The sequence below is a fragment of the Phoxinus phoxinus genome (assembly GCF_949152265.1).
Source record: "Phoxinus phoxinus genome assembly, chromosome: 2".
Classification (NCBI taxonomy): Eukaryota; Metazoa; Chordata; class Actinopteri; order Cypriniformes; family Leuciscidae; genus Phoxinus; species Phoxinus phoxinus.
This window is the reverse complement of record NC_136877.1, coordinates 25,779,250-25,851,338: the sequence shown is the minus strand read 5'-3', so window position 1 is coordinate 25,851,338 and position 72,089 is coordinate 25,779,250. Positions and strand designations below refer to the sequence as shown.

The 72,089-nt window shown below is 37.6% G+C and overlaps 1 protein-coding gene across 1 annotated transcript; it reads right to left on the bottom strand.

Moving 5' to 3' along the window:
* Nucleotides 1-13,630: 13,630 nt before the first annotated feature.
* cdh11 (cadherin 11, type 2, OB-cadherin (osteoblast)) lies at nt 13,631-68,426 on the bottom strand. Its single transcript, XM_079605064.1, has 12 exons — nt 67,929-68,426; nt 32,879-33,351; nt 31,959-32,253; nt 31,160-31,279; nt 29,806-29,973; nt 28,067-28,254; nt 25,732-25,985; nt 25,345-25,481; nt 24,609-24,730; nt 20,890-21,007; nt 17,292-17,543; nt 13,631-16,125 (listed from the first exon to the last, which is right to left on the bottom strand). The coding sequence occupies exons 2-12, from the start codon at nt 33,122-33,124 to the stop codon at nt 15,629-15,631; spliced, it is 2,397 nt and encodes a 798-aa protein (XP_079461190.1). The 5' UTR covers nt 33,125-33,351; nt 67,929-68,426; the 3' UTR covers nt 13,631-15,628.
* Between the last annotated feature and the right edge of the window lie 3,663 nt (nt 68,427-72,089).

The window sequence follows — 72,089 nt, the reverse complement described above, 5'->3', positions numbered from 1 at the left end:
TGAAATAAAGTAAAATAAATCCTTGTTGTAAGATATTTATGTAGTCTGGGTTGTTAATACAATACCATACCTAATGACACATTTCTGTACAGGGCAATTTGATTATATTACGTGGTTTTGCATGAATTAACATTTCGACTGTAAGACTAAAACAAGTGCCCGAGGAAGTACTTATGCTTATAACAACAAGTTGAGTGCAACTGGTATTATTATATGTTATTAAGTTTAATTATATCTAAGACAGCTACAGCTATGTGACTGAGTTGATGTGATGTTGATGAATCTAAAAGAACAAGTTGTGAAATAACATATCATAATTTATTTAACAACTCCAACCTCTGCCCTTTATAAGATGGGAGAATTGAATGCACCTCATTTGAAAGTTTGAAGATTTGTACATGCCTTAAAGTGTTAAAATATTTCAGACTTTGCTTTTTGAAAACTTTATTGATGTGAGGTAGTGGAATGAAGTGCATCAGATGCAGCAGAAGTTGAAAAGGGAGGTTGTGTCTCAGTCATTTTATCGTGCCACACTGCACCTTTGATTCATTGTTCGGATCAGCTGAGTTAAGCCAAAATCAATCACTCTTCTCTTTTATCCTGCATACCTTATCTATGATGGATTGACTTTGTCCTGCAAATGCTAATAAATATATTACTAGCTCTAATCAGCCAGAAACTCTTGCTTCCTCTACTAGATGTTATTAGTCAGAGTGAAAAGGGCAGCCGCTATGTTCTACTTCATTTAGAACCAAGAGAAATGAACTCTAGATGCTGTTCAACGAAACGAAGTAATTTGCGACTATCTCATAATCATTATACCCTAGCTAAACCTATTGTGGGCCCTTGTGAGCTGGATTATATTACAACTCCGGTGTACTTTGTGAGGGTTATTTTGAAGTACTAAGCCATTTACTGATCTGTCCTGATATTTAATTTCATATAACCCTGTCTGATAAGATTTAATCTCTCAAAATATTAGATCCATGTACAGTTTTTTGTCCCTCACTGTAAATCATTTCTGAATCCTATTTTTGGTTTGCACATGTAATTCCACCAAAGCTCATTGTGGGACCTTCAGTAATTATTATTTTTTTTCATCAAAGATAAACAAGAATAATAATGTATCGACTGTGGCTGATTAATCGCTGGGGCTTTGGATGACAGTGGATTAACCTGCCGCTTCTGAGCAGGCATGAGGTATTTACTCATAAGACATGGATGGAAATCCATACAAGGACATTTAATCGGGATTGTGATGGACTTCAGGTCATTTGCAGGGTTGTAGCAGCCTGTCTTTTATATGTTTTTGTGTTTGTGTGAGACATTGTGTCTCCACCATTGTGAAAATATGGATAAGTGTGTTTCAACATTAATATAAATGGAGGATTTTTTTTTGTGTGTAATGTTTTGTACATGGGCACCATTATATAAAACTGTAAAAATAGTTTTTTACAGTTCCGTGGTAATGGTACTTTACTCTTATTTTAAAGTGCCCCTATTATACTTTTGCTTGTGAATATGAAAGATATGTAAAGTTTTAAAGATCAACATGCATGACATTCCTCCTAAAAGAAACCATCGATTCTGAACTACCGAAATGATTATTCTGAAATGTCAGTCTCACTTCCTGTTACATGCCTACAGTACGTAACAATGTAGCACATTTGCATAATGCCATGGGCTTCATTGGCTGCCCAAAAACAACATCTATACTTTGACCCACCCTCAAACACTGTAGTTGTATCTGAGGCCTGTAAGCGTTTGATTTGTGTTGTCAACATCGAGCATCGAGAAGATGCAGTTTTCAGCGCTGTGAATCGACTTTGCATGCACTTCATTTAAAGGAGGTACTAATATGGAACAATATAACACTATCATTACTGTTCATATCACTGTCAAATATGGTAATAGCCATTTTGTTCCTGACTTGCTTATCTGTAGACCAATCACAATAGACTGGGCCGTTTGACCAATCAGAGCAGAGTAAGCTCACGGCAGGAGGGGCATAGAGACTGAATCTTCAAACGAACTGTTTTTAGATTTTGAGAAATTAGGTGATGTGCAATGTATATTATGAGAAAATTTAAATGTTTTTGACATTTGATGCATGTAAATCTTTTGAAGACATCCCAAAGAAAATTAGGGACATTTAAAATAAGCATAAATAACATAATAGGGGCACTTTAAATTATTCTTATGAGTAGAGTAAAAACTAGTTGGATAACAAATTCTGGAGTCAATAAATATGTTTCTTATTATTATTTGTATTTATTTTTGCCATTGCTTTGTGTAAAAGCTCACCCACAGTTATTGTGTTGTGTACATGTCTGTAAGCAGATACAATCTGCATCTCTTCCCCCCAAATCTCATTGTTGTTCCCAGTCTGCTGTCTTTCAGCTTTCACCACACCATTATTTGTCTGCTGACAGAGGCCCACATGCAACTACTTTTTTATATATATTTTTTGCCTTCATTGTCTTTATTTCTGAATTTTGATTGTTCAAACGCATGTCTCACAGCTAAGTTGACATTTTGAAAACCAGATATTCAAGCCACCAGAACACCAGATTCAAACTGAACCATGCAAATGCAAACAATTAAAACAGTACTGCATAGCATAATAATAAAGTAGCTCCAGTATAATGATTCTTTATTATGATTTTTTTTTTTTTTTTTGTGGGAGGTGAGTCTTACTCTCTCAGTTCTATAAGCATGTGGCTTGGATGCAAAAATGAATCCATCAATCATGAATCATATCTAGATGAGTGTAAATTATTATTATTATTATTATTATTATGCAAGAATTATAATGACCAAACAAGCAAATTTAATGTCTAGACCCAAATAAATATGTGTGTTTGAAATAATATGACCACATAAAATCATAGAAATGCTTAAAAAACATCAGTTAAATGACTAATGAGCTGATTATTTGTTAAATAAGATTAAAATAAATACGAAAAAGATGGATAAATTATATAGGCATTGTGCATTGTATTTATTTGCTGCTGATATCTGGCATATGTCTTTGTTATGTTAATCACTGTGTGTAATTTGAAAGCTCTGACTTGATTAACAAAATATATATATATTTTTGGTGATTTACATATGGAATCTAGAATATAATGTAATGCTTACAGTACATTGCTATTTTAGTTATAATTTCAACCAATGGCAGGTTTATTTTTGAAGTTAAAGTGAACGGGGGAAAAAAATCTCAACAATGTAACTGTGCCTTTCTTTTGTTGTTCTCATTTTGCCACCAACATCCTTTGCACTTGTCAAACAGCTCAAGGGGCCCAAAGTGCTGGGTAAAAAAAATCTACAAATAAATAAATAAATAAATCAAATCCCTAATGAGAAGGAATCAGGCAGTAGGGAGACAGAATAATAATGTGTCATTTACAAATGATGAAACAGCTAAGACGGTTGTGTGGGGGTAGAAAGTGTCTCGTTTCGCCCCAGGAATCTGACAGCATTGTCAAGCAAGAGTCCCCACGTAACTTCAGCACTGCAGAAGAACTTCCGATCAAAACAAGCTGGCAACACGGGGTAGTTAACCTTCTGCCTCTTGTTTGTGTTGCACTAATTTGGTCATCACTAGGCTCAGTGTGGTGCCATGGTGCTAATTACATCAGTTGGGGTTAGAGGAAGAATGATGGGACGAGCACCTGAGGTAGGCTTCAGGCTCACTGTCTGTGCCTCCATGATTGAGGGTGTGTCACATGAGCTCCCTTCCCCTTTCGCAATACAAAACCAAATTGGAAAAAAAAAAAAAATTGCAAATGGGATAATTTTGAGTACTGTAATAATAATCAAGATAGATGTACCAGATAGTCAGACAGAGAGAGAGAGAGAGACAGACAGACGGACGGAGCTTATTCAATTCAGTTCTGGCTGCTTGCCGTGATCGTATACATCTTGTTTATAGTTTAAAGGTACAAACGAATGCAGTAATCTTGATATCACAGCTGTTCCAGCTAATAGAATATTCACATTTCTGCAGCAAACAATCTTAATGACTTGTTTATATTGTCAGTTAAGCAAATAAATGGCATTGGAAAACAGATTTTTTTTTAAATTGTTCTGAAAGCATTGCAGTTTCATTGTCATGTTGTAGTTATTTTCAGAGGTTAAAAGATGATGGAAATTGTTGATGAGGATTTTACGAGAGGACTTGATAGAATTCCTCACTCTTTTGAAATGTATCTGGTAATCCTATCACATAAAGGTTGAGTGGAATGTTTTTTCCTTAATTGAACTTTTGGAGCATGACCATTCAGACTATAAATGTGATGCTTTTTCATCTGTGGAGTGCTGGAGCAATGATGAACGATGAAGCAGAATTAAGATTGCAGGTTTAAAGATGCGTGTTGAATTCAGTTGTGCCGCATTAGTATGCACAACTAGCATTCAAATATGTGGGGTCAGTACATCTATTTAAATGTTTTTAAAAGTGCATTATGCTTACCAAAAATTGTCCCTCCCCCTGACAGAAATCTGTCTTCCAGTTTAGAGTGTTTGTGGGTCTCTTGTTCGCGTGGCCAGTAGCTGTAATCTGGCCACCACGCGAGTAACCACTTGAGTAATTCCTTAAAGGGCACCTATTATGGAATTTAGAAATGTACCTTTCATGTAGTGTGTAACATAGATCTAAGTGAACAAAAACATCCTGCAAAGTTTGAAATATGAAAGTGCACCGTATATAAAGTTATTGTCTTTCAAAAGTAAGAGTCGACTCGGAGTCATTTTTATGAATCGTTAGAAGACCGAAGATTTTTCTCTGACTAGATGAGGTCAACTTGTCAAGTTATTTGAATACGATACGCCCACTTATTGCGCTCCAAGGCCAGGGAAAATATCATGGCGACGAGACGCTGTGTTCTGAAGTGCGACTCAAAAGCCAACTTTTTTCATCTTCCCAAGGAGGAGCATTTGAAGACTAAGTGGCTACAATTCATATATACAACTATACCACAGAAGTATAGTCCGAGCCTTGTGCCTTTTTTTTGTAAAAACGTTATGTTTATGCATCGGGCTAAATGCAAACAAAGACTGATTGTGCTTTTACAATATGAACTCTGGGCTATGCTCGCTAACATAACATTACATTCTTTATCTTATTTTTAGTTTTTTACTACAAACTACAAAGCAGTGGACTAATCATTATTATAACACGATTTAATTGATAAAAGCATCATTGTACTCCGTGTTAAACAATAAGTATTATCTCTGTAAACACTGCCGGGTCATCTGACCAATCGCAGATTAGCGTCGCGCAAAGGAGGGGTTTGGAAAAGTGAGTCGTTGAACGAATCATTTGGGAGTCGGTGAGCAAATCAGGTAAAAATAAATGCATATTATACGACAACAAAAGTGTTTTTTGTCATTGCATGCACGTAACACTGTTGTTGGGGACTCCCTAAACAACATTAGGAACATTTTAAATGTCATAATAGGTGCCCTTTAACCGCTTTATCATCACGCGAGAAATGCTCAGAGATAGGCAACTCGTAATCCTAACCGGATCGAAGAGATGCCACACGGGTGATGGGTGCTGGGCCTTGAAAGTAGGCAAGACGAGCACGTAGCATCTTTACTGTGAATAACTCACAATGCATGCACTCGCCCCATTCTAATTCAAAGGCAGCATGCTTTTCCCCAAAACAAACAAAACAGTATTGGTGTGTGTCCGATTCATTCATAGGACGTGAACACGGAGGCACACCGTTTGTTTTGTAAATCGCTAACTTTTTTTATTTATTTTATTTATTTCACTTGTCAGACAGAGTGTAGAGGAAAAAGAGAAACATTTTATGTGCACCGCCTAGCAAAAACTAACTCCTCACAGAAAAACAGGGAGCTTGAGAAGCACACACACACACACACAGTATGGTCTGAAGAAAAAAGACCTGTCGATGCACCTGTGGCACATCTAACTATAGCCTCTGATGTGCGCGCATTCTGATGAGGTCACTGTCCGAGGCTATGAAAGTTCAAGGTCAATTCCACTGACTTGTGGCACACATATATATTCACAGCCGGTCACACCAAAAGTGTTCCCAGGGCACTGAATCAAGCGCAGCATTAAGTGTTGCTTTTAAAAGGGAACTGCATTTATGACTATATCTGCTACTGACACATGCATCTTCATTTGAGTGTACATGATTTAATCATATCTGACATAAGTACTATTGATTTCCGTAATACTTTACACTTAAGGTTTCATTAGTCAACATGAACTAATAATGAACTCTACTTCTACAGTATTAATCTTAAAGTTAAATTCAACATTTACTTATACATTATTAAAATCAAAAGTTATATTTCTTAACATTATATTTGTTAACATCTGTGTACTAACATGAACAAACAATGGACAGCTGTATTTTATTAACTAACATGAACAAATATTACCTTTATTTATTTATGTCCAAAGCTTATTAATGAGAAAACAAAATCAGACTGACCATTAACAGTAGCCTGACAAAAGGATACTGCCATTAAAATATGCTAAATTCAGTAAATTGTGGTGTTATTTAGACATGGATTAACATTTATAAACTTGAAACTTCTCAACAGAATTTCCCCTTCAACTGTGAAATTAGGATATTGATAAGAAATCAAACGAACGTCTTCACCCTTCAAAAGTATTTTTATGATGCTGCAGATTTCCAGTGGTTATTCAACAAGCTAAGTGACACATGCTAAAGATGAGCTGTCTTTGTTATCCTCAAACTGCATACAGTATACTGCACATAAGCCTGTTGTTCTGTAATCGCTGTTGTCATTATTGATCTGATGTGGGCTATGCAGAAATTCTAAAACTAATAGCATACATTTTCTCTCATAAGGATTGTTATGATTGGACGACCAATTATATATGGCGAACACTTATAGGCTTCATCCGTCATCACCGGGATTGTTTGTGATGTATATTCTCAGCTAATTCTCATGTAGCAGATGAGCCGTGGAGAGAGAAGTCCATAAAATATCCTCATTATTGTTGTAGTAGTCATTAAATGCTGCAGGAAGACGAATGGCAGTGACACTCACCCTCCAGCTCTTCAGAAGAGAAATGGCTTCATCTCTATCATGCCTTCCACATCAACCATAAGAACTGTTCAATCTGAAGGTGTTTGTAAAACCCACTTAGCAAATGCTGTATTCTCCTCGGGTGCTATAGGTTTGAGACATAATCATATAGCGAATAAAAGAGCAGCATATGAGTAATTTAATCTGGTCTCTTTTTTTCAGTTGAAAGATGAAGTGAAGTAATGGGAAGAGTTGCAATGAGTTGTGACACTATAGAAAGCTTGACAGCGGAATAAGTGGCCCACATTTAAGAGTGATGGAACCATTGACCAAAAAGACTATGGGCATCTTTCTGTGGTCAGCTTCACTAAAACACACTTACTGTGATTTACCTGTAACAAACAGAACTAATGTCCTCCAGATCCCTTGAGATTTTGTGTCATGTGTCTCTTACATTGATGCTTGATGTGGGCAAACAGTGGGGGGATGTAGAGAATTCAGCAAAGCCCAACACAGATGTCCAGAGCGATCGCCACATCTCCAAAGTCCCAGTCCCTCCAAATCGAAAAGCTTTAGTCTTATCTATAAGGGAAAGCTTATCAAAGCGATTGGATAGACTGGAACAAAGGAAACATTTGACAGAAAGAAACTCAGCACAAAGGACAAAGAATATTCCAAATCCAAGATAAATATTTTTCAATCTTGGCTTTAAGATACGTACCCAGCTTACAATTCATCAAACAATAAAAAAATAACATAAAGACCATTTGCTTATCGAATATGTTCATGAAGGCTGACGTCTAATCATGCATTTACATGGAAACACATCTTATTAAACAGGGAATTGCTGGATTTGCAGAGAATGTCAGCACTTCTAAACGGCCAATCCAACTAGAGATTCCTCAAATGCATTCAGTGTTTGATGTGGCTTTCAAGGATCTTTTTGCTGTATGGTTCCTTCATCCACAAAATTATGTTAATATTACTGCAGCATAAAAGGTCTGGATGTTATTTACAGCATGATCAATTGTGCCTTGTATATTTTTATTATTTTGCATTTATCAGTCCATGTGTGTGTGTGTGTGTGTGTATATATATATACACACACACACACACACACAAACACACAATCGTTTTTACTATAATTTTTTTTTCAAATAAATGATTTGAACTTTATTCCTCAAAGAATCCTGAAAAAAGGTAAAACATCAATATATTAATATTGATGTATATATTAATACACAACATAATGTACATGAAAAAAATAAATACTGCTCATTCTTTCACAAGCTTGTAAGTTATGGATAAAGAATATGGTATGGACACATGCACTTTAATTCAGGATTATATATTTTTTTTTCCTAAAACTGTGAGCAAAAAAAAGCCTTATTGGAAAGACAAAGATTGCAGTCATCACATGAAAAGATTGTAATTTGGTGAGCAGTGTAATCCAGTTACACATTTAGGCTTTGCTGGATAAACATCTGAGGTGGATCGGTTGTTGGTGCCCAGGGAGTCGATTGTGAAGCCAGTTTAGTAATGACTTGTTTCATTGCCATGACAGCCTGGCACAAGTAAAGACAGTTCGTCCCCCACCTTGGCGGTTTGAAGCAATTCTCAGACCCAAACCCACACTCATGCTGAGACCAACCATCTCCCCTGAGCCCACATGCATACTTTGCTTAAACAAATAGTGAATAAGTGTATAAATATAAGGTTGTATTGCAGTATGGCTGAACACTGAGCTGATTTAGATTACAACACATTCAAAACATAGAGGGAAAACTGGGTCTGTTTGTGAATCAAATTAAAATCAGTGTTTATGCTCACTGCACACATGCATCATCTCACTTTGCCACAGAACTTTAATATTGTATTGTGATGAAACATTTGGCTGGAGAACTAACTAGAATCTGACCGCAATAATGTTTGTTGTCAAGTAGAATAATCAGAGCTCAGAGATACTCAGAAGTCAGTATCACATAAAATCACATGAACAGGCATCTCACAATTGCATGATTATTAAAGCATAAGTGGTCATTTGCGACTGTGAGGGGGAATGAAAGTAAAGCACCACAGGCCTTAACCTCATCATGTCCTTGGGGTGTGATTTGATGCCATTGTGCGTAAGAAGAATAAGAATTTGCTACTGTTGCGTACCGGCGATATATCCCCATGGTGACTCACAGAAGACGTTCACTGGTTCTGTCTTGCTCATTTTCGTTTTAAGTCTCTCCTCACCTTCTCCTCATCCACGCTCAGACTGAGATGTGGCTTCTGCTACAGAGGGTGCTGCTGAATATGTTCATTTGCATGTGTTTGAATTCTGTTTATTTTCCTCCTGGTTTAATTTTATCTATAACTCATAGATAAATTCCCTCCTAAAATACATACGTGGGTCAAAAATGTCTTACGTATGTGTGATGCAATTACAGTAGATGCAAATGATTTAAAATACTGCTTGTTTTCTACTGTAAATGAAAAAAAAATAATTGCATAGTTAATCTTGTTCACTGTGAATCACTTTTTTTATAAATGCATATAAATTCAGCATTGCTCACTTGTAATAATGTTGACAATTTTGACAAGCATACCAAAAGTGCATGGACGCCCACTTCTAATTAGCAGCTTTGGCTATTCAAGTCATTTATGTGAGGACAAATCTCTTTCCTGTTAATTAAACAAATGTGAAAAGACACCTTAATCGAGACATTCCTACAATGTCAGCTGAAAAGATTGCAGATAAAACAATGAGATGCATGTACTTGGTGATCTGTGTATGTATATGGTTACATTCTTAAAAACTGAAATGAGTCACTGATAATTATTTATTCTTAAAAATAAAGATTTTTTTTTTTTTTGCCCCATGCTACTGGCCTGGGACTACAATTGTAAACATTGATTTTCTGACCAAGCGTGTTACAATTATACATTTTGGAGTGTGAGCTGCTGCAATAGTGTATATCTCATATTTAATAATAACACTAATAAAACAAGTGTTAAACAAGGGTTAAATAAATAAATAAATATTAATTTTATATAAATAGCATTTAGATATAGCTCTATGAAATAAGGAAGTATTGTTAAAATATATTGTAAGTCAGGCTTACAATACAAAATATATAAATGTTCATATTAACTATAATTGAAAGGTCTGATTCAAGTTCATTTTGTGATTTGGTGAACATGTCCAGTTTTAAATTACTTCACTTTTGAGAACTGATTTAATTGACCTAGTTTATAATAATACATTTGAAATGCCCAAACTAGAATTAGGTTAATAATTAGCATAATTAGATACAAATGAGATTCCAGCTTGTATTGGCTACTTAATATTATATACTTGATCATCACGTCTTTTCACTGATCATTTTAGTCCCTGATATCGTATATTAGGTCATGTCTTGTATGTATAAGGGTTGACAAGGGACCTTAACAACCCCAATTTGACAAGTCAGAACATTTCCAGAACGTGGAACAGTGTGGAAAGACATGCCAGCTTAGATCTATCATATCAGTATGCATAGTGTGCCAACTTATTAAGAGTTTGAAGGATATATGTTTTAATTAGCCATACCTCTAGCGATTAAGACCTGGGAGACAATTATATTAACTAAAATGTTAATTAAAGTCACAAAAAAAAAGCTTAATTGTTTTCACACCGCTGGTCCTCTGTGAGTCCAGAAATAATTCTCTGAAGCTTTTCCCCAATCCAGCATACGCTGGCCTAAATATGCTAACTCCCATGTCACAGTGGCTGCTGTCACACGTAACACTACCTGTTCTGATATGGGAACACAAAGAATGTCAGGACATTTCATACCGAAGAACTGGAACAAAGTGGAAGCTACAGAAAAGTTACTGTTAAGCATTTATGAGAGTATTTGGTTTATACATCACTATATATTTTACAATATATATATATATATATATATAAAGGATTAATGATCTTCTATCCACAAACATAATTGTCATGGCAAACCAAAATGGTAGCACTGAGACTTTCACATGGTTTTACAGCACCACAGTACAGTAAAGGTATTAGATAGTAATGCCATGGTACTAAAATATAGCCATATTCAAGTAACATTAAAATTAGACAATACTCCAACGTACGTACATATGGCAGCAATAATAAATAAATACATAAATAAAAATTAAACAAAACCTGGTGCCTGTTCAAAAAACACAATTGTATGTTTTTGTTAGTGTTGGTGTTTGAAATGTATAATTACACAATTATTCAGAAGGTTGTTATAGAATAATGTATAATTAATGATAATTATATTGAAAAATATTTCAAGAAATTTCAAACTTGTAAGTGTGAAGTTTGAAACTTGACAAAAAGGTACTGGTGCCATTATGTATTCCATGAGTCTGAGAGGTCAGATGGGTTTAACTCAGTTTAAATGTTGGTCCCATGTGACTGTCCCAGGTGTTCTGTAGGTATTGTGTGAAGAACAACAAAAGTGTTCAATATTGTTGGGGCACAACGATAAATTTATCCCTGTGGGTGAGGGACACAGAACAGAAAAGCAATATGGCCCTGAAGCTTTGCAGGGATCCTGCGGTGAGTTATGGAAGCTAAGCTATTGCTAGTTTCCTGCGACACGCTATAAATCATAGAACAGGTTTGAACTTTTATATTTATTTTCTACACCATCATTTATTGCCATCCTATAACTACAACAATGAGGAGCAAGTCCTGTGGAAGCATTCGATGCGTTATCTGTGCAAAAGTGATCATGGACATAATTCCAGAAGCCTTTAGTTCCAACATCCACCATAGGCCAAATATTTCTCTCTCTCTCTCTCTCTCTCTCTCTCTCTCTCTCTCTCTCTCTCTCTCTCTCTCTCTCTCTCTCTCTCTCTCTCTCTCTCTCTCTCTCTCTCTCTCTCTCAACTTCTGAAGCAAATGCCTTTGCTTTAACAGTATCTCAGTATTTCAGGCTTACAAGCAATCAAACAACAGTAAATCTTCTTGAATTTCCTGTTGAAAGCAATCCTATAAAGCAAACCAGACAAAATCAGTCAGAGCAGTTACAATTCTTAATTGAGGGCTTAGTGCTGAATGACAACACAAAGGGAATAATGGCTTCTGCCAGTGATAGAAGAAAAAAAATATATTAAGTAGGATTTATTCAGTTACACAAAGCCAAGTAAATTAACAAGAAAGAACTATTTTAGTAATATACACAAAGGTGCCATGTTCTATAATTCATTTTACAACATATCATGTTCCTATATAATTTCAGGCAAATAATAATATAATTCAATTTAAATAAAATGTAAATTATATGTACTACTATTCACTCTCATAATACAGTAATAAAGCACTGCTAAGCTTAAGGAATATAAAGTGGATATAATTTTGATCTTGAACCCTCATTGACACTGGAATTGATTCCGATAAGTATGCATTGTTGTTTTCTCTGATTAGTTGTTGTGTTTCTGACATTTACAAAGAAAGTTCACCTCTAATTCTGATCTTGTCTGTCATATTATGCAACGATAGGTTTCTGGGGGCTTTCGAGCATTTTGTGCAGGTCTTTCCTCCACCCGGTTCTCTATCTCAGGTACATCGCAGTGCACCCAACCACACTTAATGCTTGCAGCGCCAGTGTCAGGAAGGAACTATTGATTCATAGTACCCAGGGAAGAATCTGACACTTTTTGTATAGATCCTTGAGATACGAGTCAGAGCTGCAGTCTGCCCCTACCCGCGCGCTCCCTAGACACTGAGGAGAGACAGAGGTTGTAGGAATCACCCGGGCCCTGTTAGTAGGACCTAAAGGGCACAGAGGGTGGCAGGATAATCACCAGAACAATAAGGCTAATGGTAAGTGGGTTTGGTTGAGAGAACCGGTTAGCCAGAAAATAGAAAAAAGCTGAGAGGCCTGTTATACCGACCATCATCCAGTCGATATAGGTGACATGTTATTAAAAAAATAATAATATACAAAAAACCTGACTCAGTACATTGTGAGTAAATGCGACATTTATTTTTATCTGTAAATAAATCTTTATCTGTATTGCTTTAACAGACAGTTTTGTACAGGGCATTTTTTCAGAAACAGTAAACCGCATTTCAAACCAATCAGCCGTGTTGGTGGAAAAACGGCAATTCCCGATTGACATTATATCCATGGAGCACTGGTTTGAAATCACTAATCAGCTAACAAGCGGATGCCACCCACTGCTAGTGCACCTCCGTAATCTAGTTCTTTGACAGAACATGTCTAGCGACATGACATGGAAATTGCACAGCTGCTGTCATGTGACCTTTTTTTTTCTTCTGCTCAGAATCGCAGATAGCCATATCCTTTCTGACAAAAACTCAGGTAAAAATAAACCAAAACCAGTTTTTTTTTTTTTTTAAAGGGCATGTGTTTTAGCTGCTTGTTAAGAGGACACCTAGCATGGAGGATAGCTAAGGGCAACTGTTCCACATGGTACGGTTTGTCATCAGAGGCTATTTTCTGTGCTTCACTCCATACAGGGCTACGGCATCTTCCTGCATGGGCGAGAAGAGCCTGCAGCAGTGCTCTTCTGTTTATTTCCAAGCCCCTTCAGGGAAATTGGGGTCCAATCTTATTCAGGTGGGCTGAAGTTCGGTTTTATGTAATGCTATTTTTCTTTTCATTCTTTTTTTTCTCTTTTTTTAACAAAGTGCACATTGACCTTTCAGTGTGCGGCTACCCTGGGAGAGGAAAGAATGCGAGCCTCTCTAGTTGGAGACAATGGAGAGACCTACCACTGGAAAGCACCGAAGCCGCTGGTGAAAAGCTCTGCACGTCTCTGCTAGTGTGAATGCAAAAAAACTCGAAGGCTCTGTATTCGCATTCAACCTTTGTGTTTCCATCATGAGCTACAGCGATTAGTGCCAATAGATTTTCTTCACACACATTTATTACCACCATCAACCATTTTTATAAAAAGAGCATTTATTTCAAAGTTTTTGCTTCTTAGATTGAAGCACATAATAAAGCAACAGTACAATGTTCATAAAATATAAGTGTGATGCTGTAATATTTTCCTTACATGTTGAAATACTGATATTTGAATGTATACTAAAATAAGAACTTTTAAAATTGTACAAATAGTTACCATAAAATCGACATAGAAATTAGCCATTTCTCACTGCGACAGGACAGACTGCTATTTTCTCACCAAGGAGAATAACATAAGCCATTAAAGAAAATGAGAAATGAAGAAAACATTTTTAAAAAATGATAGTCATAATGATATCATCATAATAGAAAAAAAGAGAAAGATTTACATAAACTGATCGGTGTAAGATTGATCCTCAAGAGACACATTTTGCACATTGTACTGTACATACGTTATAAGGACTTTAGCTTGCTTTAGGATATAGCTTTCAAGTTACAAAAAATGCACTGCGTTGCAAGAGTGTCCATTAGTTAAGGCGATTTTTGAGCTCACAGGTCTTTCATTGTGATTGTTCGTAGATGGAACTGGGCTGAAGGTTTTTTTATTTTTATTCTAGATGACAGAAAAACACAGTCTATCTTTGCTGAATCCATCTGCTTCCTAATATATATATATATATATATATATATATATATATATATATATATATATATATATATATATATATATGAGGACCTGTCTGGACAATGTCTCCAAAGACAATATGGAGGCGCTACAGAAGCTACAGAAGTCTAAGAGAACGTTTACACGACATCGATGTACTAAAAAACGAAAAAGCTTTTTCTTTGCATTTTTTTTTTTTGTGTGTACAGAAGGCAACTTTGTCAAAATGATCCCTGTTCACACTGATTCGCGAAAACAATTAAAAATGCTGTACTATGCATACCAGGCCAGTAGGTGGCGAGGTCACTTTATAAAGAAAAAAAACTATGCGCCTATAGACTGAACACGTAATACGCATGCGCAGGACGTCACAATTTTCACAAATTGGCATAACGGTATCGTTTTCAACAACTTGCACTTTGAAGCCTGTTTTCAAAAGTTTGCGTTTTCCGGCCCCCAAAACACAATTGTCGTGTAAATAAACAGGCAAACGCACAAAAAAAGCTTTGCGTTTTTAGTTAAAAATGGTGTCGTGTAAACGGCCCCTTAATTTGCTGACGTTCGCTCCAGATTACTTAAGGCAACTGTTTTTGTTTTTTTATTTCCTTTGTGAGCTCGTTCACAGTATCAACAAATCCATGTCTCTCTGTGATCCACATCCATGACCTCAAACCTGTAGGAACCTACAAACATCAAAAGTCTAACAGAACGTTCTTCAGTTCTTAAACATTATTGTCACATATTTCTTCATTTCATACACACCACAGAGACACGTCCACCACAGATGTGTCGATGTGTCTCTTTTATCTTTTTTTGTGTTGTTTTTGTAAAAAAATTAGTTCCACCCTTCTGGCTCCCGCATAGCACATTGTGAGGCTCCCAGCATCTAGTATACTGTGCGTATACTTACAAACAAGCTAAAGTTTACTATAAAGTGACAAACTCATGGAATACTTATAGTAAACTTCACAAAACACACAGTTAGTGGAGGTGGGCTGGGTGGAGGGAGATGAAAAAGGACATATTTGAGCGAACGTTAAGAGTTGTCATCAGCGGAGTCTTTGGTGCCGTAAAGATCGGCAAGTTTCTTGAAGCGCGGCCCCCAGCTTTGGAGGTAATCGTAGTCCAGGTCTGAATCTGTGGTCACCGACTCTAAGGAACTGAGAGAGCCGGCGATAGAGCCTCTACCTTCATAACCGTAGATCTGAATGGAGTCATACGGGGGCGCTGTGGGGTCATTGTCCGCGTCAGAAATCCGAGATTTGATGAAATCATCCACATCCACGCTGTTGCCGATGGGCCTCAGGCCGGGGCGCATAGGATACTGCAGCTCGGGCTTGATGTCCTTACGGGGCAGGAAGCCGTTGGCACCATCTGGGTTCTGTAGGGTGGCGATGTCAAACGCTTCTGTGTCCTCCTCTCCACCTCCCTCATCATCATAGGTGATGATGTTCTCCCGAATGTCTTCCTCCTCAAAAACGATCAAAGGCTCCTTCTTCTGACGCCGCAGGGCCACAAACAGCACCACGATTGCTGCAGACATGCAGACAAATGTCAACCCAATGCTAACAGCATCTCTCACTATTGATGCTTCTGTATATAAGTAATCACATCAGAAACTGTTTTCTGTAATGTAATGTAATGCAAGTAATGTAGTTGCTGGAAATTTTTCATTACAAAGATCAAGTGTTCCCATTACATGCAAAGTTTTAACACTGCTTTGGTAAGTCCACATAACTTGAGGCAGCTAATCTATTTTGGGAAGTGATGAAGGGTAATTTTATAGTTCTTCAATCTGGCTTGACAGGCTTTACACATTAGAATACATTTCAAATCCCTCTTGAGAGTGTTTTCTATGTGCAAATTTAGTAACTTTACGTGCATTTCCCAAAATACACTGTGTATTTGGAAACATAAAAGCTACATAAATATAATCGGTTACACTTTATTGTAAGGTGACATAGTAACATTCTACTTAGCCTACTTAAAAAAAGTACTGAGTAATATTGAATATAGTAAAAACTGCTGTACATGTACTCATTATAGAGTTACAGTTTGGGTTAGTTTTAGGGTTAGTTACTTGTAATTATGCATACTTTACTGATATTACTTTACTCAGTGCATGTAGTAACTTAAAATAACATGTTACCATCCAATCTATTTATACATTTTACACAGTCACAGCAATGTGATATATAAAAAAAATATATATACTATATATTTTATTTTATGCATTGTTATTTAAAAAATAATATGTATTGGTTAAAAATTATGCTTACAATGTGTATGTGTAATTTTGCGGTTGTCCAACAGGAAACTACACGAGTTTGCCTACTTACAGTACAGTGTATCTTGGCACTACAATTACTCTAAAACATTAATTTCTGACCATTTGAAATATTAATTTAGCAAATGATCATATTTACCACCTACATAAGCTCACTTTGCTATTAGGAAACACAGCTCTGATTAATTTTTAGAGAGAAGCAAAGTAAATAAACTATGTACTCTGTGAAGTACCGTATCTGTTCTATAAATATGCTTCTGTAGTTGTATGTGTGTATGTGCATTTTTTGGGGTAAAATGCAAATATTGACAAGCATCAGGTCCCTATAAGAATGTTTAAACCAACCAAGCAAGACTCCAATTATTTACACATAGTTGATTGTATATTCTTAAATAAATACAACTAGGCTCACCTAGTAGAATAACAATACAGGCCAAGATGGCAATCAGAGCTCCAGTGCTCAGCCCTGCTGACAGGATGAAAGGTTCCACATTGCAGGAGAGGATGGTGTCTTTGCTGTCGCAGCTGCACACACGGATTATAAGAGTATTGGTGCTGCTCATCGAGGGCACGCCGTTGTCATTAATCTCAATAGGAAGGTGGTACAAATCCTGGGTCATTCGGCTGAAGCCCTTCCGGATCACAAAGATGCTGGCGGTGCTGTCTGTGGAAGCAACAGAGGAACATTGATGGAATGTTTAGTTCAGTTGATGAGGAGATTACAAGATTGTAGTAAATTCTCAACAGAGTTGTTAATGTGCTGAACAGAATTACAAAGTTTTCCCCTCCCTGGAGTTTAGGTGCCATGAGAACTACCCACAGCCACCGGTGAGAGTCAATGAGGTGTGAATCTTCCAATATTAAATTCATGTTTAATATTGTGAACATTTATCAGCTTTTGGAAGTGTAATCAAAGTTAGAGCGGAGGGAGCGGTATTGGTTTTATTTGCAACTGGGAGGGATGGATCAGTGCCAGTGCATTTCCCTGACTCAGTGCAAGGTCACGCTGAAGGCGTAGATGGAGTGAGTTCATTTAGGGGCCTGGGGTTTAGTCATTTTCACTCCCTCTGGCACCACTTTCTTCAACCTTCAGTGGCTCTGTCAGGGAAGGCCGCTAATGATATGGCTACAAAGCTCATATAGCACGATGCCGCGGACAGGCTCGATCAATCTAATGCTATCCATTATAATTCTATATCATATTCTGTCAGTTAGATTACCATGGGCTGTGTGAAGTATTAATTTGCCACATTTGAACCAGAGACAGCTCCTCTGGGTCCTTGTTTTCGATGTTGTGTTTTTGGGCCACCTTTATTGAATGCAGTATACTTAGAAATCTCAAGGAAGCATGAATGGGTATGATACACTGGCCACATACACTTGATGTATGGCAAAAATATTGCGCCTGATATCATAAACACCTGATTTGCAACTTGCTCTGACATATCTTCAAATATACGGTTTGTCTTAAGATGCACATCAGTAATGTTTTTATCTAAGGCATGTTTTATAAAATCTACTTAAATGTCATAATTGAACTAAGGCCTAATTCTGGCTTAATCTAAACCCTGTCCGGCCCCGGCAATAAGGAGTATATATATATATAGAGAGAGAGTATATTTACATTTATGCATTTGGCAGACGCTTTTATCCAAAGCGACTTACATTGCATTAAAAGGTACACATTTTCATTCTTATCAGTTCTTGCTTTCCCTGGGAATCACATATATATATATATATATATATATATATATATATATATATATATATATATATATATATATATATATATATATATTAAAAAACTCTTTATTGCCGCGGCCGGACAGGCCTTAGATTACCGGTAAACCAGAATTAGAAATTAGTTCAATTATGACATTTAAGTAGATTTTATGAAACATGCCTTAGATAAAAATATTAGTGATGTGCATTTTAAGACAAAACTTATATTTTAAGATATGTCAGAGCAAGTTGCTTTCAGTTAAAACAGCATTTTAGTCTGGGACTGTCTTAAGCCTGGTCTGTGAAAAATATTAATATTTTTTTTAATATTAACAGTATCAAATTAACAGGGCATCTTTTTTTCTATCCATTATTATAACACTGCAATATACTATGCACTGTATATACCAGCAGAGGAAGTTCATACAGACCTTAAAAAAATATGGGTCACAACAATAGAATTTACTAAAAAGATGCAATTGAATTGTTTAATTCCCACATTAAAATGCAGTTGGCACTTTCTCAACCTTGCAGCCTGTAAAAGGAACACATTTCTAACCAGATCTGATGCTTTTTTTATTACTTTTTTTATTACAACTAAACAGATAATATACCATACTCTTAATATTTAGAGTTCATGCACATATATAATCAGCAGGCCTTCATTACGTCCGTCTGATAAGAGGAGCCATGATAGAGCCTCTGTGCAGAGAGTGGAACATAATGGAGCTTCAGATAAATGGGTGGCCAAAGCTGTTGAAAACTGTATTCATTTGAAAGGCTCTGGATCCTGATAAAGCCAGTCATTCTGAGTAGCGTAATCTGTCTCCCTAATATTGTTGGCTTTTGAAATGGCCTGCTAAAAAGTGCTCATCTCCTTTCTCATTAAAGCAGACCAAATGGGAAGGACAGTCATTTCTCTTTCACTCCCTCATCTTCTATGTTCACATGTGTTCACTCTATTAATTTAAGAAGAAAAAAAAAGCCTAAACAGATTTCTGATTGTAAACATTTACACTTTAAATACAATTAACACGTTTCACTCAGTCAGGCTGCAATTATGTGAAGATACCAGCCTCAGCTACTGACAGCTTTATTGTATTTCATGATATTTCCAATCTATTGGTGGTCAAAGAGAAATATAGCACAATCAGAAATTAGCCAGTGGAACAGAGAGGTTCAATCATGACGTCAATTTGTAGGTCAACCTGCAAGGCTATTTCGCCATGGGGTCTCTTGGGGTGTTTAGGATAGAAAAGGTTTCGATTTTTGAGTAAAATAAAGTCTGTGGTTTAACTTGGTTAAATACATTAAATGGAGCTACAGTTTTCTGATTCGTTAAGCACATAAAGTCACAGATAGTGTAGTCCTTATTTAGCGATGAAAAAATAGCAGCTTCCACAAGTTTAATTTATGTAAACAAAATAGGAAATTCTGAAGTAATTCTGAAAACCGATTGGAAATTTCTGAACCCATGGCTCGAAAATGCAAATTCTTTACCAGGTTTTAAGACTACAAACTCAACAGCTCTAGAGGTGGGAAACAGTTTAGTTTGTTAGCATATGGACTTCAATTCATTATCATATCATAGCAGTCGAACCGAGCGTTCTGAAATAACACCAAAGCTCCTTGTAAGCAAAGATGATTTACAGTTTCTTTGAAACATACATAATTCAGCTTGTAATCTACCTAGAGCCATAATATAATGAGTTCATATAAAAGCAGTAAATTCCCCTCAAACTGAGCACCACCCAGTCACGATGGCGCTCTTCAGTGAGCTTAAACTTCAGGCTTCTCATTTACCAGCCATTGAGTCTCACACATTACAGTAGGTAGGGCTCTTATATGTGGTCTTCAAAACTGCATCTACCTGTTTGGGCAAAGACTATTAGACTAAAGAATGGTGGTGATGTTTTTTTTCTTTTTGGTGCAAAAAGCAGGATGCCTGATAAGCACATAGAAATGTGGCTGCCTACCAGCTGGGCCTCACCCACGTTTCCAATCCACAGATGGAGAAGCTCAAATGAGAGTGATGCCTCCATAATTAATAAGAGAGGAAGTTGACTAGAATTTGCCCACCTCATCATGACCTAATTATCAACACGAGGTTGGTTGGGCGACACTGCACACACTCACTCCTACGCATGGATAAACTCATTTGGATTGGAAAGAGACTCAAATATTTTGTGTTTCAATTGGCGTATTTCCTGAGGCATTGTACTTGGCTTGAAAGAAGCAGTTCTTCAGTGGAAATTATTCTATTATGGGGTGTTTTGTGTGTCACTCACCTCTGTTGTCCTTGAGGGAGAAACTGTGGTTGTTAGCGACCTCAGGGGCCAGGCTGAAGTGGAAGTGCTGGCGGTGGGCCATTTCGTCCTTATCCGTAGCACTAACGGTCTCAATGAGCTGTGGAGCAGAGAGTTCAAATCAGGTCATGTTAAATTGGTTAAAATCACCAGGGCATGCCTTTAAATAAACGTATGCCTCTTTTATCTCTCTTTCATTCTCTCTCCCTTTTTTTTCTGTCAGTCACTCAAACTTTCAACTGCCCGAAAAAGGGAAAGTGAACACGCCATTGATTAAATTTCGACATCAATTTAATCTTTTGTTGTGTTCATTTAAAAGTTTTGATGGAAGTTGTGACCTCTTTTAGGAATTAGCTAATTCATTAACAGTTTCTGTACCTATTTAAAGACCGTTTTAAATTTCACAGGTACACATTAATACGGTACATTTAAATAAATTACATTAAGCAATAGCATTTAAGCTAAAACTTCACCACTAGTCTAAAATATTTTCTGATAACACTTTACAATAAGATTATACACTATTGTTTAAAAGTGTTGTTGTCGGTAAGATTGTTTAATTATTTTGAAAAAAAGTCACTTATGCTGAAAACTTAATTTATTCAATCACAAATACAGTAAAACAAACTGTAATATTGTTTATTGCACTTTATGTATAATAATATAATATAATTTAACACTTATTTTCAACAACCATTACTATAGTCTTCATTGACACATTAACCTTTAGAAAGTATTCTAATATGCTGATTTGGTGTTTTTACTATCACTTTTGATCAGTTTAATTTGTCCTTGCTGAATAAAAGTATTATTATATATATATATATATATATATAAAAAAACGTAATGACCCCCCTTTGAATGGTAGTGTAGATGTGTATGTTAACATTAATGCAATATCGAAGTAAAAATATTACATCAATAAAAAAAAATGCATTACAGTAACTAATATTAAACTACGGGGGTGCTGAATGCTTGAATCTGATTGGATAACAAACATTGTAAGTTGTGCAATTAATTTTAGGGAAACGCACGGCTATAGTTCCAGGCAGCTCTTGACTGCATTACAGTTCAAAATCACTTCATCAAATGATTTCAGTTATTGCAAAGGTCTTTACAGCCTACAACGACACTGACCGAGCAAATAAATATAGTAAACAATAAGATAAAAATGACCAATTATTTCCATGTTTTTGTCACAAAATTCTGTTTTATTACGTACAGAAAGCATATACCGTATTTTCCGGACTAAAAGTCACACTTTTTTTCATAGTTTGGCTGGTCCTGCGACATATAGTCAGGTGCGACTTATATATCAAAATGAATTAAGAAAATAATTAATTAAGAGAAAACATTACAGTCTACAGCCGCGAGAGGGCGCTCTACAGTAGTTGGTGGAGTTGTTCAGAAGCGACACCGAGGAAGAATTCAATGGATTCATGTGGAATGGGAGCTTGGTGAACTTGCTTACCGGTAACTTGTTGGACTCACTGGCTTATATTAATTTAGCCTATTCAGCCTCCCAGGTACCATATATGTTCTTTATGCTAGTGTGTAGCTGAATAACTTTTAATATGTTACGTTAACATACCGGACACCTATTCAGCATTTTGTTCTGTGTGCTAATGTGTAGCTGAATAACTTGCCTTTCCAGATTAAATGTCTGTTCTTGGTCTTGGATTTTGTGAAATACATTTCTAAATAAATGCGACTTATAGTCCAGTGCGACTATGTTTTTTTGGTAACACTTTAGATTACAGCCTGGAAAGTGCTGCGTAATTAAAGCGATTTTACAGTGTAACTTTCTGTAATTAAAGTGTACCTATAAAGTACTTACATGTAAGTATAAGGGAACAATATGTAAAGTTTGGGGAATTAAGGGGTAGCAACCAGGATAATTAAAAAAATATATATATATACTGTAAGTATTATAGAACTGGGGGTACTTATTATGATACAAAAATCTAACATTTGGGAGCAATTTAGCAAGAACACTGCATACCTTTTTGTAATAATGGTGCACCGATACATACTGTATAGGCTTTTTAAAAATTACAGGGTATATATCTACGCATGTATACAGTAATCTTTAAATCAAAAGTGCACTGAAGACTCAAACTATTGCAACTTTTGCTTAAACATTGGGGAAAGATACTCTTGTTTCGTGTAGTGGTGCTTGTTACCCTCTTGTTCTATGTGGTTACAGGGTAAGTACAATAAAAATACATACACACAATCTAATATCACTGACTCGGAACCCTTTGTTTTTAAAACAACTTAATTAAAAACAGATTTACAACACTTCTTTTTCATTTAAAACTGCTTTTTTAAATCAACAATAAGTTTCAAAACTCTTGACAGAAAGTAGCACGTTTTGTCCCCCCTTTTTTATCTTGCTTTGCTTCTTCCTTTTGTTCATCTTCTTTTTCTTTCTTTCCACTGATGAATCTGAAGAAGAAATCATGTATCTTGCTATTCTGTATTATGTATTAATAGAAAATGCAGTACACCCAGAAATACGTCCTCACCATTTACTCATCTTTTACCATCATGCCATCCAAGATGTATACGACTTTCCTTCTTCAGATTAACACAAATGAAGGTTTTGAGAAAAATAAAAAATACATCTCTGGGGATACATATAATGCAAGCTCACGTGTTCCTAAAAGTTGGAGCATCAATCAGCATATACTGCAATAACTGTAGTAATCCATACGACCCCAATGGATGTATCAATATCTTCTGAAGTGAAACAATAGGTGTTTGTAAGAAAAATTACAATATTTTAAACTTTTTAAACTCTAGACTATCGTTTCAGACCAACTGTAATAAGTTGTTTTTCAAAAAAGGTTTCAGAGTCAGTGATATTAGATTGTTTATGTATTTTCATTGTACTTAACCTGTAACTACATGGAACAAGAGGCTAACAAGCACCACTTTAATGTACGGCCCGCAATGTCACACTTACCCTGTAACTACATGGAACAAAAGAGTAACAAGCACCATTTACCCTGTAACTACATGGAACAAGAGTATATTTCCCAGTATTTAATTTAATTTTAATAGTTTTAGCTTTACTTGCCTTGAAACATGTAAGCCCAAACTTAAACATCTGCACTGTTGTAATAAAAAACAAACAAAAAACTGTATAAATGCATAGATATGTACCCTGCAATTTTTAGAGAAAAAGATTGTTGTATAATAACAGTGGAATAAGTACCCTTTAGTTATAATACTTACAGTATAAATATTTTTAATTCTCCTGGTTGGTACCCCTTTATTCCCCAAACTTTACATACATGTATATAAATTTATACTTACATGTAAGTTCATTATATGTACACTATAATTACCTAAAGTTATGCTGTAAATTCGTGTTAATTACGCAGTACTTTCCGTGCTGTAATCTAAAGCGTTACCGTTTTTTTTCCCCTCTTCATGACGCATTTTTTGACTGATGCGACTTATACTCCGGAGCGACTTATAGTCCGGAAAATACGGTACTCCTTTTCTCCCCTACTGGAAAAACCAGCATGACCAACTCATGCTGTGTTTTGGAACATGGTAGCTGGTAAGGACACCCAAGCTGGTTCCTTTACAACCTTACTGTAAAGTGTTACTGATGATTTAATTAGTTGTTTATTTAATTAGCCCTACAAATATTTAATTGGTTCTCAAGTATAAACAGTTAGTTTACTTACCTTTCCAGGGCTGACATTCTCACAGACAAGCACTTCGTTTTGAGTGGCAAATTCTGGAGCATTGTCATTCATATCTTTGACTTTGATATTGACTCGTACTTTTGCATCTTGGTGATGGCCGCCTGGAACAACAACAGAAATAAAACAAAAAATATATCTATAATCAGTGTGCTGTATAAATATAAATTAGCCTTTAGTGTAAGGACATGAGTGAAAAGACTAAAAAAGACTGAAGTGTGCTTCACTCACAGCTCCTATCTGAAATTATCAGGTTTAGTGAATGCCTTGATATCATGCTTTCAGAGACAAGAGTCTTCCACATAACAAAAATAATGTTTTCAATGTAGTTTTTTATATATATATTTTTTCTTTTTCTTTTTTGATGGTTGAAATCATCAAAGACAGTGGAAAGAAAAGGAAAATGTATCAGTCAGAAACCTTGAATTCAACCAGAAACAAACACTAACAGCACCTCAAGGAAATCACATACACACAAAAATAAATATATAACATGTATGGCCAATTACACTCTGTTCACTGAACTGAGGGTATCATTTGAAGTTTGAAGAGGTAATCTGTGGCTGTCTCTTCTGAAATCATGCAGGAGGCCTGGCGACACTACAACCACATAAGAGCAGGGTGGAGGGAGAGCTGGAGTGCTTGGTTAGGAAAAAAATGAGAAACATGCACGGCTGCTCTGTTATTTAAAAGCCCGGAAAAGAGATGAGTGACCTACCAATCTCTGTAGCACTGACAGAGATATTGTGCCAAGCCTGTGCTTCCCGATCTAAGGGCCTTGTGGTCTTAATAATGCCGTCCTCTGGATTAATGGTGAAAAACTCTTCCAAGTCTGTGTAGCGTGGGATCATATATCTGGGATGAAAGAGAAAAAAATAAAATGTGAAAACTTTTTTTTGGGGGGTTTGTCTCTCTCTCTCTATATATTTTTTTTTCTCAGTCTCTCTTTGAATTTTGTCTAATAAATCAAGATTCTCAGAACAGTACAAAACCTTACTGACTGTCATCAAACACGTAGCACTAATCATACTTCTGTACTGACAAAAAACAGGCAAAGCAAAAGTAATATGATTATTATTATTTTTTTACAGGAAGCAGGTGCTACCTGATGGGGTTGTTCATGATGTCGGTGTCTTTGGCATGCACACGGCCAACCGGAGTGCCTGCTGGGGCGTTCTCCTCCACCTCAAAGTTGTAGCCGGGAGACATGAAGGTCGGGGGCTCGTCTGCATCTTCTACTGATATTTTCACAATGGTAGTATCTTTGTATGGACCCCAGGCGATGAAACGGGTATCCAAATGTGGGTTGGAAGCTTCTACCTTCAGTGTGTACGATCGCTTTGTCTCAAAGTCCACAGGCTGAAAACAAGAGGTCAGGACACAATTTGGTTATTCAATTTGAGAGAGGCTGTCAATAGCAAAACAAATTATTCAGGAATCACTGTACATCTTTGAAGAGGAAAATGACCTTTGTGTCAATAGATTCTGGACTATATGGAGAACCAAAGGGGAATTACTAGATAAATAAGTTTGAGCAAATAAATAACCATTAATAGATTATCAATAAATCAACAGAAATTATTTAGAAAATAAAGAAACACTGGCATACATCTAACCAGATTTAAAAAAGGGGCAAACAAAAAGACACAGACTAGAGGGCACTGTTGTTATACATTTGGGAAGGAGACTCCACAAAAAAGCTCATATGAGAAAAAAATATATCAAGGCTCTTGCAAACGTATTTCAGTTACAGATTGCACTTTTCCAAAATTATCCACTGGCACAACTCTCATGCCATTTAAGTGTATGCAAATACAAAAAACATTTAACAAACAACTGTGCTCAAATGCAGCCAATCATTTGATCTGCCTGTGTCCTCTTGCATCGGCAGTTTTCACACGTCTGCCTGTGTTCTGATCAGCCTGTCTAACCCGTCACACCTCTCGGCCACAAATTACCAAGTGAGAATTACACATAAAGGGTACATATCAACTCAAACACACACTTACACATACACATGCCAGCTAGCTGTGTTGATTGGTTAAAAATTGTTTTTCTAGCTTCCTCATTCTCTTCTCTCCCTTTTTCTTTTCTTTGGATCTCTTTAATGGAGCTGCCAACGCTGAAACAACTATGACCCAGTTCTTTCCTCCAACAGGTTGGAAACTATTCTCCATTTATCAGTGGTCCCTATTCTCTCTCTTTCCCCCTACTACAATCCTTTATTTGGCACCTAATAACTCCCGACTGAACCTAATCAGAAGCAGATAATATTCACAATAATGCTACGTCTCTGCTTAATATTCAGCCTGCGTCGCCTGCCCGCAGTTGAAACAGAATACTTGATTAAAACCCTGGCAATTCCGTCAGTAATTTCGACTTTAATTTTCAACATGCTTTGAAGAGCAAAAGGTGATGATTTCCCAAGAGGTGTATCAGCGAGGCATTGTGTTATTGAGTGAAGCAGCGTTGCATCAAGCTGATTGTTGTTGGCATGCCGTATTGTCTGTTCTCTCACCCTTAGTCCTGATTCATCCCCTCCTTATACCCTTCTCTGCGATCTGAAAATGCACTGCTGTGGCAATGACGCTTACAAAAAAAAACCCAAAAACAAGCGAGGCTGACACAATGCCCCAATCGTTCACCATACAAACCTCCTTTACACAAACAACATCCACAATATTCTGATGCTTCACCAGATAAACACAGCACAAACAGCAATAATTCTTCATCAATATGCTTCCCTTTCTGACGATCATTTTGTGGATGATCATTACAGATCTCAAGCTGTGGGGTGAAGGGTAAAAGATCACCAGCAGGTGGCAGTGGTACGGCTGCAGACTGGGTCTCTTTGGCTCTCAGGCTAAAGCTGGTTGGTGGTGAGCAGGCTCCTCAAGGCGATGTGGGAATTTGCCTCATCCACAGGAGGTGGGGGCACGGACGGGCGGCAGTCTAACCCGAGTGGCTGTGTAATTGTCTGCATAATCCAGGGCCTCACAGCAGGGGAGGAATAACCCAGGCAGCCCGGCCCAGATGAGTTCCCCTCACATGGACAGAGAGAAGCAGCCATGAAAGTCAATGCTCATCTCAGATATAATAGGGAAGGGATGGGCAATGTCATTGCATTTACAGAGTGAAAATGGTGAAAAATCACTCTAGCTTACCAGTAGTCCTACACCTGAACACACAACCTTGCATATATGAGCGTCCATGCAAATAGGAACACATATGAATAAGCAAATAAGCTAAATGCAAACAATTTCTCAAGAAGAGAACAGACTAAGGGATGGCCAAAAATTCACAGTGATGATATCTGAAAAGAACACCCCTCCCCTTCTCAGGCGTACACTTGCTTCCATTCACAAGCTCACTTACATAACGAGAGGTCGCATTCAAACATACTTCTTTGGCACTCGCTTTTTCTTCCTTACACACTTCACCTTTTTTAGTTTGACGACTGCCTCCTGGGTCTCAGAGTCCTTGGTGATCTCGAAGAGGTTCATGCCGTCTCCCTCCAAGATGCGATAATCCACCAGTCCGTTCTCCCTTAGATCAAGATCTCTGGCCTTCAGTCGGCCCACCTCCTCCCCGGGAACCTTGTCCTCTGAGACCGCCATGGCATAAACACCTGTAAAGTAGGAGAGTGAGTCCCAGGAGCTCCCAGGAAAGGAAGAGTAGAAGGTAATATGATTTATAATATCCCAGGCAAGAAAAATCCTGATCACACTGCCCACCCGGGAATGGAGAGTCAGTTCGCTGCATGATACCGGTGCTACCTTCAGCTAGCTGCCTGGCACCTGTGAGCTCTTAGCTGGTGAGAACACAAGTGCATGTGTGAAATTTATATTTGTGTGCTCGAGTGAGCCTGTACGTGTATGTGGGTGGGTGTATGAAGACTATAACAGACACCTGCCTGAGGCTGGAGCTCACAGAAAGACCATATGGCTCCACTCCCTGTCTGCTGAGAGCCAAAGGCTTCAGCTGCATTTACAAAAATAACTCCCACATGGGGAGGAAGTCCACGTGAAAAAAAGGCCAGGGCGTGCAAGAAGGTCTGTTTTTTCAATCAGACCCTCGACAGACAAAAAAAGAAAGGGAGCATTTTCATCTACACGTTTTTCGGAAGCTAAGTTTGTAGTGAGTCATGTGTCAAAGTCTGTTTCGGATAGGGCAAACAACTCTGGAAATCAATATCGAGCCTAAAAAGAGACAGCCGACTGCTCAAGCTTCATTTTCGGGGCAACCAGAACCACATTACATATCTGAAGCTCAGATTCTCACCTGCGCTCTGAGCCAAACTCCTGTCTACATTAAAAAAATCTATCTTGCTCCTGAAATGTTCCATTTTGCAGTTGGCTCCAAACTATCGGTGAGGTAGATTTAAGGATCTGCTGGCCTAAGCTACTCATTGTGGGCAATAACCTTGCAATGCACAGTTTATTTTGGTCCATGAATAACGGTTTCTACCAGCACCAAAAACAGGGCTTATGTAGGAGCTGGAGCACTGGGACCATGCTGCATTCTGCTTAAGTCAGGGAAAAGCTTGAAGGCCCTTTGCTACTGAGCCTGAGGCTCAGAGCACACAAAAAAGCGAAAGCTAGAAGGAGATTTATAGGGCCGATTTCTAGAACAAAAAGACAGATAAAATCTATGTGCTTAGTGTGCAGTTTAATGTCACATTGGCAATGCATGAGCGCAAGCTCACACGAGCGCGTTCCCACTCTCTTCGGTGTACGCAAACACGGTAAATATTTCATCCAGCCTTTCACGCTTGAGAGACTTGATGTCACTGTGCTCGTGCTGAACGTTTAAAGAACATTTGAATAATTAAGTTGTGATATTTTCATGTTAACATCTGTAGCTCATATTAGCAAATTCTGGCTTGGTCCCTCAGGGCTTGTCAATGTTAATATGTGGTTTGAGGATTGAAGTGTGGAAAAGAAAGAGCTGTACACTGGCTAAAAGCAAACTCTCCTCCCTGGGTGCATGCATAGCAGAGGTCAGAGTAATGTTGTGTGTAGCCAGCCAAAGAGCAAGGCATGGCCACAGTGACTATAATAAAATCTGACAAGGATAGAGGGGGACAAAAAATGATGGATGGAGGAGAGATAGAGATAGGGAAAGAGAGAAAGACAAAGAAGGAGAGAACATTCACAGCTGGAAGAATAAATTATCTCACCCTGAGCGAACTTTGGAGGGTTGTCATTGACATCAGTCAGGGTGATTTTAACCTGAGTGGTTCCTGACAGACCGCCCATGTGTCCACCCATGTCCTTGGCCTGGATGACGACATCGTATTCCTGCCTGGCCTCCCTGTCCATGTTGGGAAGAGCTGTTCGAATGATTCCTATACACACATACAGGCATAGATCAAAATTGAGTAAGATGTTCAGACCATTCATTTGTGCTCTTGGTTCACAGGTGTCACACAATCTCATTTACTCGACTTGACTTTTCATCAACATTTGTGAAATGTATTCCATCTAAACAGTTTTTTAGTTGCAGTAGTAATTAGAAAACCCTTAAAGTTAGATGTCCCCCTCAGAAATTAATGAATTACATTTCAAACATTTTCATTATTCATTATAACCAATAGGCTAATTGAGAGGAATCATGCAGTCTAAAATCATAGATTATTGACTTCATGCAAAAGTTAAATTCAGATGCATGATTGTATTCTGTTATTTGATTTTACTGTCACTATTCAATTATTCAACTAATCAGTCAAAATGCATATATTTGCATAGAATAACTGATTTCATATTAATGACAACTTTTTAAAATAATTTTTAAATCGTTTGCTAATTCAGTAGCAAAAAAAATGTCACATTTATTTGATATGTATTTTCCTTAATATACTGTAAAATCAATATCAATACATCAGTATACTGTAAGCTAATTTAATCTGTAAATGTATTACAATTAGCAGTAAATGCATAGTTCTTAATGGGGGCATCTTCCCCTACTTATGTACACGTTATACACAGTCAGCTTTTATCCAGTAGGGCAACTGACCTTGGCCTCACACTTCAGAATACTGCTGTACGATAAAAAAAAAAATGTATTCATCTTTCAGACATGAAAAATATGTGGCTATTTTGCTCATTATTGAGGCTCATAAAGCATGTATCAAAAACATTCCCCCATAGTCCAAATGGTATATACGTGAAATAGTTGTATGATGGCTTTGTTAGTACCACACAGATGAACCGCACTGAACAGAATCAAGAAAAACATCCAGCTTTAGTTTATTAGCAGCATCTGTTCCATCTCCTCTGACTGCTGTAGGGGTTTCCACTACCACTGGGACATTGTAGGACTAATGTGACCACAAATTAATTTAGCTCAGAGAAAGCTAAGGTGCTCTCGCGAAGCGTGAAAGGACTACCCTCTTCATTCCCAATCCTCATACCGTGGTAATTGAATTGAAGCCAAACATGACTTGAAATTGCACATGATGCATTTTTGAATGCATGGCTGGTTCCACAGAACTAACACTGAACCAGTGAAAATATCATTATTGACGACTGTACCTGTCTGCGGCTCCACAGAAAAATAAGGTTGGCCCTGCAGGATGCTGTAGACCAGCCTGGCGCTGTTGCCGTATGTGGGGTCATCTGCGTCCGTAGCTGTGACCTTTATCACTGAAGTACCTGAAGAGGAAGAACATCACCGATCAGCCATGAGAGGGATCCAATACGTGTGGATGTTGCACAGATCTCACAGTCTGGGATACACCTAACATTGAGGCAGCAAAGATAAAAGAGATTCTGCAACTTTGCTCTTTCTCAGATTGTAAATATGAGCTTGAATAACCATTTTTAAAGACAGTAAGAGTGAGCTAGATGATACAACCCGTCGCCTCGGGTTTTGTATCAGTCGGGTAATGTCCATGAAATCTGATTCTGTTTACATACTAAAATTAATTTACCCAGCATGTTTACCAACTTGTCTAAAAGTATAAGGAATTGACCTGGACAAAACTAGCCATTCGAGGTTCCCAGTTGTATTATGTGAGATGTGAGCTGTGAGCGGGGGGTATTGGGGTAACAGATCGTTACCCTGTGACAGGTGAGCATTACTGATGATGTATTGCACAGTGAAAATGCAGTAAACACACAAGCACATGCACACAAACAAATACAGGCACACACACACACCCAGACAAGTCAGCAGTCGCAAAACAACAGTTGCAACAAGGCTACCGACTCACTTTCTGAGAGTCAGATTTCAGCTCTTTTGAATAATGCATGAGGAACAAGCTGTCAGGCATGGGCTCATAGAGAAAGAGAAGAAGCTGACAAATATGCTTTTCCAGAGGCTCGCACTCACCAACATTGGACATCTCAGCCACTTGCGCATAGTAAGGGCCGTGAAGGAACTCTGGAGGATTGTCGTTGATGTCCTGCACCTTGACAATGAACTCTGAGGGAGGCTCTAGGGGTTTGTTGGTGTCTCGATCTACAGCCTGGGCGGTCAGTGTGTACTGGGCCTGTTCTTCTCTGTCCAGAGTCTTTGTGGCGTGAATGTTGCCCGTTTTGTCATCAATGACAAAAATAGTGCCTGCCCCCTCCCCTGAAAGGATGTATTTAATGTTTCCAATTCCTGAATCTACATCCGAATGAAGCTGGAGGGAGAGAAAGAGAGGTTTTCAACAACAACGAGCAGGTCAAACAGGAATGCTGACTCGAGGTAGACAACATTTTGGCTGGTCTTCAGCGACCTATGAAAGCTTGTTTCATATTAAAATGAGAACGAACCATGTGTTTGTGATGTTTAGAAGTTGCACTCATACAGTATCATATATAGCTGATGCAAATCAAGGCATGTTGATTATGCTGGTTAAAATTAAATTAAACTCCTGACACAGAACATCCCCACTCAATAAGTCTAAACCTCCAGTTGGGTTCAGGTGGGAATTTAAAGGCCAACGTGCTGAAGGTTTGCCATGTAACTATCCAGCAGGCCCATAAATCGTCCATTTCCCCTATGCAAGAACCATAGGGGACTGCACCGTTATTAAAAAGGAAATCCAATTTATAACCTTTAATCAAGTGGGCCACTGATTGCTTTTGTGGAACAAATGGAGGATATTGCAAGGACTCTGTCTGTAATGAAAACCCCAATGACTTTCATTCACAGCATAACCTTAAGAGAAAAAAGAGGGAGGGAGATGGAGAATGGGGAACAGGGAACAGGGAACAGGGAACAGGAAGAGAAGAAATGGATGTAGAAGCTGCTTCTTTACTTACCCGACCTACTAAGACCGGATCTGGTCCTGTGTACTCCTCAATGACAAAGAACTGGTTCCAGACCCATCCTCGTTTGGAGCGGTGAAGCACCTGACCTTCTTTGCCTCTCTCCCTGTGTCTGTGCAAAGAGAGATGACGGCGGTGGCCGCGCTCCCGTGGACCCGAGCCCCTGTACGTTGCTGCAGCGCTCCATAGTGCAGCCCCCAAACACAAGAAGAACACATGCAGTCTCAATCCCTCCCACATCCTGCCCACACTGTCCACTTCCTCTGGGCCTTCCTGTTCACACCCCTCCTGTGGGTATCAGGGTCCAGAGAGAATCCTTGAAACGGTGTCCCCTGGATGGTGTGGTCTCTTAAGGGGTTCAGGGGGAAAGGATGAGTCCTCACTGGATTTGACTTCCCACGCTGCAATGCATCACAAAGTCATACTTCGCCTCTCTTTTTTTACTTATCATTTATCCCTCTATGATTCTGAAACAAAAAAAGAGAAAATAAATCATTGGTCAAATGAGGGAGTATAAATATACCCTAAAATATATATATTGTCTAAATAAAAAGTAATTCAAACATGGAAATAAACAGAACATTTAAGGATATTAAAACAATTAAAGACATACAATTTCTAGATCGCTAATCAAATAAGACAATTTGTGTCATTGATGAAATGGCATTCTTTTTAAAGGTCAGATGACCATTGCTTCTATTGAAGCACAGGATGCTCTTTGGCTTGAATCATGCTGGAGAACATGATCATTATAGGTTTTACAAACACACCTGAGAAGTTAATGGGAGAAGCACTCGAGCTCCATAAAAGCAAAAGGGGACAAATCAAATACAAAGCCAATCTGAAAGTCATGTTAGTATTTCATTTAAACTTTTAGCTCAAATTGTTATGCTTACAATATACAAATAATATTGTAAGCATAAACAATTCATTAAACAATTCATTAAATTAGAAGAAAAATCCTCTCAGACTTCAGTAGCCCACTGTATATACAACATGATTACTTTTTTTCAGACCACACTGGAATCAAGTTAAATTGACTGTGTTGAAATGTATTCATTCATTTTGTAACAGTGTACCCTGCACTAATTAAGCATCAGAGGTTGTAAGCCCATTTGCGCCTATTCAATTAGACATTACGCAGCCAGCGGTCTACAGGCAAACCATTGTTGCGGTAAGCTATTCTCTATGTTTCAGAATATAAACCACACGGCACTGCAGGTCTCATGGCTGTTTATATGAAAATGTAATAAAAAAATAACTTTCTGTTAAATAAATGAACTACACAAAGTGAGGGTGATTAGAATGAAATAAAACTCCCTCTCTATACAATTCAAAGGTCAGTAAGATTTTTTTAAAGGATATTAATACTTTTATTTAGTAAGGACATATCAACTTTTTCCCCGCCATTGAAGGAAATTTCCGTCATTTGTGAAAACATTGTTGGAAATATCCAGCTTTCTGCGTTTATACTGTTATATGGTAGGGAGCGCTATTAGGCACCTTCTGAAAGAAGGCTACCAAAATATTTTTTGCTCAAAATGTTTTTTTTTTTAATGAAACTTACCTAGATTCAAGTGTTGATAAAAAAGGAAAGAATGGTGCCAGAATAATTATATTTATTTTTAAAGCAGAGGGTCTTGTCATGTTTTAAAACACTTGTCATGTTACACATCCCGTAATTAACCACTTGAGGTGTTGGGTGAAATCCCATAAAGTCCGTTCATCGCTCTCTGTCTGGGTGTAGGAGGACATGGTATGGGAGTGAGGCCCGTTGGGTATTTTCTCATTCACTGAGCCGCTAACAACCTTCAGCTCTGACAACAACAGTCACGGTGGCCCGCTGCACCCACACACACGCACACACACACACACGCTGCACCATCCTTACCTTAATCACAGTAAGTCAAATCCATACCTATGGAGGAGGGGTTTGTGAGAGTGTGAAAGGCACCAGAGGGGCAGATAAGCGAGACAGAAGACTAAACCCAACCAATCACTAGTCTACAAAGTAAAGCTCTAAATATTTCCCAAATAAAGAGCATCCAGCAGAGAACTTGGGAAGTGAATGCTTTAACTCAGGCCGACTTCCACACTGTCAGGGCCTATAATGATTACATGATATTGCTTCACGCTCTTCTTAGTTTTAGCTGTAAATTGGCGGTGATAGAGAAAGAAGACATTCTATTCGATCCTTTCATTATTGACAGGCCACCAAAATGTCAAAATGCTCTGTTAGTTGGGGTGCTTTTACAGGCTATAGGACGTTTGGGGCAGTAATATTTTATATACATTTCTGAAAAAAAGGCTCTTATGCTCTCCAAGGCAGCATTTATTTTATCAAAAATACAGTCAAAAATATTGTGAAATATTTATTATTAATTACATTCATTAAAATGTATTAAGTAAAATAAAATGTAAAATCATTATGACTATACGTTTTGATAATGATTACCGATTGGTTTTGCAATGTAAGCACGATTAATCATTATTTTAATCATGATAACGATTGCTTCTCTCGATTAATTAAAAATAATCGTTGCGATATTTCATTTGCCCTGGTGATTATTTGTCCTGAACAGTTTTTTTTTATTTTTATTTTTTTTATGACATTTCCGTTATTTTGCATTGGTAACGACACAAGCCTCCACTATCTTTCCTGCTTGGGGTTGCCAGGTGTAAATAAAACAAATCCCCTAAATGGGGGATTTCTCCTAAAAAGACATTTTCTGCCCAGTGATTTACTTAATCTTTGATTTTGATGATTTTCTCTGTGCTGCAAAAAAACACCGGCAAACATGTATGTTGGGGTTTAACAATGTTCTCAGTGAAATTCTGCTCAAATTAAAGCGTCACTGCCAGTCTCTGATCTGAATCTGTGGTTTGCCTCATTTGCAACTGAATTGCTTATCATAAAATATCTAATGTGAATACAAATTACAAAGAACCACCAGAACGCATTAAAAGTTTTCTGTTTTCAGTTGAAAACTGTGTCGTGAAAACGGCCACTAAGTTAATAACTTACAACGGAAATGAATCAATCAAAAACTTACTTAAGCTAGACAATTACTTTTTTCTAGAGCTGGTGTACAGCCAAAACAATAATTATAGCATTCATTTTCTATTATCAAATAAAAGCTGCTTTTAAACAATCTGTATTGTAAAAAGCGCTATATAAATGAAGGTGATGACTTGACTTGACAAACAACTCACTTAAACAATGCATTACCAGAAGTCATATTAATGGTAAGTAGTGTTCAATTTACTCGTATCAATACAAACATTTTTGGTATTGATTTCCCATGTGATGAAGCTATCTTGTCGATTAAATGTCAAGAGTTCCCTGCTCTGTCTCTCACTCCACTGTCTTACCTACAACATTCCTCTAAGAATAGTTCTCAGCCTTTTCTTATTCATCAGGGGTGCATGCTCTTTGTCTCAAGCACCAAATTGATGATTTATATTTAAAAAAAGCATTGAGAAATTACAGTAAATGGTCTTAACCCTAGAGTGAGTTATTCGTGCCTTGACTGAAACTTTTGTATAACAAACCAAGTAGGTTCAGCCTACACATTTTTCGGTAATTATGTATATTTTTGTCTTTATTATGGAAAATTATCTGTGAGGACCAAAATAAATATTTGTTGAATTGAATTGTAGAGTCATTTAAATATTGTAAGTGATTCACCAACCCTGCAGTGTCTGTACCATCTGTTAAAGTGATACCGTTATTTATCAAGCACTCTTATCGACCAGAATTGTATCTCTGTTGAAGGGATTAAAGTTCTAGCATCTTAAAACATATTTGACGAAGGAAATAAAATGCAGATATTGTATTTTAAGAGCAGTTTTAGTTTTACTCTGGAACAAAAACTAAGAAACTGCTAGCGTGTACCGTTACGCTTAATGGAGGGCAAGGAAAGAAAATGCCTCCGTGTTTTGCAACCACAAATGATCGCTCTGCCTCACAGCCTATAATTACTAGTTTAGTGGGATATATTCAGTGGAATATGTTGCACATGCCTTAAACTAAATTTAAAATTCTGCACTATAAAATACCAAGACCTCAATCAAACTGCAGAGTTATGTACTCAGTTACCACTGTAAGAGCCTTGGGATGAAATGAAGCAACTGCAGAATCTGAAAGGCACTGGAAGTGATCCTTTGGCCCAACCAGTATAAAGATATAAAACAAATAAACGGATGAATGGATGGATGAATAGATTTCAAATTCTTAGGAGAAATGTCAAACTGGATCCAGAAGCTCTGTCATGGCCTATTGCAAGCATTCAGAAGCCTGAGAAGAATCTAATTTCCTATCATATTTTCTCACAGCGGAAGGATCAAGAATAGGAAACGGAGAGCAAGAGAGGAAGGGTTACGGAATGACACTTGAAATCAAACAGAAGTAAAGCTATATAGTTTAGTGGCAGACTGAGACCTGAGAGAAAGTTATTCTGTTCGTTGCACTGTATTTTCAGATAACAGCCACTTACCCTGTTGGTTTCTGAATTTTAGTAGATATCGCTAAACGAAAGCAGTAAATTACAGCAATTCAGCTGCGAGCACACTCTGCTACTCTGGATCTTCAACCACAAATGTAGTATCTAATGAAAAGTGGCTTGAGAGTAAACACTAATGTGAAAATGGTGTGGTCAGATCTACTCAATTTTTCACTCATTGTTTTTCACTCACTTTAACTCGCAGTAGCACTCATGTTGTAAGGCCGTGAAGAAGCACACATGGATAGATGTGGTGTGTAGCAATAAAGATTATTCATCTCAGTATGCTATTCTCTGCTTGTATCATCAGCAGCTACTCTCAATGTTTTTGTAGTATGTATCATGTTCACACTCATACCTTAGATATTAAACTTAAGTGGCTTTTGTGCTAAACATCCAGATATTCCCTTTCTTTTATTTTATTTTTCTATTATCTTTGTTTAGATTGCTATTTAGCTGGCAAAGTGAAATAAATATGAAATATGAATGAAGATGCTGTGTAGCAATTTCCCATCATGGTTGACAGTAAGATTGTGTAAATTATGTTCTAGATAAAGTATCCTATGTGTACCATACTGTGCTGTTGTTGTATTTTACTGTTTTTTTTAAACACTAATCTTGTGCGTTTATTTATTTGGCTATGCACTTCATCCTACACATTAATCATGGTTAAATCTACATGACTCCATTTATGTATTATGGGATGAACAGCTTTGCTGTAAGCCTATATTCTAGCACATTTCTCTTTTTAAGACAGGCACTCTCTGGCACTTTTACCAAGACTTACAAGACAGTGACAATACACTGTAAACATTGTTTGCAATAAAAATAAATAAATAAAAACTGTCAAAAATGCTACAGTAAAAACCTGTTATCTGCAAGTTTATATGCAATTATAGACATCCCATAATACCTTAAGCATTGTCACTGTATTGTTTACAGTGAATGTCTAGCAACCATAGCTGCCATTTTTTACTGTAAACAGAATATGTCCCAATACTGTATCACTCATACATTTATACAACATATCACCTGTTGCTCAAAAGTATACACTACATGGCGTTTCATATAACATTATCCAACAGTGCTTTCGCTAATGTCACTGGTTTTTGTGGTCTGTTAAGATTGGTCTTTTAAAACCATGTTTGACTGTACATTTCAGTATATTCTATATATATTTGCAAGAGCTTCCTGAAAGATATCTCAAGTACTGCCTGCCTGTTTGGTGGCTGGCTTTGAAGATGTATTGAAGAGCCCTGGGTGCATGCTACCTACCCTGGTGTATATTAAGAGGAGGAATTTTAACAGCATCTATAGAAAGTAGCCTGTTTTTTTTTCCCCTTATTTTTTTTACCACATCATCCTACCACCCTAATGGATACAGCAGACCCCACTGCATGGCTGGAATCTGTATAATAGTGCTGTACCTCAGACTTCAGCCTGCATAAACAGAGATAATTGCACTTTTCACCTCCATTGAATCTAATGAATCACAGCGTTTATAATAGTGCATTTTAGGTTTGATGGAGAAATCAGGCATGCCTAATGGCTCAAGCAACAGCACTATGCATAATTAACATCACAAAATAATGACAGTACAAAAAGATTGTCCAGACCAAGACTTGTGTCTCTGGTCAACCTACAAATGGCTGACTTAAGGTGCGGTCACATTTATAGATTTTTGACAAATGAATGCAGGCAAAATTCAGTCATTTCAATGGGAATCCACACAATACATATTTGCGTGGGGGAGAACGATTTACCTCCATGGATTTCAAAATGGTTTGAAGTTGGTCAGGGGAATTTGCCACACTGACCAACATAAAACTGTTTGGTTTGAAAGTGACTTCTATGTGAGTTGTGCTACATACACTGCTATATTGACAATAGACAATGGACCTTTTTGGCCGGTAGAGTTGTCTCTTGATATTTCGCTGGAATTTTTTCTATTATTATTTATTTTTATAAATATTGGAACAATTACACGTCATCTTTAAGAGTCATCTTTTTTGTTTCACCACAGACAGTGAGAGCTTCCTTCTAGCTTTGTATTTTCAAAGCCAGTATGACTTTTGAACTTATGTGAAGGTTGCTCCTCTCTCATTCTACTCCTCCATCCTCACATTTTCCTCAGGCACTCAGAAATCCACTCTCAAGACGCAAATATCTGAATGGCGCTACATCATAGAGAGCTCTCATATAAGCAAACCGGGTCAAGTGTTTAGCACCGGCAATGTGCAATTTTAAGGAGCTCAGAGTGACGTTCAAACATTCACATTGCAGTGCTGGTCTCGCCCTAAAAAAAAGTGTGATGAAGGTCAAAACTTTTAGTACTTTCTACCCTAATTCTGAGAACAAAAGTCGGAAATAAAAAGATTTTCTTTCAAATGGCTCATTTCTATTTGAGGCATAGAAAATAGCAGGCTTTTAAAAAGTGGCAATGTAACAGGAAGTCATAACCTCTAAACACTACATGTGCTCGTGATGGACCTGGGAATTGAGATGCGTATCTATTCACTTCAAAGTTCTGCCATCAAAGCCTTTCCCGATGCTGTCACGGAGAAAAGAGCTTTTTGGTTTCTCATTACCCAGCAGTACTTCCCCTGGTCAGCGATTGTGCTCACAGGGCGAAACCTGACTCTTAATTGCCGTTCAATTACAGAGACTAATCGGTGGAGGTGTTTCGCAAACAAAAATCCCTCAGCCTGCCTCACCGCAGTGCACGGCTAAAGGGCTGATTTGTATTCTAAAAAGGTGACTAATGTTCATGCCTTTTTCTCCTTTCCTGCCTCCCGCACTTCCTCTGAGAGGTCTGGATTATGAATATGCTAACAGTTGTGGCTATGGGTTCTTAGTTATTGAGGTGAGGGAACGTGATGGAAAACGTTCTGCCTTTGCTTTTGCTGTCTTTTGTGATGTTGATGCTGCTGCATGTTAGTGGAAAACCGCAATTGCTAACTGCTTCTTGAAGCAACGGTGGTGGAGTCTTGCAACTCTGACTACAGAGTTGAACGTCCTTACACTTTCTCATGATGTTATTTCAGAAGAGCCCAAGGCTCCGCCACTGTCTGTTCTGCAGCACGTGCCCTTGGAGAAGTGAACTGAGTATCGCCTTACTAGGGCAAACAAAGGCTCAGCACTCTACTTATATTACCTAGAACAACATGAAGGTTAGACGCCTAAAGGCAACAGTGTGTGCCTTGTATTCCCCGCATACCTTGATTATCCACTCTACGAGACGTATTTATTTCCAATAGAACATCAACTTCCGCCAAACAGTTGAAACAAAACAGAATGTCGTGATAACAAACAATTTCTAACAAACAGTGTAAGGGTCATTGGTGTGGACGCAGGTGGACCTACATTTGGTGCGGACGTGTGTTTGAGTCGCTCAACCAAATCATTAAAACTCATTATGGCTTTAGCCATAATTATTAACCACACAAATCAGCTTTTGCACATGCCTGGTATAATGATAATTCCTCTCATTATTCATCTCCGCTAACACATTATCCTTCTGTTTATTCATGCAAGCACAAATACAGGCATATTAATATCAATTTGTAAAATACTCCCAGCCAGCCTTTGCTTTTCCTGGCCCAAATTAAATAATGATAAAAAAAAAGGAATACAGCACTACAATACAGACTGTTAATTTTCATGAATAGATGCTTATATTGAGGAAAATATGATTTATTTCCTCTTGCATATATTGTAGATGATGGCATGGAAACGGAAAGCAATACAAGAATAATATTCGAGAAATTATCAAGGAAAAGGAGAACAAATAAACATAAAGACGACAGATAATCAGTTCAAGGATGCATACATAACAGTATGAAATGGAGTCATTGAGGTCTATGCATGACTGGCATGCATGACTGACTTTAAAATATTCAGCCATGAATGATGATTCCTAAGTTCTATAGCCTCTCACTTGACTTCTTGTATGTCATTTAACATGGTTTCTAATTATTAAAGATAATTGTTCCTTTCTTCTTTTCCCCCTCTTTACACATCAATAACATCCTAATTATGCCTTCAGTTATTATGCTATTCCAATAAGCACTTCATAGCTTCACTGTATATCCAAGAATACTAATGACTAGGTTATAAAATACACTGACTAAAGACAGCTGCATCTCCTCAGAGCTTCAATCACCCGCAAGACACTTCATCCATTATTAAAATGTACAAGGCTAATAAAGGCCCCGTGTCTTCTTTTTTGTCTCACGCACAAGGCCGCAGAATATTCTTGTCACTGTGGTAGATGTGCTTGCATGTTTTTCTTTTAGCAGCTACATTACAAAGAGGTGAATGGTGAGGCCCTGCCAAAGCCTCTCATTCCCAAACCTTTTCATTTCCTGGAAAATGGAGGACTAGTCAGGGTTTTCAGACAGCCTCGTCTCTGAGGATCCGGGGAGCAGGAAACTGCGGTGTCTGGAATTGATTTGAGGCAAAGGGAAAATAAAATACTTGGGATTCCTGAGGTTTGGGGGACAGCAGGCAAAAAGTCATGGATCCCACCAATGCAATGCAGGGAGACATTGGAATGAGCGCAAAATGAGACGTTCAGGCTCATGTGACAAACTTGGGTGAATTTAGGGAGCCATTTCAAGTCCCAGACCCAAGACAACTTATTAGACCATGCCACCTCCGATATTCAAAGTCACTAGGCATATTTCAATAAAGCTCCCTCCTCTGAATTTCTGTGTAGGTTGTTTATTTTTTAAAACCACTCTCTTTACCGGTAGCATCTGCAAGCTACTCCCATGCTTAAGCTATACTTGACTGACAGCTTTATTGTTTGACTTTTTCAGAGATGATTGAAAAGCAAATGGTGCATTGATAAACATCGCTCGGTTTGCAATACCTTTTCACCAAGCATCTCTGAGGAGAGGTTAATTCATTGAATTGGTAAACAGAGAAATTAAACCTTCAATAGTGTGCACAACTGAAAAGGAGAGCGACTGAAAATGATTATCCAGCTGCTCTGGCACAGAACTGCTTAAAACTGAGAATGAAAAGGAGGCATGTGTGTCTCATTCATTTGAAAACTATATAATAATCCAGAGCTGTATAAAACAATTAAATATATATTCAAAATACATATTAATATTTATTTCAATGATCCAAAATACCACAATGGATTTCGTAAATATATGCCACTTTTTCAGTAAATGAGTGAAAATGTCCCTGATTCGCTTCTTTTGCTCATTTGCATAGTCTGTACAGGATAAATTTGCATAATAAAAATACACTATACAGCTTTACAGGCAACCTGTTTAAAAGATTCCCACATCGAATCAAAAATATAATTGAATGGAGAGCTTGATCAGGACAAAAGCCAATACAACTGACATGTCCAATCAGCAAATATCACAGCACTTATGCTCACTGTTTACTACCTGATAAATAAATATAGACAGAATACATGGAATTAATGATTTGAAACTGTCTCACAGCAAAGATCGCCCATTGGAAAATTTAGAAATCTATATATATATATATTTTTTTTTTGTGCCAAGATGGCTTTGCAGCAGCATTGAGGAGAAACATATGGGGGATCAAACTTAGAAAAGATACAAAGCAACATGTTAAACTCACAATTTCATAGCCACTGAACAGATTTCACTCATGGGTGCGGGCAGCAGAACCGAAACTGTCTCTATGGTTGTTAAACAAACACAGAAGACGTCAAGGTGATGAGCAAGAAGATGTGAAAAGGAAGCAAGGGTTGAGGGTAAACAACATGAGCAAAGGGAAATCAAAAGCAGAGAACATAAAGCACTGTCAGAGAGCACTTCACTGCGTCCAATTTCCTCTTATCATTGATGAAGACATAGACTCATTTGAACAGAAGGCTGTGACACTGAACCTATATCCCTAACCCCTCCACAGAGAGGTGCACAGTGGGAGTCTGGCACTGATAAAAGTATATCGCATTTTCCAAGCTTGTTTCTAGATCTAGATTTTAAATGTATGTCTCAATAAATAAATGTGCCAAATGTGAAATAAGCTTAAAGTCCTAAGATAAATAAAATAAAATAAACCAAGAAACAAACACAACTACAATTATAGTGGCGTAAACTGCAGAGTCTGAATTTTATCCCCAAAAATTAATCTGCTTTTGGACCATTTCGAAAACGCATCTGTCTCTCAACACTAGCAATTTGAAGCTCAAGCTTCCCTCTAACTATGGCTTAGAGACCTTGAGAGGTGGTTAAAACAAGGAGATGCCTGTCCTCAATCCTTCGACCCAATCCACCCCTGTCATGCACCGCTGACTCAACAAAGATACTCTGTCTTCCTTAAAACATCTGGTGACAACTACCTACCAGCAGGACTCCTTTGAGACGGATTCAAGCCACAGATTAGGTGTAAATGACTCAAAATGGGAAAAGGCATTGATATAATAACACAAACCTTGGACGTGCAGACCAGCAGGGAGTAAACAAAGGGAAATGTAGACAGGGGAACACAATCACTCTTGTTATCAATCTTCTCAGTACCTTTCTGGATGAAATCAGATGTTAAGTTACTAACTTTCCCATCTGCAACCTATATGTCTATTATTAAATTGAATCCTGCACAGCTTCAGGTTGAAGAGTTATATTCCACAGTTAATTTGGAAAAGCTCTTGTCTGCCAGGGCTACAATTAAGGAAATCACCCATGTCAAGGCACTTTGGTGATCTTATGTGATCTTACTGAGTCATATTGAACTGCAAAAACTGTCTTCAATGAGGATGACATGACAGTTTGAATGTTTTATGAGTCTAATAACTTTAAACCTACAGGTAAAACGATTTTTTTTTTCTTTTCTAAATTAGAATGCTCAAATATCTGACTGTTTTAGTAATTAATAATAAACCTATTCTCATATAATTATGTAGACATCTTAAAGTTAATTACAAAATTAATTAGATCTTTAAACTGTGACTCTGCTGCCCTGGTAGAGATCTGCTTCCCTGTCACTTCTCATTATTTTTTGGAAAATCTCAAAGGTAATGACAGCAATATTAGGGACAATGATATATTTATATTTTATATAAATTGGACACATAAATAAAAAAAATAAAATGAACTATAGCAAAACGGAAAAAGCCTATACAAGGAACAAGCCTTAAAATTAGCAAACTATTAAAATTAATTGTTTAAAAGAATACCAATTCTCTCTCTCTCTCTCTCTCTCTCTCTCTCTCTCTCTCTCTCTCTCTCTCTCTCTCTCTCTCTCTCTCTCTCTCTCTCTCTCTCTCTCTCTCTCTCTCTCTCTCTCTCTCTCTCTCTCTCCCTCTCTCTCTCTAAAACAATAGGAACAAAGTTATATCATTACATGCTTTAATTTTGAAAGTCACCTATGCCCATATAGTCACATACAGTACGCATCCTCACTCTAAGAAATCTCTGTATTAACAATTGAATGACTGTATTTTAACAGAAATTGTACCTAGGCTAGAACGCAATTCACAAAATTTACATTTTCAAAATTCCATTATGGGACCTTGATCTTTTCTCCAATAATGACATTTTGTTGGTCATAACCACTGGTTGTAAACCACGAAAAGTTTGATCTCCTTCAGCTCCACTTTGCATTTTAAAGCTAATTATTCTATGGAAATGACAAAAAAGCAAGTTACAAATACACACTATTCTTATTTAATTGAAAAGCTTTAAATTGACTGTTGAGTGATATGTTTTTTTTTTTTTTTTACTATTCTTATAAGCAGTCCCAACACATTCACAACAATATCAAATCCACATCAAATGACAATTCATGTCACATTTCTGTTGTACCAAGCAGAATAACCTTTAAATTGCTGCAAGGCACAGGATATCGTCTTATCGCGTCTCTTCTGTTGAGGAGTATCTTCCCCAACCAATCCTTCACTGAGTTGAGCATTACTGCCTGTAAATCTTACCCAGTGCTTTTTCACCTTTACATAATGACCTTTTCACACACTTGCACACACATCTAGACACACACGTGAATGTGCCTCATGAGGCTTTCAACGGCAGTTGACACAATCCACCATTTCAAGAGCAGCACAAAAGGCGGCTCATCTGCCTGGTTGGTTCTGAGCGGAGCTCCCAGGCCCCAGTGCACACCGTCACGCCTGCTGTGCAGCAGAAGAAATTAAGAAGATAGTCATTTGGAAGGTATCAAAGGAAGCAGGGCAATCCTCTTTTTATTCTAGCAAGTTGGAAAATGAGATCGTTAATCCTCTGGGGCTTGAATTTGTTTTCTGTGTCTCTGAGTTTGATTCCTCTGGGATTTAAGAACCGTTATAATCTCATGACAAGGGAGATGTACATTATTTATTTATCTGGGCCTTCATTTCATTGTCTCTGTACCTGTATTCAGCACAATGAAAGCTTAATTTAATCTAATCTAAAATGTATTTATTTAGTACATTTAATATTTACAGGCTATTAAACATCTTACCCTTTTTTGTGTCTATTTAAACTAAGTGCAAATAGCCCACCTTATTGGCAGAGGCTTTTTACACTAACTCCGCCCACTGACATCTGGTTGGGCCAGACAAAATTACGGAAGACTCTGGATTGCAAATGGTAGCAATAGTGTAGGGGGTGTCACCTTTTGCCGAACTCACTCTACTTCCTTTTTCTCATCACATATCAGATCAGAAAGGCATTTATTTTCAACAAAAATTAAGAAAATATTTGAAAAGTGGAAATAAAGTGTCTAATGTGTTTAATAATAAAGTGTTTATCGGTTAGGGTTAGGGGTAGGTGTAGGGAGGGCTTTATTGTTCCAATAAGGCAGCAGCACGCATTAAAATGTTTTAATAAATATATGAATTTACATTATTGCATACCATTTAATGTACAACAACACTGATGTGCAAATAGCATCTGTCACAAATAGCATCTAACTACTATTTACACTTATTGCCAAGAAAATGCAGCTATTTTCACTTAGTGCACACATAATATTTTGCTATTAAACTTAGTGTAAATAGCAACCAGCACTATTTGTACTTCGCATAAATATTATCTATTGTTATTTGCACTTAGTATAGCCACTGCCTTTTTAAAATTGTTTCTTTAATACATAGGTTTCTTGTATACAAACAATACCGGATGCGCGCGCATCCAAGAGGCAAGACCGCTATATATTATGCCGAGTTCTGTAAAAGAACATTGTAATTAACGTAGATTTCGCATTGTTTGTAAATTCTTGTTGACTCAATAATAAACTGCAATTTCAGAGTTGAATCTGTTTGCTTGTGTTTCATTTGCATATTAATATAACATTATGTAAAAAGTTAGTTAGTTGACTAGTATGAAATTGTCCAACTAAGTTTGCGAATCATAAAAACATGACATACCCTATGCATTTAGGTTAGTTTACAGCACAACAGCTCCGCGTCATCTCTGCTTCTGCTAGATATAGCCGTAAAGACTGTTGCTTTCTGCCTCTTAGATGCGCGCGCATCTACGTGATGACGTTGCACAGAAACCCGTGTATATTCACATCACTATTTTTGCATTACCTGGATAATAGAGTCATTTTTTTAAAATGTAATACTTGAACCACTTCTCTAAAAAAAAATCTGTAGTGAACAGCATAGATTACGTTTAACAGTTACATTTCAAATTTGAGTGTACAAATTTCATCAAAGTGGCACAAATATCAGCAATTGCTCTAAACTACAGCACTACTATTGATTTGTCATCTTTGTATCTCAGTTTAATCAAAACTCTTGCTTACAATCAATAGTTCCAGCGGGTTTGAAAAACACCCTTGACACATCAAGAATCAAGGAAAATCCTTCTAGGGGGAAGATCTGGATGAGTGGGAGGCTGCTTAACTATTTATAGCAATAAACTGCAAACTAGTTGGGAGGAAATCTGTATTCCACCATGGCAACGAGACAATACATCTAGTCGTTTAACCCGCATGGCTAGAATTAAACTCATAATCTCAGTTTAAAATCCAGAAGGCTAAGTGTTTTGTTTTCGATGCCTAACATGTGTGTCAAGCGAATGCCTGATCCTTCGGTCAATGGTTAAAAACAACAGAATCATTATCATCTGCACATGAAGAGACACTCTCCTCCATAAATGTCACCAGCGCTCTGATTTATCCTAAGCCGGGGCCAGGGTCAGGGGTTAAGTCTCAGAGGGGTTCTAACTGCTGAAAATGTTGACATTAGCATCCAACTCCCAGGGCATTCGCTTAAATCGGGCATCTCTCTTCTTTCCTTTTTTCTCACATCGTAGACAGGAGAGGATTAGTGGCTGCTGACAATCATGACATATGGCAAAGCTAGGCTACGAGCCACGATCAAAATCACACCACGCATTATTCTTAGTTCATGCTCTAGCAACAGAGTTTCATGAAAACGCACGGTTGCTAAATCAGCTAGAAGTCAGTGCACATTAATGCATGTTGCTTTGTGAGAGTGCATATCTCAACTGTGATGTGAGCTGTCACATCTTGATGCTATGAAATAATGGGAGGGGAACGCTTGCTTACCCACAGGAGTCATTTTCAGAACGCCGGTTTGAGGATGTGCATTCTTTAACCACCTGACATTTACATGCATCACACATCATCAATCAGTCAAAACTACACCCTACTACAAGATGCATGGGGAAAACTGGACCAAAATGTAGGCAATGCTAACATCACATGTCTGACAATACATTGTTCTACATAAAATGGCTTTTGTATTTGGTACAGATCAATTGAAATTCATATCCTAGCATTTATATATTCAATAAATAAATATATTTATATATAAAAAAGAAACCAAATGCAATGTCATGTACAAAACCATGACTAAAACCAACCAAAACAAGAAATTATTCTTTGATTATTTCAAAGTTAGTATATTAGTCATGTTTGTGCTGACAAATGGCATTTATAAAATCCAGTCTATGAAAAGAACAATATGAGAGTGAGAGCACACTGACGAAAATGTCAGTCACGTTATGGAAGCAGTTCTTCCATGAATTCCACATTCTGCATGTCTGTGAATCCCTTTGGCAAACCTTCTTTTTTTTTTTTTTTTGAGGGTTCCAGTGGCTGTTTGATTCACAAAGGTCATGCTGTGAAGAAAAAGAAAAAAAGAACCATTCTGGTAACCCAAGTGGAAAAATAATTTAGTTAAATGGACAGGTTTGCCTGCAAGCTTACCGGTATAAAGAAGAAAGTCGTATACGCCAGTGCTGTGGCTATTAGGACCAGAGGAATTACTGTGGCATGGGAAATGTTGCTAAGTATGTGCAATTTAGGTTCATATCATTTTTAATTTAGGTTTTTCTTTACCTTTTTCACTTTTTTAATCTGTATAATTAACTTCTGTTTCCAGCTGAAATAAACACTAGTGATCGTAAAAGAACAATAACTTTTATTCCTTTTCTTACAATATTTTATGTTACGTTACTTTCACAATATAATGTTATGACCTTTAAAAACACTTTCCATAATACATGATTTGTAAACTATTCTATTTTGAAATTTGCATCTCATATGTATGGCTTTTTGACATAGTAAAATTGCTTGGTAGCTCACATGTTACAGTATTGCATTTGTGATAGTCATTTCTGAACTTCTGCTAAATGTACAATAACCAACATTGCCAGATTCACATTCTTCTGTTTCTGATAAAACAGGACACACTTTTAGTGTCACTCACTTATATTTCACTTTCAAAATGTTGTGAATTTTTTTATATATTTTTTTTATACTTACCATATTAATAACTATGTATTAATTATACATTGTATCCTAATTGTAATTGTTTATGTTTTTAGTTTTTATATAATTATTTAAAAATGCACATTTTATAGAGTTGTACTTTCAGGTGCTTTTTACTATTTTTACAGCTGAGTTTGTTCTGGAAAACCTTTTTGACAAATACATCACGCAGTAAGTGCTTGTTATGACAAACTGCAGAAACCCTCAGTCTTTCAGCCAATTAGAGAATGGGAAAGCACAGAGAGAAACTCACTATATCCTTCATTCTTACACACCGCTACATTCTAGAACAGTGTTTGAAGGTGGAGAAAGTTTAAACTATTAAATGCTATGTGCCCTGGGCCCACAAATGACTCCTGGTGACATATTGAATTTCATTTAGTGCAACGCTAGCATCAAATCAACTTTGGGAACTAGGAGGCAGACTCACAGTCACTTCTCTGAACTCAATGAATATCAATGATGGCCACAGATTCTGTACAGTAATGAGATAACATGAGAAATAGTGTTGAAGGAAAGGCACAATGGAGTTTGAATTAACAGACATATCCGCATCGTCAAGAAATATGACTGGCCTAACTATTCTGTAAAGCAGACGCTCTATAAAATCTAATTTAAACTAGGGATGTGGGTTGCCTAAATGACTAGACTAATCAACAATATAATTAGGTTGGTTTCACATTCAACATTAGAACACTATTTAATTTTTATACATAATATGCATTTAATACAAACTATATGGAGTGCAGAGAATTGGAACAGAATGTGTTTTTTTTAAATACGCATGCTGTCTGAATGTGTATGGCTATTTGGTGGTGCTTTAAAGGGGATGGATTTGAAGACTTTAACTTTTACGAGAAGGTTTTACAAACTATGTTCTACAGTGCACATTCTATAAATTGCAGTTCTGGGACCCCCATCCCAACATACTGTACAATGTGACATACAGTCACATCACATTTTTTTGCAATGCAACATTTTGAAGCCTTGTCATTTAAACTTTTTGCTTTCACTTTATTTTGATGGACCCTTTAACACATTCTGTTGACTATAAGTAGAAACTTACATGTCTACTAACTCTCATTAAAGTGTTAGTAGAGTATTAGTAGACTTGTAGGGTTAGGGTTACAATAAGTTGACATGTAGTTGCAAAGCTACTTATAGTCAACAGAATGTTCAAAAGGTATGATCAAAATAAAGTATTACCAAATTTGTATTTGCACGGTGACATTAGCTTTTCTGAGCATGCACACTAAATGCCTTTCACAGGCAATACATTCTGAAATAAATTCCCTTTCGCATCTTATTTCGCTTAAACAGTCAAATACACACAGGTTTACATAAACAAAGTCATTATATATCTTAAATGAATGTAAAGAATTTGACGGATGCATGTCAGTAGTATATGTGCACCAGGTCTTCATGTGACATCAGCCTAATATACCTGCTGCTGTCTGTGTCATGTCATTAATGTTAATCAAACAACAAAATACGTAGACAAAATAATGTACTGCTCTTGACTGAATAACTTCTGTAGCTTTAAGAAGCAGTTTATATTTAATTCATTCAGTGAAGTCTATGTAGTTTTATTTTCGCATTTGTTTATTAAATTTCTTACTTTAATGCTACTATTACAGTAAATACACCTAGCTGAAAATATTATTGCACTGTTTATTTCATTTCTATGTTATATATTGTCATATGATTTATAATGTGCGTTTTTGTATTTAAAACAAAATAATAAAATAAATTTTACATTTTTAAAACCAAAAATATGCCACGGACCCCCAAATGTTTCCCTTTTTGAGGGACTCCATTCCTAAAATATAAAAGCCAGTCAGATGTGGATATGGACCCATTTATAAAATAAAATAATAATATAAATATGTGTAAAATATTATCTGGAAATTATTTAATTTCTATTTAATTTCTATTAAAAATGAATGTCTAATACATTTTTTTGTTTTATCTATTTATCTTTTAACATGAATGAACCAACTTTGAAACCCCCCAGACTAGGCCATTATTTGATTATTGTGATTTAAAATATCTCCACACGACCACGTGTCTAGCTAAAAGAAAATTATGTTTTTTATTAGTCACTGCAGAACTCAATTTGAAAAAAAAAAGAGTCAAATGTGGACTCATAGCCCCAAAGCTTTGATGCAGATGTTTGTCTATATTTGCAAATGCAAGTAGAAAGAAAACTGCCAGCATATATACATATCCAATCACAGCCCATTGAGTTTTGCAGTTCCCCAGCTGCAAGACTGCAAATCTTAAGGCACGAGAAGGGTAATTAACAGCCTAGTCGTGAAGCCTGGCAGAGCAAGTTATCCTCATAATTACAGCGAATAGGACCTCCGATCAGCCGTCAGCTTGAAAAAAAAAATGCTCTAGCTCTCCTTCACATAAACATGAAGACCTGCCAAAAAATAATTGAGGTACACATTTCAAATAGAGGTGTCTCTTTAACTAAACATAGACAGTGTGTGTGTGCATCTGAAACCTCAGTCATGTTCTGTATTGATGAACTGCATTTTTATCTTGTGTGGTACAGTCCAACCTCAGCGAATCAGGACAAAGGATGAAATTGGGTTTGGGCAAACATGGAGCACGGGTGGACAGATTAGACTTGTTTACGGGGTAAATATGCAGGTCACAGCTGTGTGGAGCCGGTGCCACAGTCGTCATCTTTGCTACACGTGACAGAGGAGTCCTGCCAGACACTACTGTTATTTGTGGCAGAGATGTTAGACAGAACTAAATGACTCATTCTCAAAGCTCTGTGTTTTCAGGAATTGTGAGGAAAGAGTGAATAGATTTGAGATGCACACAGCTTTATTCACCTTCTGTCTTCGTGAATTTTACATATTTTGTTATCGCCGTCCAATTACAACCATTCGAAACAGTCTGTTCTGAATAGCAATGACCAGAAATGTCCCTGGGACCGACACACAACAAGTGGACATTGTGTAAAAATTCAAAATATGATCAAAACGCACAATAAAAAGCAACCTTAAAGGATTTGCAGAGAGACAGAACACTCATCTATAGCTCTGCATCCTAACAACACCGTCTGGGCTTGATTCCCAGCACTTCAAACCAGACAGGGGGAACAAACTGCATAAATAAGCATCCTCAAACACCATGCATGGTGCCCAATACAGGCAGCGCAAAAAACATTATCTGCCACCCAATCCCAGAGACTTGAGGAACAATCAAAAGCTTCTTAAACACAAGCACGGCCGACGATTTTGATTGGCTGTTTATGTTTATTTGTGTGAGAGAAGAGAGGAATAAAATGTGCAGACTTCTTCACTCTGCTTTTCTGTTGGGAAATATGGACACAATTCAATTAGTAATCAAAGGGCATTGTCTCAGAGACGAAAACATCAACGTTTTAACAGCAAAGGGAAACAAGTCAAAAAGCGAGGTCACCTTGTCAAACCGTCTCCCATGCCTCTATTCACCAAACAATACATATTCAGTGAACTGTTGATAAGGCATTTTCAAAGTTGAGCCATATTCTAGCTTTTACGCTTCTTGTATGGGAGACATCAGTGGCGTGAAATGAGTGGCTGATGAATGGCTATCCTCTTTTCACAGCTAGTCATCTATTCCGGTTTTTCATTTCTTTTCCAGGCTATTTTTTTTCCTCCTCAAGAGGAACCTCAAGTGAGGATTCAGTCCAAGTAATGACTTTGTCCCTGATGCCTCCAACCCGAAGCATCATCTCAAACAGCGTACAAACTTTTCCTCTCGGTGAGGAGGCGATTACAGAGGCATACCTGGCCCAAGCATGCAAGTTAATATTTATATGTCTATGCATGTCTGTGTGTGTGAGTACCCCAACATGAGGTCAAAAAACGAGACTGTGATTGCAATGGTAATATATGTAAAAGTGGAGAGTCGCAGAAGCTTAAAGAAAGCATGGGTCAATGGAACGCTGATATTCCTGGCACCACTTCTCTCTCGAGGGTGATGTTTATGGATAAGCTCTTGAATATGTATTCCACAGATTATGAGATGTGCCTCAGAATGACTGTCCTTTATTTCCCCCGAAAAAGGTCACTGACCCTCCGTTGCCGGCGATCACCTGACTCGAGGCCAAATTAAATCACTCCACTTTTCCTCCTTGACTGTCATTTATTTTGAAGAAGAGGCTCCTAGTGCATCGTATTACCTGTTCGAAAACCCGCAATTGAGGGAAATTCAATATGCTTTCAACATGCATTTAGCCTCTGCGGGACTGGTGTCAGATTTGCTATTGTGTATATCTGATAAAGAAAAAGAAGCAATGTTTCTCCCGGTATGCTCATCGAATTATTGCAGTTCCACCTATCTGACCCTAATTTTGTAAATCATTAGGTTTTTATTATTTGTCTATAGTTCTTCACATCAAACTGCAAATTATTTTCTCCACTCTGGTGCTTTCTAATAGGATTTGTGCAGCAGCATATTTGATTGTAGTAATCTATTTACAGAAATCTTTAGAAATGAAGAGAGCTGGAGAACAAGCTGTGAAAATTGTAAATTGCTATTAAATGGGGCTTTGTGCCTGCACGTCATTGATGCCCTGTTTGCATAGCCGAGGTGCATTCTGATAAAATCATCATTAATAGAAAATACGGCCAAGCAACGAGCCCATTGATACATGGGAGATAAACCAATATTTAGATAGGCTGGGAGATAAGTAAAGGACGCTTGAAAAAATATCCGTCTTCAAGCCGAAACAAGCATTAGTAATGAGATAAGCCTGAAGGTAGTCTGCTACGTTTTTAATTCCTGAACTTTTTGAGATGATAATGTAGCAGTCAATATAAACCTTGTGATTAATTAGCACTTGAACTTTCATGCTAGCAGTGCATTATGGGTGCCGGGAGCTAAACGAAAGAAACATCATCTCGCGGAGATAAGGCATCACCCCTTTCCTTGTGATAAGAACGTACTATTTTTCTTCTTTCCTTGGTCGTTGTCATTGGAAAGTGACCTATAGAATGCACTTTTTTTATTTATTTACAGAGTTATTTATTTATTTTGCTCTATTTCTTTCAGCACTCAAAAGCTGTGAGCAGCTGAATGGTTATCTTGATAAGAGTAGGCCCTGAGCTGCATGCGTTGTGACAGCCTCCAATGAATATCAAGTGACGTGCGTCACAGTCCGCAGCCATTCCGAAGGGGATAAAGAAAAAAAAAACTTCCATTATAATCGCCGCCTCCTTTTAAACAGCCATTACCTCGGGGCGCCGTAGCCAGAGGTGAGGTAGGGGCGCTGACATACACCCACTGTCGCCCGCCAAATTAAAAGAGGCTCTGGCCTGCGTTTGTGAATACTAAATGTATCCTGGATTGCCTAATGTGGATTCGAGTCATTCGCTCGGACGGCCTGAGGAGAACGGAATCCCTCCACAACCTTCTGTGCGTGCAAAAAAGAAAAACCGAGAAACGAGAATGAAATCAATAAGCTTGAATTATCAATAAACACAGCTTTAAAAGGCAACACAAGTGTAAACAGTCACTGAAAAAGCTTTCTGGCCGGGCTGCTGAGAAAGAGATTTTTAGAGGACGATCTGGCTTCTGCATCTCACCCACTTATGGACGCTCCGCTAATCGGCAGCAGTTGAGCCTCATTCATCAAGGCAGTGGCTCTCACACCCCTCACTCCTGGGGGAGAGGCAGATGCAACTCCCGATGTGTGCTCCATACTGTGGCTAATGACTAAATCTGTCATTTTCGGCATTATAAAGGTTTCTGTTCTTTATGCGTACAATCTCCATCATGCTTGATTAGTTGTGGTATGCTAAGATTCAATGGCTTCCTTGTCATTTTGCCCAGCAACCCTCCATCTTACTTTTTCTCAGTTCTACTCTGATTTTCAGTTCGGCCTTTCAGTGGCTCTTCGCTGTCATTCTTTTCATTCCGCAATCATTTGCCCAATTATTAGGCAGACTACAATATGGAATAATTCATGAAAATGAATTATTCCAGTGGTTTAATGAAAGTGAGCCTAGACTCGCATGCTCTGACTGTATAGACACAGTAATCTTCCATAGTTACGGTAAGAAGTCAGTGATAATGAGAGAATATATTACACTGAACACATTGTGTGTAACCTAAAATAGAATACACTATTGATGAAGCTCCTTTGAAACAGTGCATTGCAAAGATATAATTAGTAGATATACTAAACCCTTTTATAAAAAAAAAACTTTGATTACTTACAAAAAGTAGCTAACTACAATGAAGATTAGCTGCTTACTGTTTTTCTGTGTAAACTGTGATACATGTCAGGATTCATTGATGTACAGTACAACATTTATTTACAAAATAAATATTTTATAACATTATAAATGTATTTACTGTCACGTTTTTTAAAAAAACCTGTTCCCAAACATTTGAACAGTACAGTAACAGTACTATAACAGTAATATAATATAATATAAATCTAGTGAAAAATAAATATACTATTAATACTATCACTATACTATACTACTATACTATTTGAAATACATTGTATAATACAATACAATACAAATATATAATACAAATATATTTCGATATTTATGTACTTTATATAAATACCCTGGAATTACTTTTGGTAAGTGATATACTTAAAGTCTGCTTAATTTGAACTACTAATTTTGTACTAAATATACTTTAGGTATCTGGAAGTAGTGCTGAGGTCTAACTAAAGATATACTTAAGTAGGCTATATTTGATTGTGCTAAAGTATTATATAACTAGTATTATATAACTATTGCAAGTATACTTTAGGTTCACTTTCATACTATCCTTACTAATAGTGATTAACACTAAGTACTAAACACATGTTAGGCTTAATATTAAGAAATGTGTATTGTGCAGTAAAGAAGTACTCCAAATAGTTGAATTATAATGTTGATATCAGTAAGTCTCAAGCGATATGTCAGTAAATATGTTCATAGATGTATTAGTACTGTATGGAATAAATGTATTTTAAATACATTTTGGTATTGTTTTTTTTTTAGGGAAGTTTACTTGTATATAATATAAAAGATTCAAACTAAGCATTTTACCTCAAAAAGATGTAACATTAGTTAAAATGAATCATTTAATTGCACAGTGATTAGTTTAAATGAACTGATTCACTCTAATGCAAACTTCTCAATGATATGCAAAAGAGGACAGTGCATGTTTGAGTTTCGCCTCATATTATTCTTCTCCACAGCTGCGGGTATAATAAAATATGATGAAAAATACAGTGATGTGATTTTCAACAATACACCGAATGGTAAATCAAAGTTCATTGTTAATGTTTTGATGTCATATTACTAAAAAAAAAATGTTTGTAGTACTTAGTTTTTTGACAAACACTGAATACACATTTGTGCAGTTTTATTTACCTCTCCCTCTCATACAAAGTCTTCACCTGCAGCTCTGAAATATGGTAAGTTCATAGGCCTACATAGGCCTTTTTCAAGGGGTGCACAACCCCTATGCTTTTCTTCGCAGATTAAAGTGTCTTTTTAAAATTTTATCCCTGGACTCAGTGAGGTGCCACTAGCCAGTCATAATCTGTTATTGTGTGCCTGAAACCATGTGTGATTAATTTCTCTTTTAAATGAACCGTCCAGCCCGCTTTGGCATTGGGGCCATGATGGAGCCGCACTATAAATGGTTTATGTCATGGCTTTTGTCAAGCTCCTTTCCCCCGCAGCCTCGCTCAGTAATTGAAAAGCCACCTCCGACGGAGGGACTGAGCGACTGTGTTTGTAGCATACAGACGACGGGGACCGGGGGAAAATGGTCCGAGTGGGTCTTACCACCTCAGTGTGAATAGCTACCCAACAGGATTTCCAGGGACACCTGCACTGACCCATAATGACCCACCGGGCACCCTCCATCCAAGCAATAACGTTTTCTGTTCAGGCAGGACGGGAGGTGGAATAACTGGATGATGGAATGAATACCAATGTTAATAATGTAGCTCTCGTCGAGCTTTGTGTTAGTATCAGATGTGTTCATTGTGAATTTGATTTAATCTCAGAGGCGACTATATCTGTCAGCGTGGCCTCAACAGGCATGGAAATCGCTCTCTTTTTCGTCCCTCTCTCTCTGTTCTTAGCCTCAGGATTTGCTTCGCTTGCATACAGAAGGGTTGTGATAAATGATAGCATCTGCCTGCCTTCTTCACCACCTGCATTTAGAAATTGTGTATGGGTGCTCACTGGGAAAAGGCTGGTACTGCGGTGAAAACTACACATTGGAGAAAAAATGTAAAATAAAGAAAAAAAATATGGATTCTACATAACATATTTCATCACATTGTTTTGAATGCATGACTGCAATAATATGTTTGTCCCTTACCTAAATATCTTAGGTCCTGTCACATTGGGTGACCCGATCACAACTGGTCAGCTGAGATATATTGTTATTTTAATTATAAATTATCCACTTAGCAGACACTTTTATTGTCCGTATATCAGTAAGGTAGTGAGCTGTTTTTGAAATAAGTTTCGTAGGCTCACTAAGGCTGAATTTATTTGATCAAAAATACATTGTAATATTATTACAATTAAAAACGTTTGTTTCCTGTATGAATATATTTTAAAACGAATTTTATTCATGTGATGATGAAGCTGAATGTTACTCCATTACTCATTAATCCAGTCTTCAGTGTAACATGATCCTTCAGAAATCATTAATATGCTGATTTGGTGCAAAAAAAAAAAAAAGTGGAATAATGTGGAAACAGTGCATTATTTTCAGGATTCTTTAAAGATCAGACAGTTCAAAAGAACATTATCTGACTAGAATTTTTTTTTTAAACGCTAACATCTTTAGTGTAATTTTTAAGCAATGTAGTGCCAACTTGCTAAGTAAAAGTATTAAAATCTTCCAAAAAAAAAACTTCTTAAATTTTTAAACGATGCTGTGAATATAATAATAATAACTGTATTTTTATATAGCGCCTTTAAAGTGAATTTCTCAAGAGAACAAGAAAATAGTTAAAACATTAATTTATATGCATAATAAGAGAATGAAATAAAATAAAATCTAGCCTAAAAACACGTTTAACAAATAAATTATAAACAGGCTTAAAGCCCTTCTTTTAGTGGTTTGCAATGTGGGTCACATCAGGAAAGATTTTTTTTTATGGAGTGATCAGATAGCAAAATGTTACCATGATTATCATTTATCACTGATCTTATACCAGGTCTGAGCATTTTATTTGAAGCTGCTTTGAAACCACACGCATTGTTTAAAACACTGCACACACAAAGCTTGACTTGACCAAAAATTCTGGTTGAAAATAAAAGAAGAAGAAAAAAAACATCTGCAACCCAGAATTACTGCCTTCTCTATCAATCCCCCACTTCCAATGACAATACGCTGTGCCCCAAATAACCCTCAGAAGCAGAAAACCACCTCCAAGTTAAGAACTTATAGAATTGTCAGCTTTCATGCCACTCAAAATCTCCCATTTCCGCTGCTTCAAATGCTGCTCGGAGCAGTGCTTTTGAAATCCCCTATTTGGTGACGCACATGCCTCTATTCTGTGTTAAGACACTTCTGAGAAACAATGCACACTCACTGGCTCATCCTGATCTGTCCCTGTGTAAAACACAGCAGAGTTCGGCACTAAAAGCATAGCAAATTCTTTGGTTCTTAAATTTTAGCAGCTATGGTTCTGATCAAAGCATGAATGAGAGAAGCAGAATAAAGAAATAAGTCGAGTCGAATTACTTTAGTATTTGTATATGTAAGGTATGCAACAACTGACATAACATCAAGAAGTATGATGCAATTCATAAGCAACTGATATTATACTCTCTAGGCAGCACAGTCAGTGCTTTAGCACTTCCATACACACATTCTCGACTGTTACCATGGAGAGACATTCAAATACAGACAGCTGTCAGGTCAACAATCACGCGAGTGGGCATCAAAGAAAAGATGGTTTGCTCTGGGGTAAGAGGTACATAAAAGGTGAATGGGCGAATGGCAAAAGAAGAAAAGGACTGCGCGGATAGGAACAGGTCTTTCTGGCATAAAATGAAAGACAGTGTTTTACATGACAGTTGAAGGAAGTACAGCTTGTTTGCTCTTCGTGGGAGTGGTGTGACTTGTATGGAGGGTGGTCCCCCCCCTGTACACCGCACTGTCCTGGTCGCTCAGCAGGGGCCGGGCTCCTCCATTACAAGCCGGTTCGGTTTTACGACCCAAGGCTAACTGTCATGTTAATGAACGCCTTGCTGGCCTTCACGAGCCCTGTGTCCTTGTGGAAGTGACAAGCAGTGTACAACCCTTTACCGTTCTCACTGAAAAGGCCATTACTTCCCTTCTCCTCTAACAGTTGTAGTGCTAATGTTCAACAGCCTAATTAGAAAGGGAAGCGGCTGCTTTCCTTAAAAGACTGTCCACCCATGGGCCACCCACAATGTCAGGCAGCTGGAAATAATTTCTGCCTCCTCTGTAACCTACAAAGCCCAGCAAACAGGGGTCAACAGGATGTGGACACCCCTGCATTAAATTATAACAATTAAAACCTTAGGCTGGACGAGTCCCTGAGGCCCCAAACTATTTACTGCAGAGCTTGTCCGTGACAGAAAGAGGTCTAAAAAGAGCTTTCCTGACACAACAGAATTTACAGAGGTGTGAAATTAAGTGCAATTTGGCATTACAGTGATCCAGCCAAACCTAATATGCCTTAATGCGTTTTCCTATTGCGAGAGTGAAGAATGATTCAGAAAGGATATAAGCAATAGAGAAGCTGTTGCATCAAAGACAAACAGCCCCACAAATGGAATGACAATGTCTGCGCTACAGAGGTAGCACTGCAACGCTGACAGATTCCTGAGGGTGCTGCTGGCTCCAGGAGTGTGAATGAGTTTACTGATGCAAACACACATTGACAGGCACTAAACAAAAATGGGCCACTAGATGGAGGGACAAACTCCATTTCTGGTGCATTCGGTTTTCATGTTTTTTATTAATAGAAAAAAAAAATCTAATTTAATTTATTGTTTGGTTAGTTTTACTGAAAACATTAAAATACTCTAAATAACTGGCAATCAAATCTTATCAAGTAAATTAAGGTGAGTAAGAGTGATCAGAGAGAAAATGTCAAAAAAAAATCTTAGAATTTATAAAGTTAAACAAAGAGAACATATTGTCAAGAAGTCATCTTGTTCATAGGAAATGCATTATTATATTCATCAATGACTAATGACTAAGAAACGCAATATTTGTTGGAGACACATTTGAAATTGAAAGGTGAAGTTGAAAAAGTTGGAATTCGTCTGCAGATTTACTGCATTTGTGAATTTGTGAAAACGTTGTGCTCTGAGGCTGGTTGAAGTTAGACGATGGTCAGTTTGAAGCGTCTGCCTGGTCTTGATCTCGCCGGCAAGGCTGAAGACTGAATCCGCCATTGTGGCTGCCTGATAAAGAGATTAGGGCACTGTGAAAGGAGGCGGGACAGCATCGCTGTGCATCTGAGATCCTTAGCTGAAAGGCCCATTGTAGGCCCAGTACACATCCTGCCTTCCCAGAGTACTTGACAACCAAAACAGCCAACAACAGAATTCCTGTGTCAAACAAAACGCTCCTTGTCTACCCAAAGGTTTATCTGCCTCATTTACAAATGTATGCCTTTGTGACCAAAGCGCTTCCCCTTAACCCAGCCACTAGAAGCAGAACTAAATAAAGCATTCACTCATTTCATGCTATTTTTGTTTATCTCAAGGTTAAAAATGAAAATGACACAAATAACGTTTTGAGAGATGGGCTGACTGAATGCCCCTCTCTCTCTTTAAAACGTCAATAGGAAGGAAAAGCAGGATCCGAGGATATGTGCTGGGACTGTCCCACTACTCTTTTGAGCATTTTTTTTTATTTTTTGACAAAAAAATTTGATTAGCATATCAAGTCAAAAGAGTTTTGGAACACCAGATGTTCCGACCCAATTGAGTTCATACATATTTTTCTTTCTTTCTTTTCTTTCTTTCTTTCTTTCTCTTTCTTTCTTTCTTTCTTTCTTTCTTTAGTTCTTTCTTTCTTTCTTTCTTTAAAAAAAATCATCCTTGCTAATTTAGTTGCAATTTCCCTCAGAGGAAATGAGCTCTTCAGATAGTTAAATTTAGATAAATACATGTAATCAATCATGCATCTTGTCCTATTATAATTCTCTGAAGGAAGAAAAAAGCTAAGAGGTATAATAGAGAAACTAATATCATTTACATATCTTTTCAAGTCTTCAGATCCTGGCAGAGAAAGGACCACATCACAGCCTGGATCTGTGGCCCTGTGATTGGCTAAAGTAAACAAAATTACTGATTACAAACCCCTGGGATTATTTTTGCATCATAATTCATTCGAGACAGATTTCCATCCAAAAGTTAATATGAGACCTTGGAGATCAAGGGTACACAGCTATGAATGCCAAGGACTGCAGAAGGTTATCAGTGCCGCACTTGTTAAACTCCCAAGCTCAATTTATCCTACTTATTATGGATAAACAAAAAAATTGGAAGCCTTTATCCGCATACCTCACCTGAAATATTGGCCCACCAGGTTATTCAACAAATTCTTTTATCTTCCACATCATCTGTTCCATAAACCTAGTTTTCTCTCACCGTTTGGGAGTTGCTGTTACTCGCAGCCTTTTCCACTGTTCTTTTGGTAACTGAGTTGTAATTGGCCTGCTTGTTATTCACTGTTGACAAAGCCCCAGTGCTGCTAGATTTGGACCTCTTGTTTTCTCTGAGTGAAGCAGCCAAACGCTAGTATTGTGGCCAGGTCTTTAGAGAAGGCTGCCCATCAGATGGTCAGTGGAATGGAACATAGCCTGATTCTTCACACACCATTGTGTCAGCTTAGGGATTAAAGGGATGAATATTTTATTGAGGCCACCAAAATGGCCAGGATCGTACAAAACTGGGAGGTGATGAGTTACGTCTTTCTGCCAAAAGAAATTACTGTGTCCTCTGGGGTCCACAAAAAAAATACAAAAAATACAAAACAAAACAAACAAAAAGCTCTGTTAAAAAAGAAACATCCTGCGCAGCCATCCATAACCACATCACACGTGTCAAATTCATTTTGTTTTGGAGGATTTTCTCCGTCTTTCATCAGATAAGAAAAAAAGGGGAATATGAGTGACAGATAAAAAGGCTGATGAGGTGGCAATATAACATGGAAAAAGCTCAGGCTATATGGCTGAGTGGAGGCCAGGGCCACGAGATGAATTCTGACGAAGGTTGGCGGAGATAGAGAGAGCAAAAGAGTGGGCAGTGATGAAGAGAAATAAGAGATGACTGACTGAGATAGACAGGGGAAAGTTCAGACTGTTTTCTCACAGCCCGTCTGACATTTACAGGGCCAGTTTGGTGGAAAGAAGCTGGAGGAAGCTCTTGACCTCCACTTCATTACAAGCCCAAAAGACCCTCCACCACATTAAATATTGAGAACAGGTGAGGCAGCAGCTCCGAGGAAATACAACGGAGTAAAAGGACAGCAAGCAATGAGAGAAGCAGTGAACTGTGAGAACAGCAATGCGCTCTCTCTCTCTCTCTCTCTCTCTCTCTCTCTCTCTCTCTCTCTCTCTCTCTCTCTCTCTCTCAACAGCAAACTTAAAATCCAATTTCATGCCTCATGTCTTGAAGTGAGCTAATTTTAAGATATTTCCTTTTACTATTTTGCTTCTGCATTTCAACAATCTGCAGCAATATTCATTACCATTAAGTAGGAAACAATAAGCCACTTGATCGTTGCTACAAAAACCCATGTGATGGCGTGGCGCTTGCAAACCTTAAGAGACAACTAGCTACGGAGACAAATGCCAGACATTAGCCTCTGTCATCAGGACTGCCATTCTCTGTCTTTTTCTTTTTGTTCTGGTAATTTCTAGGCTGGTGAGCCAACAAACATTTAAAGACAGAAAAACGCTGTGATTTACACGCCCCACGCATTTAGAGACCCTCCAATACACGTTGTGCGAAATTACAACGATTAGGTTGTGAGTCAAGGTGTGTTCTTCCCTATTGTTTCATTACATTCGAAGACTTAATTAGACAAAAGAACAATGAGTATCTCAGGGAAAAGTTTAATTGCACAAAATCATACATTGCCAATAGCGCAGTGATAGATAGGACAGAGTTGGAGTAAGTATTAGCGTATTATGCAAATGCATCACCATATGCCACCCTATAATGAACCTAGAGCACTTAACGCTCTGATTGCAGGCTATGGTTGATCTATAAATTAAATGATGTTAGTTCACTTTCAGAAGGAACAGGAGGGGGGTATTTGTGATCCATTTGTGCCGGTGCACTCTTTCTGATTGGTCTGCGAGAAATGCAGCCCATGCTCATTGTCTTCAGTGATTTGAATATTAGTGTGAATGTGCATTGTGGCAACGCTGGGCTTAAACATGGGAAACCCAACAATTAGCTTTATTGCAGATGCAAAGAAGGAGTAATGGAGCATGTCATTGCAGATCAGTTCATCCTCCCACCCCTTTCCCACTCCAAAAGGAAGAGTTGTAAACCTGTGCAAACCCTTTGCAACACTAACCAGATGGCTGGTATCTGGACTCACAAATAAGCTACTTGTTTACTTCCAGGATTTCTTGGAACGACAGGAAGAACTAATGCATAGAAAACCATATTAATGCAACCACATGTTTTGAACGTTATGTGAGGAATAAACAATTCCTGTGCTTACTTTATCTAACCCATCACGTGTGTTTTCTTATTGGTATTACGACTGGAATTCAAACTGAGAGGAAAAAAGGAGGGAGGGGGTGTTAAAGCACTTCTGTCTTAGGATGCATTACTGAAGAAAAGGTTACACGTCTCATGTCTAATTGCATTGTGTGGAATAGGGTTCAGGATAATGTTATCTGCTGTTTTGCGGCCAAGCAAGTCTGAGAGAAGAATCAGGCCTATTACTGGCCATATACCCAAGTCACATCACTTATGACCAGTGCTTTCTTTCTAAAGGTCAGCTCTATGAGAACGCAGCATGATTTGGTATTTTGGTTTAATTTCAGCAAAAAATATTCCAAGAAGTTTTTAATGACTAGGTCTATAGGATAAAATATCAATGGCAAAAATTACCATGTTTAAATAGTAAACTTAATTTAAATATGTAAAATTTGATTCAATTTCAAAGATATGACTGAATAGATTAAGAAAAAAATATGTGCAATTAGCAAACACAAAACACACGTTAAAGATAATTGCAATCCTAAATGTTCTAGCTTTAACAATTCCATGTGTGAGGTAATAACACAAATAAAAATAAAATATGTGCTTGATAGATTGATATTAAAAAATATTTGTAGCAAATTAATTGAATGACTGTAATCTATTTTTCTGCATTTCAAAATAAATGCAAGCATGAGAGCACCAATGGAATTGAATCATTTGTAAATATGTGCTGTACATTATCTATGTATTTTCATCTATAAAAGAATAGAGGACACAACAGCCAAAGAAGGTTGAGTTACATCATGGTCTTCAAAGGCAAAGGTTAAAAAACAGTATTATGATATAGTGCTAGATCAAAGACTGGTCTTGACATCAGGAAAAAAAAGGATTTTCAAACTGCTTTGACAAAATCTACTTGGCTTGTCACACTCCAGGCCATCCAGAGTAAATGAAGAATATTAACAGTGAAGCCTAGTAAAACCAGCAAGCCATACCGTTGGCAGCAAATTCACAATGCATTCTTGATGTATTCATTCATAATCCAATGCCTTTTCAGAGGAGCACTATTTACTGGCTTCAGATTGCCAACATTTAGATAACATATCACCCCAAATCTCATAAAACACCAAACTGCAACTGACACAATGTGGTTGCTCATCTCACACTGTTCATATCAATTCATCCTCTCAAATATCTGTATCACTAAGATCCTCTCAGGTGTTGTCCATAAGCCATTTTTTCCACAATCTCAACATCTCCCCACTGCATAAGTCGTGAGATCATGCATGATGAGTTATGTTTGTCATCGCACCGCCTTGTAAAGTAAGGCATTAAAAGAATAAAAGAAAGAAAAGAAAAGCACCCCTGCTCTAAAAGTTAGCATATAAAAGGGTGTATGATTTTCTGCTTTGCTAATTGCTCCTCATAAGGGTGAATGGATGTTTTCCAGCACCCACGCAGTGATTAGTGCAACCACGTTCAGCATGAAGGCTGCTTTGTATAAATGAAGCTATAATTCTCCACTGTGTCAAATACTCTATTAATAATTCTTTGATGGGGAATTTAAAAAAAAAAAAAAAAAAAAAAACGTCCGCATCCAATTTATTCTCCTGTTGCCATATTTCATCCACCGTGTTTCATAGTGGTAATTGTAGACTCTCTTCATGACTCTTTGTAAAAAGCACTTCACAGTTGAAGATGAAGGCCCCCGTCCAAACAAGCTACATCTATATTGAATATTAAGTACTTTTTAGGCATGCTTGACATCTGCATGAGGGATGCCTAGCAATCCCCAAGAAAAAAACCTTTATACAATAGAAAGTGTATCTACAGTACCAAGTCACCGCATCAGAAATTTGTATTTATGTGTTCCAAGGTCACTAACAGATGGCATTAGATTCCTGCACTGGAGAAGGTTGGCACGGACAACTTGGTCCTGTCCAAGCGCTGGTATAATCATCATTATTCTGCCCGTGAGTAGAAACCACCACAATGAGACCAAACTGCCGAGGAGCCTGCCAGGAGAATCGGAAAGACTTTCTTCATGCATGAACATGACTGAATGGATACTGTAGGTGTGGAGATTAATTTACTTTTTTTTCCCCATCAAAGCCCAAATGATGTGCAAAAGCACTGTTTGTCTAGTCGTATCGCTTTTGCTTTTCAAAAGATCTGCCTTAATGAAACCTATAATTAAATGCTTCCTCACATATGAACTGATCAGATGAGCTCCGAAAATCAGTTCTAGCTGAGGTACTCTTTCTTTAATTGAAAATTAAACTCAGCAAAAAAAGGTCTCCCGGCCTTGTTTGGATGTGACTGGAGGTGGAATAAAAGGGCTCTTTGAGAAGCTTCACAAGTCACCATAACAAATGCCTTTATTTGTTGAAAATGACTGAGTCTCTTCCTCTATCGACCCGCAGTGATGTGGGACTGGAGCAGCGCAGCACCCAGCACAATGCAAGAGCAAGATACCGGGGCTTCATTTTTTCTCCCTGCACACAACTCCAAGGTGGTAATGTGACACCAAAGGTAACAGAAGCCACTGACTAGAAAGATGTTAATCCTGACAAAGTGCCACAGCATTAGCCAGAGTCTCTGCTAGATTGAATTCTGCATCCCTGGGGAGCATGAGCAACACAGACGGTGGCGCTCAATCTTTTTGAGTGGCCCTCCGAGACAAAACTGTGGTAAGCAAACTGGGCCAGGACTGAAAAGAACAACAGCACCCTCTATTGAATGCATGTGAGCATGCATGGTGTTCTTCGATCATCATCATCATCATCATAGTATTATTAAATTAGAATTGTTGTTGTTAAAAATAATAATAATACCCACACATTTATATCTAAGTATTGGATTGCTGAGATTAGGAAAATTGGACAGTCTTTGTTTAATATTTGTATACTTCCTATAGGCTTATCTCTTCTTAGGCCTATATATGCATGCAACTGCCACAAAGTCACAGACATCTTATAATCGGACAGCCTACCTATCACATTGCATTGAGTCTGACAACACATAAAAAACAAAACATTATAATAAAAATAATAAAAATCAAACCTAATTTACAAATGTAAATTCCTCAGCACTCCGATCCAAACACACACACACACACACACACACACTGTACACTAATTCGCTTCACTGAATCACTCACTATCTTGACAAGTTCTGCGTGTCCTACAGAGGAAATACAATATGATATTGTTCATATCGGATTTGTGTAATGATTCATGGTGTGATTCGCCCAATGGGGGGTATAAGACTGTTTTTATGCCCGGGGTTTTATGCCCTCACGACTCCTCCATTCCCCGCCGTGAATGCTGAGGCGTTGTGGATTCACTCCAGCGACAGGCGACGCGCATTCCTACAAACCAAAAGCTCGTGACGGGGGAAAAGCCTCATCACTTGTAGGCTATAGCCTTAATAAAAATATATTCTTGAATAAATACATTAATAAAGAAACAGCGGACAACGTGCCTGCTCTGTGCACTAGATGGAATCAGTATTCTGGATATTAGGCTATATTAAAGCTGCATGGAAAGTTGTTCACAATAATCTCGATGATGGACAGTCCCAAATATCTTGCCAAATTCACGAAAATAAATCAAATAGCCTAAACTAAGATAATGGCGACGTCGTATAACCACAAAAAAAAAAAAAAATTGCCGGGGTTTTCTGCACTAGCTGATAGCCTATGGAATAAAACGTGATTTTATGATTATCCTTTTCCTTTTTTTTTTCTTTTTTTTACTTTTTCTTTTGCTCAGGCTCAGTGGAACGCAATGCATATCCACCACGTCGTGCTCATTATCGTGAGGAGCAGCTAAACATTAAAAGTTGAGCTTCTCGCTGAGCTCTATGGTCCAACTGTCTACGAAAGCAAAACGCTCCTCTGATTGTCATCAGAAGCGCTCACATTCGCAACTGACTAAAGTGTGCATGGTTTACAATTGGTGTGCAGTCACTGCAAAAGAGCTGTCTGCTGAGGTATGGAGAAAAGCTTAGGTGAGGACGGCTGACCCGTCCTCTCCATTCCTCTGAAGCCAGCTCTTGCAGTCCAGCGTTGATGTGATGCGCATTTCAGTCGTAAACACCATCATCACTTCCTACCTTTGAACACTTTCAGACACGACACCGGTTGTCCAGTGGTGGTCCCAACAGCGGCTAAAACGCTGCCACTTCTTCTCTTTGACCAACAATCAACATCCAACAAGAGCAGTCTTTTAGCACTCCAGACGCAGGGTCCTCGGAAAAGTCCTCTCCCAGAATTGAAGGAAAGCGTAAAAGCCCGGTTGATTTCTTTCTTTTCTTTTCCCTTCTTCAAGTAAGTATCGAAGGCAACTGTTACATGAAGACTGGTGAAATAAAACTGAGGTATGTCCACGATCAGTCAGGTGCAGCTGTTCTGCGCGCACGTTCGCTCTGCTCCTCCAACAGCAGGAATGATGATGACCGGTGCGATGTAACGCAAGTAGGATGTGTGTGTGTGTCTTACTGCCGGTGACTGTGTCGAGTCAACCCTCCTTCTCTCCCTGCGCTTCCAGATGGAAGCAGTTTCTCATCTGTCCTGTCGCGCGGTCCCATCCGAAGCGAACGGCCAACGCAACTGTTAAACCGGCCTCTAAAATCCTCCTCCAATCAAAACAGGCGGATGAAAGCTGAGCCCCCACTGGGGACTGAAAACCCTTCTCGTCTCAATCAAATAATAAATAAATAAAATAAAATAAAAAATATAGAAAGTGACACAATTTTCATTAAGAAATACAGGTGATAAAACGAATAAAGATAGTTTGGAAATACATAAAATGTATATTAATCTCGCACTATCTCTGACCCTCTTTAGTTTGTTTTATTTAGTTGACATGACAGCCATATGGAAAACCAGGGACTGCACATATTTTGTTTAATCGTCTTTAAGTTTACTTTTTACTTTGATATACTATTTCCATATATGTCTGATACAAATTATATTGCTATATAGCAAAGTTGTGGGTAGATTTATTTTCAATAACTTTTAATGTTTAGTTATAGTCACACTCTCCACTGTAATTAAAATGCAAATAAACACACATTTTAATACAAATAAATAATAACAATAGCCTAGACAATCATATATTTTATCAAATATTTTATCTTAATTATTTTTTGTTTTGTTTTTAACATATGTTTTGGGTGTTATTAAATTATATAACAAATAGCTATGGCTGTGACTTCTGATTGGTCATATTAACTTTAAAGCTGTTCTATAACAGCTATGACAGAAACACCTGTTAATATATTGCACAATGTTTGTTATTTATCTTGTATAACAGTTAGCCTAATGAATTTGCAAAATAATAATAATAATAATAATGTTTCAATAACAAAACAAAAAAAAACACTGTTAATGGTATTTTTAATACGGCCTAACCATTTCTATAAGCAATAAACTCAAAAGCCACGCTGTATTTTGAAGGTAGGTGAGTTACAACTTACCTCATATTACAACACTCCCCAGTTTCCCCTATTTCAAAGTTGACTTTATCTTATAGAGTAACACCATTTTTAACAATGAATACAGTGTTGCATAGATAAAATCACAGCACTATGCTCAGAAAAACTCATTTTGGAAATGGGTCATTATGTTGTAAGACCATTACTCTGGTCATCATGTCAGAGCTTAATTGTAGGTTAGGTCTATAATTATGGTATCCATTACTGCCCTGCTAATTGGAATGTCTACTCCTACCATTGTGCTTTGTTGATTTAAATTGGTAGTCTGCTTAAACTGCAGTTTGACCCACTTCTTTTTCCATTTGTGGCTTAAGGTTGAGGCAAGAAAAGTTTATTTTTCTGTGTATGTGGATCATGCTGAAAATAAAACCGATCTAATATCACTATTAAGAATCCCATTCAAAGTCTATAAAGAGAAATGCAAAACACTCAGTTTAGATTTTGAGTTTAATGGGATGAAAATCATTTTCTTCCTTCTGCTCGGTGTTGTTTTTGCAACAACGTTATAATAATGGAAGACAATTCAGGTCGTTCGCAAAAAAAAAAAAGATTTTCTTTGGCGTATTTATGGTTTGGGGTTCCAGCCTCTCAGATTGAGGAAGAGTAGTGTTCATTAAGAACAGCTCCTGGTCATATTCAGCATGTGCTCTATTCCTGTCTTTAAGGCAATCCCAAACATGATCCTCTCTCCATCAGCCATTTGACTGGGGATATAGTGAACAATCAATTCAGTCAGATTATTAGCCCGTCTAATAATTGAATTGAGCTGTCGCTCGGGTAATGGATTCACTGCTCACACGGTCGCTTCAGCCAAGGCTGGTTTAAAGAAGCGTGTGTGAGAGAGAGAAGTAGAAGAGGAGGGAATGTGAAAGGAATAGGGAAAAAAAAGCACAAAAAAGAAGAGCGACAACGTTGGCAGCGTTACCTCAGGATGGCAGAGCAATCAGATCCATGTCAGTTTTTAATCAGGCTCCTTGGAGGCACAAATTAGCCGTCACATAAGGAAAACGTCTTGCTTTGCCTTTCCGTATCACAATTGCATGTATCATCGTACAATTTTAATTCTGAGTAGAGCCTGTCAAGGCTCCTCGGGAGGATTCTCTGGCACGCTTTATACAGTTTGTCTTAACTTTTCTACCAGAGATTATGACAGTGGCAACAATGTTTTGATGTCACACATTGCAAAAAAAAACCCTGCTAAGCCACCATTAAATACTCTCAAAAGCCAAAAATGCACATGTCTTTTGTTGTTCTATCATTCATTTGCTCAAACAAATGACTGCCAATATCAATTGCATGGTCTTACTAGGGCACAGTTGGGTAAATAAAATCAGACACCCATGCCAATGTGCATCCCAGCAGCTGAATCAAAAACGTTACACCACAGCTTGGATTCCGACACACTTCAGAACTATTATTTCTCCGTGTTGTTTTGATCACGTATTCGCTGCAAAAACAGAGGAAGCAGCCAGACAAATGCACTCTTTGATATAATATCCATTTTGTCTAACCCTATTTTAATCCATTAAGAGACACCGATATCTGTTGGTGGATCAGAGACCTGGCAGGGGTCTTCGCACAGAGCACGGAGAGGAGCTGATTACTCACTCTATTGCTGTGGGGGTTCAAATGAAAGAAAAACAGAACAACCTCAGTCACAGTAATGGAGTGGTACATCTGACACCTTATCAGTTGGAGGTGCTCATCAGAGAGAGCTCGCTTTATTTTCTTTAAGAGATTCTCCACAGATATGGTTGCAAGTGGGGTGCCTCCTTTCTACTTTAGGTGATTCTGGAAACATGGGGTTCTTGCTCTTTATCAGGTCATGTCATATCAGACGAGACACAGATAGACCGCGAACAAAGCAAACAAACAGTCATGTTTTTTTCACACTCTACTTCTTAATCTTGTTTTGTAAAGTCTGAAGTTTTTTCCATCCTTTATTATCACTCTTTTCTCACTTGTGGTCCATAACTTGAGTGTGTGGTTTTGTTCCAGAAAATCAGAAAAGACCCCGTAAAAAGAGTTACACAAAAATATGTCAGGAGCTTCATCTTCATAATGAACCTTGTCATTCTAAATGGAAAATATACAAGCAAGAGGAAGCTCTATGAATAATTTAATGAGGAAATCATGAGGAAGGTCTTTCACATTACTGCAAATGATTACTTTTTTCTGCTGATACGAGTCTTTATGATGAAACTGGCTAATTGCTGGTGCAGCTGGATGACAGTTTCACTCTCAGGCATATATGCTAATAAGGAAAGCTTTCGGTGTCATTTAAGCGATGGAGAATTCTTTAAAAAGAACACAAAGAACTTCTACAGAAACCTTTGTCTTCTAAATGACAGCGTACACCGACAAATGCTTCTTAAATGTATATACACTGTATATCACACACACATACTACCAAAACACACACGTAAATGCAATACAATCAACAATTTGTATTATTTAACATTTATTAACCATTGACCTTAACTGACAAAAGTACAAAGAAAATATTTTCAAGTGTATTTTGTAAATATAAATACATTTTTATTTTGATGGCTGCAATACACTCCAAAAAAAGTTGGGACAGAGGCATGTGTACCACTGCGTCACGTTACCTTTATACTTACATATTACAATTATACTTTTTGAATGTTCAGGAATTGAGGATACTACTTGATGTTTTGCGAGTGGAATTTTTGCCCAATCTCACCTGATACAAGGCAGCTGCTCAACAGTCTGTGGTCTTCGTTGTCTGATTCTCCTTTTCATTGTGTGCAATGCATT

Coding starts and splice junctions, on each gene's coding strand:
- cdh11 (XM_079605064.1), bottom strand. CDS start 33,124: ATGTGGGAGGGATTGAGACTGCATGTGTTCTTCTTGTGTTTGGGGGCT. Junction 28,255..29,805: donor CCCTCCAAAGTTCGCTCAGG/GTGAGATAATTT, acceptor CCTACTTTACAG/GTGTTTATGCCATGGCGGTC. Junction 25,482..25,731: donor ATCATGAACAACCCCATCAG/GTAGCACCTGCT, acceptor CTTTCATCCCAG/ATATATGATCCCACGCTACA.